This window comes from Choloepus didactylus, chromosome 10 (genome assembly GCF_015220235.1).
Source record: "Choloepus didactylus isolate mChoDid1 chromosome 10, mChoDid1.pri, whole genome shotgun sequence".
NCBI lineage: Eukaryota > Metazoa > Chordata > Mammalia > Pilosa > Megalonychidae > Choloepus > Choloepus didactylus.
This window is the reverse complement of record NC_051316.1, coordinates 67,088,718-67,160,806: the sequence shown is the minus strand read 5'-3', so window position 1 is coordinate 67,160,806 and position 72,089 is coordinate 67,088,718. Positions and strand designations below refer to the sequence as shown.

The window sequence follows — 72,089 nt, the reverse complement described above, 5'->3', positions numbered from 1 at the left end:
CACCATTAGACTAAATATGAGTTTCAAGAAAACACATAGCTCTACCAAAAGTGCCTTTTTTATAAATGCTTTATTAAGTCTATCCACAAGCACTAAAAGTATAAAAGCAAGTATATGGGATACACAATGTAAGTCAAGGTCCTCTTGTACATGTCGATTTATACTAAAGGGTCAAAAAGAAATGTATTATTTACAATGACATTATCTCCTGGTCTGTGTAGAAAGTTTAAATTAGCTGCAAGAAATTTTATATAGACATGTAGCTGCCTAGTGCTGGTATTTTCTAGGCAGATTACTGGCATTAGTTTTAAGGTATAAAAGAACCATGATGCTGAAGACTGCAAATGATGAGCTGTATCAAAGATATGAAAAAAGGCACTATTTCCCTTTTTGCTTTAGTTTTTCATATACATGAAATTAGCTTTATTACTTGTTTATTCTAAAGGGAATTAAATCAGCGGAAGACTTCTAAGAAGAAAAGCTTTAGAATTAGAATTAGACTTGAGGATAAAATAACAGCTAACCCCTGATCAAAAATCATTATATCTGAGGGATCCTTGTGAGCATTTAGAAAAATAAAGGGATAATCACAATCATTCTGCATGGGTTCATTAAGAACAAGTCATATTAAACTAATCTTATTTCCTTTACATAAGCAATACTAGACTAGCAGATCAGTCTAGTATAAATGTTTAATGGGTTCAGTGTGTATCTAGTTAGGACCTAGCAATTTATAGACCATCTTCACATTTATTATCACATTTGGTCCTTACGATAATTGCATGGGTATCAGGGCAGATAATAATAATACACACCTTTTTTTTTTTTTAAATGGAAACTAAAACTATAAAGAAGGTTATCTAAAGCCCACAGGAAGAAAGTACTAGAATCTGGGTCTAGTGACTCAATCTAGTGCTTATTCTTGCTATATTGCCCTGCTGGATTTTAGCAGAGGATTTGGTAATATTTGGCGATGTGCATATGGGGAAGTTAATAAAAATGTAAACTACATGAGAATCTAGTTGATGCTTACATAGATAGCTGAAAACCTATACATTCAATTCAACAAACATTTGTTGAGCATTTACAATGTGTCAGGCTCTCTGCTAGATCTAGAGAAACTACTAAATCAAGACAATCTAAAGAGAGATGTGAAAGATTCAATACTTGGTCTAATCATTGCAGCATTTCCTTCAATAATTTTACTAAAACCTTGGAAGGTGTTTTTATGTAATCTGCCATTATTACTCAGCTGAGATAGGCAGTGTGCCAATTTAGATGTATTATGTCCCCCAAAATGCTATGTTCTTTGATGTAACCTTGTGGGGGCAGATATATTAGTGTTGAGTAGGTTGGAATCTTTTGATTTTTTCCATGGAGATGTGACTCAATCAACTGTGGGTGAGACTTTTGATTGGATAATCTCCATGGAGGCATTACCCCACCCATTCAGGGTGGGTCTGAATGAAATCACTGGAGCCATATAAAACAGCTGACAAACAGAAGAAACTCAGAGCAACTGAAAGTGACATTTTGAAGAGGAGCTGCAGCTAAGAGAGGACAAAATGCCCCAAGAGCAACATTTTGGATAATGCCATTTTAAAATGCAACCTGGAAGCAAGCGGACGCCAGCCACATGCCTTCCGAGCTAACAGAGATTTTCCAGATGCCAATGGCCATCCTTCCATGAAGTTACCCTACTGTTGATGCCTTACCTTGGATACTTAATGGCCTTAAGACTGCAACTCTGTAACCAAATAAACCCCCTTTTAAAAGCCAATCCATTTCTGGTATTTTGCATAAAGAGAGCATTAGCAAACTGGAACAGGTAGCATTTTCTTTTATTTTCTTTTATTTTTACTAACTAGAACAATAGACCAACACTATTGAGATGGACTTTTTTAAAGGGAAAGATGTTAGATTCTGAATTTAGGTTAAAAAATAATCTATCATCTGATGTAGAATGGGGAAGAGATCAGAGTTTTAACACTTTTCATGCAAAAGTGCTATAGATTTCCAGTTTCCTAAGACTTAGCAAATGTCAGCAGTGTCATGTGACTGACAGAAAAATTTTACAATTTAGCTATATGAATAATAATAATAACCCACAACTCCAGCTTATGTAGCCAATAGTTCTGCTGTAGCTGCAATGGTGAGATCACATCTGAGTACCATATTGAGTTCTGGGGATCACACTTTAGAAGGATGTTGATAATCTGCTGCTCATTTGGTTGGGTAAGGGTTGGTCATGAGGAGAAAAGTTGGAGGAACTGGGACTGTTAATCAGAAGGAGAGGAGACTTTGAGGGAGGTGAGAGATTTTGTTCAGCAAGGTAGAGGAAGGTGAAGACTTATTCTTATGGCTCCAGACAGAAGCAATAGGACTACTGGGTGGAAATTTAAGACAGGCAAATATTTGGGCTCTGCATTTGGGGGAACATTTCAATGTTTGGAGTTGTCATTAGGGGATAGGTTTTCTCAAAAAATGGTGTGTTTCCCATCCCTGGAAATGTTCAGACAGAAGCTGGAATGACCATCTGCCAAGGAATGTGGCGTGGAGGATTTGGGCTGTGAGTGGCAGTTTGGACTAATGACCTCTAAGGTTGCTTCCAACTCTCAAGATTTGGAGTTTCTAGTATAATGTCCTATACACATATTCTTATCCCCAGTGCAATTTCTTCCAAATCTTAGGAATCTGGGTCTTTAAATATCTTAAAGGATGTTCATAATTATCTCTGAATGGATATGTACAAGCTTAGTCCAAGAGACTTGTGAATAATGACCCACATTGATACACTTTTAGCTTCTCTCAGCAATGGAATATTTCATAGGATTTGCCTCTGACAGTGCCAGACTCTTGACAGTCATCTAAGAGGCACTCCTTTGTATTTGCATTGTAGGCTTATAAATTCAACATCTCAACAAAAAGAAATACTTCTGGGACATTTTTGAACCTAAGCTAGTTCCCTAGGTCAGTCTTCATTGATACCTACTTCTTTGATACTGTTCAATAGGTAACTAGGACCTGCTGGTACAGAGGTGTCATGTGTATATACCTAGTAGAGTGCATATTACAATTGTTTAGCAACTCTGGCCACACAGTCTGGAGTGTGTTAAAAATCATTTCATTTCAACCAGATCCTCAGGTGATTCCTATTATATAAAATTTTATGAAGCCCCAACTACCATCAGATCAATAGAGAATTAAAAATTTTTAAAAACTAATGAAAAATAACTTTAATATCTTAAAACTAAACTTTTAGATCCACTTCTTCCTTAAAGGTAATGATGAATTAGGAAGATAATTACTTGTGCCTAATGAACAAAACTAATGACCTTCTACATTTTAAATTAATGTTAATCATTTTTCCAGGGTAGAGAGAATCCTGAAAGCATTGTTCTGGGTGATATAACTTTAATTTAATTAGTGACTGGAGAAGCAATAGACTCAAAGACTCAGTGTAGGATCTCACTTATATGAAATAATTAGAATTAGCAAATTCAGCAAGTCAGAATCTAGAATATAGGTTATCAGGGGACAGGGTGGGGATAGGGAATAGGGAGTTAAGGCTTAAAATGAAGAGTTTCTATTTGGAACTATAGAAACTGGATGGTGGTGATGGTAATACAACATTGTGAATGTAATTAATAGCTGGAATATATATCCGAACGTGGTTCAAAGCAGGAAATGTTAGGTTGTATATATGGTACTAGAATAAAGATTTTTAAAAAATCCATGGAACTGCACAACACAAACAGTGAACCCGAAGTAAACCATGGACTACAGTTAATAGTATAATTGTAAAAATGTGCTTTCATCAATTGTAACAAATGAACCACACCAATGCAATGCAAGGTGTTAATAATCAGGTGGAATATGGGAATCCTGTATTTAATGCATGATTGTTCTGCAAACACACACTCCTCTCTAAAAAAAAAAAATCAGGTGAAAGAAAAACAAAACACTCTCTTATTTAACCTCTTAAATTTTCTGCTCATTTGCTATCACACAAACACATCAAAATCCCAACATCCAACAGAAGCCCCAAGGCATTTTTTAAGGTATATCTAAAAAGAGAAGTTACTATCTTTTCAAACCACACAAAGCTATTTTGCAATCACGATAAAGTTTTGTAAAAGTAAGGGGTGAAAGCTATAAAAGTTATGAAGTCATATTTAGATTGCCTAAGAGGTTATGATTTCTAAGTAGAGGGAGTAATGTTTCCAAAAATAGTGTAGCTGATCTAGTGGCAAAGAATATGTCATTATGAAATGTGAAATTTATAGATGCAAATACACATATATATGTATGTATATTTATATAGACACATAAACTCTAAAAACAGTATGAACTAATGAAAATAGAAATTGGTGGTGGGGTTTGCAAAAATGCTATAATTCAGACACACACCATTAAATAACTCATTGATAAATCATTGGAACTTATAGCTGACTTCTGATTTATTTTTATGCTGACTGTAGTTGTGACTCCAGGGAGGTGTTTATATATCGACAATTTTAGAGAGGAGCAGTAATAGCTAATATGCTCAGTTTTTGAACTCTGAGAGTTATGCTTTGAATTAAAGAAGATTTATAGAGGGAGCAATGGCCTTTTATGGATTACATGCTAAAGATCAGAATGAATAAGAAAGAAGGCATTCAAAATGAACTGAGGCTTTTAATTTACGTACATTAAAGAAAAATAGTCGAAATTCTCAAAAACCATGTATATTGCCTCATTTTTATATACAGCACAATTGCTGCCTTCTGTTCACATACCACTACTTGTGTTCTGACTCATATCTTCCAATTATTGCATACATGATTTTTTATTCGCAAACAAGAAAGATCCTTGCAATCAAGAGGGACCATGATACATACCTTCTGTATTCTCTTTAGTGCCAAGCCCAATGCCAGGTACGTAACAGACTCTATAAAAGCCTACTGAATTATGTGGAAAAATTGAGCAATAATCTAAAATTGTATTACCATGCTTGGTTGACTGTAAGATGTTTAAAACAAAAGGTAACCATCAAGAAACAACTTAGCTTGGGGGGAAGGGTAGATAAAGAAGGAGGGTGGCCAACTGCCCGACAGCTCCAGCATTGTAGAACTTTGCAGATATTAGACATCAAAGACCTGGAATAAGCACAGAGAAAAGATGGGGGACTCCTCTATCACGTATTAAGCCACAAACCACATCCACTTGAGTGGGGATTGAGCGGGTCTCATCATCTTTAAATTCATTGTCAATGACACGGCAGGTCCTGCCCCTGCTTTAGAATGGAGGAGAGCCAACATTTAGCCACAAGCTTAAGCAACATTTTTTAGCTAATTGAAAGGTTTAGGAAAATGCAACCTGAAAGGCTTTGTGCTTACCTCGTGAACCTTCAAGCCTCGAGGAGGTCCTGAGCTCATGCCTGAGCATGAAGATCTCTTGGGACTTTGAGAGAAGAGAAGAATGTGGGCAAAGCCAGTTAGCTATTTCAGCTTAAGTCAAATTGCACTAAAAGAAGCAGGTTTGTAAGGCAACAGGCACAAAGTTGTTGAGATTTTAAAAAATCATATTTCACTTTGGCATATACTGCTTTGTTTACCTTTATAATTTAGACAACTTTTATGGTGACTTTTATAATTTGCTTTGCTATAAAAAGTCACCTATCTAATGTTTTAGTAACATACATGTATGAAATAGCTGGATTACCTGTTTTTGCTACCAATCAAGTTGCTTTCATCCCCCAAAATGGGAATATCCCAAAATGATCCTTTGGAAGCATATCTAATCAAGTATATCCCTATATTCAGCCTTGAAATTGATACAAACTTAGACTGAAATCTTACTAAAAACATTAATAATTAGCAAGTCTATTCTTAACTAATTAAGAATTGTGTGCCCTGGGTTTTAGTTCGATTTATTTAATTCCAAGTCTTTCGATTTTCTTTAAAATATATCTTCGATGACTAGACTAGCAGGTGGAAGAAAAAGCCATTTGGGAACCATAATCGCAGAAGACTCAATATAGCCATTCTGCTTCAAGTCTTTCAGGAGAGCTGCAATTCCACGGTAAGGCCTTATATGAGATGTATGCATCAAGTGCTAAAAATGCTTCCACGATACTACAATTCTCCAAGCATAGTAATACAACCTTTTGTAACATTGACCTGATTCATTAAAGAATAGCCTTTACTGGAAAAATAAACTGCTCCCTATTCTTCATTAATTTAGGAGCTGGGGCTGCTCATTTCAGACTAACCGCATAGACTTTTAAAAGAGTTCAGATTCTGCAACCAGGTCAAAGTTTGAGTCCAGCTAGCTAAGTGACCTTGGGAAGTGAAAATGTCTCTGGGGATCGGCGTCCTCATAGGAGACAGCCCGGCTTCATGGGTACATGTGGAACTTCCTGGAGTCAGAGTTTGTTCCTACACTAACTCCATAACTTCAGTAGAGGACCTAAAGTCTCTGAGATGTTATTATCTCACAGGGAAAAAATGTGTTTAAAATCTTAGAACAACTCCTAACTACAGTAAGCAATCAACAAATAGTGGCTATCATTAGTGGATAATGTCACAATTATGGTTGCTACCAGGAAGTCAGGAAGCTAAATCCCAAAATACAGAAAAAATACAGAGTTTCTTTTAGCCCTTTGACCCTTCTCCATCATCTTGCCTTATACTTAGGGAGTGACTAACTAATCCAATTTAAGGGAAGGTGAAAATGCAGGTATTTGTTTAGGGAGGAGGAATAACTTGACTATAAAATAAAGAGTTGCTGTCCAAAATGCTTTCTTCCACCCCAGCACTCCACTGTCTTGGATCATCATGGAGATTTCCTGGGTCTATCATTGTGGACTCAAAGTTCTGCAAGGATTCTTCCTCCTGTGCCTCAACTTTTGTTTCTAACTAAGTAGTGCCATCACTTAGGCTGTCTTGTCTAAGCTATTTCTGATTCTGAGCAAGTCAGGAGTCAGTGCACCTCCACCAAAGAGCTCTGAATAGTATTTCTACAGCCACAACTTTGATGGAATAATCTGGGAATATTAGGAAAAAAACACCTGCATCCTATGTTTGATGCCAAAGTTGTAGCTAACAGAGAGAGAAGAATTTCTCCAGGTAATTTTCTAGGGTTTCCTCTGCCAGTAATGGTACCCATCCCCACACCCCCATTTTTTCTTAAACTAATAGATTTCTTTTTTTTTTATTAAACCCTCTCAGAAATGCTGCTGCAAAACTAAGAACCATACTCAACCAGACTCAGGGCCATAGTGAAGTTAGAAGCTGGAGTACGTGTGTGTGTGGGGGTGTGTGTGTCAAACTGTCTCAGGCTTTTGAAGTTCTCTTGGATATTTTAGCAATGTTCAGTGTTTGAAGATTAATGAATTTTTGGTGCTTGGCTAAGGATATATGTTTGGGAGAAATGCTGGTGAAGGAGAACTCACGATAGGGTAGCAAATTTGATTAAGGAATGGTGATAATAAGCTTAGACATGTGGATTTGATACCCATCTTTTCTAGGTGGGTCCCACACAGATGGTCTACTCTACTTCCATTTTCTATTATGGGAACTCTACAATGTCAATAATTTTAAAATTACATTTGGGGGAGGAGTGGAGAGAGAGAGAGTGAGAGAGAGTCCCCTATAGCAAAATTGTAAAGCAGACGCCCAATTTCAGCCTCCCATCTCTCCTCTTAGTGCCTTTAGTAGAGATTTAAAAGATTTACAAGTTAAAACTCGTCTTCAAGGAGTTGCCAACTCATATTCAAATCATAAGTGTTCACCAAACACTTCCTGGGGGAATATTTGAAAAAGAGCTCATCTGAAGACAAAAAATATCAAGACCCCAAGGCATAATTCTTGAATGTTGTAGTTTCAAGGCCCTTGATGGTGTGAAATAGTATATTGGGTCGGGATGGGCTGAATCCAGAACATCTCACAAAACCTCAAGATTACGCTTGAAAATAATGCCCAGTCTGGCCATGAACAAGCCTGGGTAAGTGTGTCTGGATAGCTCAATGAAAATCATCACCTGAATGACAAAGTAAAGCACCATTCTTTAGACTGTGAGTGAGTGAATTCTCTCAGTTCTTTATAATAAACTGGACAATGTGCACAAGGTTTTCCTCCCCTCATATACACTTGGTCTTTTCCTTCTTCCATTTGTTTTACTTTAGAGTTCATTATTAAAATATTATCAAAAGCTATATCATTTCCGTTCAGGTTTCTGTAGAGAATTACCCACCCCATAGTTCTTGTTTTACTTTTCTTGTGCGCTTATTAAGTTATGCCTTGATTTATTATTTGTGCTTCTGGTTGCTCTATAAGGCTATGAGCTCTTTCAAAGGGACTATATAAGATTCCTCTTTTCAGTCTGTCTGCCTAGCGCAAAACTTAGCCCAGAGTATTCATTGAACATGTTACTGGGCATTGCATAATTTTTCTTATAGCATAAGTTCAAAAGGGCAATTATTTTTCAGCTTCACTCGCTTGTGCTTTGATTGGCTGAGACAGTCATCAGAGAGTCTTGGAAATGGAAGAAACATTAATGGTTCAGCTTCTTTTCAGTCCCTCACCATTAAGCAAGGCCCTATCTAAAACATCCCAGACAGAGGCAAATTGATCTTATTTTAGAAGACCTTCAGAGATACCACTGAAGTAATAATTTCTTAGAGGTTAAATTTAGCATATCTGTGAATAAGTAACTCAAATGTTCCCATGTTGATCCACGTTTTTGTTCTCTATGCAGAAGCATTATTAACATACCAGAACTGTACCCATTAGCCCATGGGATAAAGACTTGGAAGATAAATACCATTAAAGGATCTATTTATCTTAATCTCATACTGGAAAACTGATGATATGACATTTAAGCTTCAATTTCTTTTTAAACGTCATGGAAAATATCCTATTTTGTTCCTCCATTGCAAATAAGATATGATTGCTTAATCATTTTGCAAGATTTGGCTTCAACATCCTACCCTCTATGATGCAGCTCAGGCCTTCCCTTCCTGTGACCTCACTGTCCAAATGTCATTGTTACCCTGTTTTATATATATTTCTTGCATGACCAATTGGGTTTATATTTCCCTCAAGGAACTGTATCCTCCAAAGTGCCTAGTTTAGTGCACTGCACCTAACTGGTTCTCAGTAAAGGTTTGTTGAACAAATAAATAACGTATTAGCATAAACTACTTCTCTCTGAAGAAACTTCAAAGAAAGAGAGATCGAATGAATCCATATGTTTAATTATTAATTATTAATGGAGAAGGGATTCCTCATAAGGGGAATCAACAGGATCAGACACTCCAGGATTCTTTGCTGACAGCTCTTAAAATGCTCATTAGCTATCCAGGTGACTATGCCATACAACAAATGGCATAGTTTGTTGACTAATTTATGATTTTTTCCATTACAATCTAAAACCTATATGAAAGAAAATACAGTTTAAATTGTCTGCAAAGAAATTTCTCTTTCTTCAGAGCAATAAACTATTTTTAGGCTCAGAGCCAGGTCAGTTACTACACACGTAATCTCTTGGGACCTTTAGGTCACGAGCAAAAGGCCTTGGAAAATTTAATTAAAGAGACTTCCAGGAAGGGGAAAGAAATTAAAGGAATTGGCCACCACAATATGAGGGAATGTTCGTATCCTCTCCAAGGGTCTTACACACAAGATGTGCCAAAGTCTGGAAGGCAAACAGGATCTTCCAGAAGCATCTACAATTAACACTAACACCTCAGTGCTACAGTCAATCATGAGAAAGAAGTTTGGGGATTTGGAGTAGGTATTTCATTCAACAGAATTTAATTATATATTATGTGTGAGACACTGACACAGGCAGTAGAGCTACAAAGAGAAGCAAAATAAAGTCTTTATCCATAGGAGGTCATCTTTAGATTTGGGAAAATAGACAAGAAAGCAAGCAGCAGTCACCAAACAATATGATAAGGGTTGTGATAGAGATGGCACCAGATACTGTAGGAAGTGAGAGGACGAAAGGTCTGCATTTCTTGACAAGCACCCAGGAAGACTTCCCAGTGCATGTCTCTGTTGGGTCTTGAAGGGTTAGTTTTTCAAGAAAGCAGAGAAGCAAAGATATTCTGGTTGGTAGGGGCAAGATGGGAAACGGCAAAGAAAAACAAGGGAGGACGCTGTCTGCAATGCACAAGTAGTTTGGAGTAGCTGGAACATAGTTTACATGTCGATGAGAAATGAGCTTCAGGAAAACAAGGGCCAGATCATGGCATGTTATTAAAAAGAGGGATGATAAAACAACAACAATAAAACAATGAACACATAAAACCCACAGGGAGAATATGTCTAAATGTTGTACAAACATAGTTTAACATTATTTAGGGAGGAGTCAATGTATATTATCTGCTCTAAAAGAAAGGAATTCACTGATGTGTGTGAAGAACTCAAGGAGATGTCCAAAAATCAGGACAGAGAAAAGGGGACTTTAGGATGTGACTGGAAATTTTGGGGACCTCACCAAAACTCAGAAAATGACAAACAGCCTAAACATACTTTCCAATGTTTGCAATTGCTTGTGAGTGAAAGATATTATTCAATAGCTAGAACATACTGCACTTTTAACTAAAGAAAACCACCAGGGATATTTTACAGCAGACCAGGGAGAAATAAAATGGAGATGAGCCAGATGCAGTTACAAGTTGCCAATTTTACCACATTGTTTCACAGATACAGGCAGTGTAACATTTAAATGGCCACCATTATCATACTTAGCTCGTATCCCAAAGCTATTACCAGTTCTAGGATTCAACTAATTAATACTAAATTGTTTCTGCTAGTATTATTTAGCAAATTCTGATAAAAGAAAAGAACCTGCAAATATGGCATTCTTAAATCCTTGACCATTTATAATAGTCTATTTCCATAATAAAATAATATCCCATTGGTACAAATAGTATTGCATTTAAAAACTGTGTAATACCTGCAGTAGTTACTGTTTACTGAACACCTATGTAATAGTGAACACCTATTACATTTCATTTATATTATTGCAAAATTCTAACAAGTTATTATTCTTCTATTCTCACAGATGAGAAAATCAGCTCAGAAAAGGTAAGAAACTTGTCCAATATCACACAGCTAGTAAGTGGTAGAGCCAGGATTCAAACCTAGGACTGAAAAATTCCTGCTCTTTCTGTTATCAACAGCATTCTACACTCAAAATATTAAATGTGTCTAAATAAAATAGCTACAACCATGCTAAAACCCGTGGGAATTGAGGAGGGGGTCAGGGAAAGCATTCGGACCCTGACTGAGCCTCTCTCTCTGCATTACCTCTTTCAGTTACTGACCTATTTGCAAGGCTTCAGCTTTTGCCTCTGCTAATGGGGTCCTACTCCCCAGCCCGACCTCTTCCTCAGCCTCTGCTCAGCGCGTCCTGTTCTCACCTCCTGCTGCCATTCTTTTTCCCTTGATCCAGGTAGACACTGATGATTATGCCCAGCATATTTTTTCATGGAAGCCAGACATCTTTAAATTTCCACTCAACCCAGACCTTCAGGCAGCCTTTATCACTCAGTCAGAGTTGGTACTGGAGATGAGAGTTGTTTTTCCTGCATCTAGTCCTTTCTTCTTATGCATCTTAAGGAATATCCCACTGCAAGCAACTGAAAAGGGTTTCATACATCCATGCATTCAGCAAACTGTAAAGAACCTCCTGTGTCCTGAGTGCTGAACACAAAAGCCTTCCTCTCAAACTCTCACATTCAACATGTCCGCTGTTATCAGTAAAAAGCATGGAAAGATTACACAACAGACATCACAGGTGAGTGGGCACAGCTCCCGAAGGCCTCCCTACTTCCTAAAAGAGGCAGCTCGAAGTCTGGAGATCCTTGAATCCAGAGAAGAAGGAGAAATCCACTAAGTCAGAGAAACCCAGATCAACAGGCTGGCTGCCTTTCTGACCCAGGCTTGAGGAGGGCCACCTGAGCACCCAGGAGCCCACCACAATAGACAGGATTCCTGGCCAGGCAAACATGCTTCTGGTTCCCAACACTGACACTGGGCCTACAGCAGACCTGGCCGTGGCCAGCAGGCCATCCCAGTTCAAGCCATCCTCCCCTATAACTATAACAGACTCTCCTCTCCAGTTCATCCTCATGTCATAGGTTAGGCACTCAATAATTATTAAACAAATGAATGTGTGTCTTTTGGTCAGGTGATTAGCCTTGAAACACCACTTCTATAATGTCAAGTCCTTACCCCAAAACTAATGAATTTCCAGCAAGGATGTCAAGTTTTATCATTTGGAATTTAAGTCTCAAAAATCTTGATCCAACCTACTCATGATAATTCATTTTCTGTTCCTCCTTAGTTCTCAGTTCCAACGAAGACAGTTTCTTTATTATCCGCCTTACCTCTCCTCCCTGATGTATGCATGCACACCAAGATGTTACCTGCCACTATGCCTTAAATTATAAAGACCACACTCCCCCTCCCCCTGAAAAGTTCTATGTACACATCTCAGCCTGCTGCATCTGTCTTTTGGGGGAGGAAAATAAAAATAATATTTCATCATTCAAACATCATGCATATATCTTATACTAAGCATATCTGAAGTATTAGTCACTTATTTTTTTGTAACAGCTTTAGGAGATATAAGTACTTAAGTTGTACAATGTGTTAAGTATGGTTTTAATACACATGTGTATTTATAATCAAAGATGCTCACAATGAATTGTTGCACTAAAAGTGAATTATATTTCCACATTTTTCCCCAGTCCCTCAAGGGGGCTTTTCAAATATTTTTTTATCCTCTGCCCAAGTTACTCTGGGATGCATTCACACTAACCTAAACAAACAAAACAGATCTCACTCCCTATTCAAGATTCCATTTAATTATGGTGCTTGAATAAACTGACCATGCAAGTTAAATTATATAGCATGCTACAGAAAATAAAGATTTTCCACCAAATAAACATCTCTACCTTCGGTCTCACACAGAAGTTGAAGTCTTAAGACACAGTCAGTATCATCCTTTACCCTTTAGTCTGATTCACCTTAGTCCTAACCAAGGCCATTTCATTCCTATTTCTAATTAAAGTCTGATCTCTTTTTTAGCTTCTTCAACATTTGCTGTATGGGGTAATGCTGACATTCATAGCTGCCAAACTCTAGCTCTGAGTCTCAGGTGTCACACAGACACCTGAAGTTATAGGGAGTGACCAGGTTATATACAACAGCTCAGCATCTCAGAATCTAGAAATAACCATAACAACTCAGGAATAGATGTAACTGCTGTAAGAGGTTACAATCTAAGAACCATTACAATAAGCCTTCATAATGAATTGTTGCATTAAAAGTGGATTATATTGTGCCTAAGAGCCTCCTCCCAAATGCCTCTTTGTTGCTCAGATGTGGCCCTCTCTCTCTAGCTAAGCCAACTTGAAAGGTGAAATCACTGCCCTCCCCCCTACGTGGGATCAGACACCCAGGGGAGTGAATCTCCCTGGCAACGTGGAATATGACTCCCAGGGAGGAATGTAGACCTGGCATTGTGGGACGGAGAACATCTTCTTGACCAAAAGGGGGATGTGAAAGGAAATGAAATAAGCTTCAGTGGCAGAGAGATTCCAAAAGGAGCCGAGAGGTCACGCTGGTGGGCACTCTTACGCACAATTTAGACAACCCTTTTTAGGTTCTAAAGAATTGGGGTAGCTGGTGGTGGATACCTGAAACTATCAAACTACAACCCAGAACCCATGAATGTCGAAGACAATTGTATAAAAATGTAGCTTATGAGGGGAGACAATGGGATTGGGAAAGCCATAAGGTCCACACTCCACTTTGTCTAGTTTATGGATGGATGAGTAGAAAAATAGGGGAAGGAAACAAACAAACAGACAAAGGTACCCAGTGTTCTTTTTTACTTCAATTGCTCTTTTTCACTTTAATTATTATTCTTGTTATTTTTGGGTGTGTGCTAATGAAGGTGTCAGGGATTGATTTAGGTAATGAATGTACAACTATGTAATGGTACTGTGAACAATCGAAAGTACGATTTGTTTTGTATGACTGCGTGGTATGTGAATATATCTCAATAAAATGAAGATAAAAAAATGAAAAAAAAAAAAACTTAATTCCAATATGGAATCTGAATCCATATCAATGAAATTTTCATACCCTGTTATAATAAATCTAATTGTTCTAAAAAAAAAAGTGGATTATAAAATAGCCTCACTTTATACCATTTAATTTGTAAAAAAAAAAAAAATGTGTAAACTATATATAGAGAAAAATCTATTAATGTTTATCTCTGAATTGCAAGATGTTATTTTTTTATGTTAATTTATTTTTAAAATAATCATACAGTAAAAATGATGTTTTTGGTGTACAGTTCTATGAATTTTAACACATCTGTAGATTTGTATAACCACTACCACAATAAGGATATAGAAGAGTTTGTTAATCCCCAAAAAACTCCCTCATACTATCTCTTTGTAGACATACCCTGTCCATATCCGTAACCTCTGGTCACCACTGATCTGTTTTCCAATACTATAATTTTGTCTTTTTAATAACATAATATAAATGGGATCATATAGTAAGCCACTTTTTGAGGCTGATTTCTTTCATTCAGCATAATGCCTTTGAGATTCATCCATTGTGCTGCATGAATCAATAGTTTGTCACTTTTTATTGCTGAGTAGTATTCCACGATAAGGATGTCTTACAGTTTGTTTATCCATTCCTCTGTTTACTGGCTTCTTGGGTGATTTGGGGGCAATTATAAATAGATCTGCTATAAATATCTGTGCAGAGGTTTTTGTGAAAACCTACATTTTTATTTCTCTAGAGTAAATATTCTGTAGTGGGACTGCTAGGTCATATGGTAAGTGTACTTTATTAGAAACTGCCAAATTGTTTTCCCGAGGGCCAGTATCATTTTGCATTCCCACCATCATTGGATGAGTTCCAGTTGCTCACTAGCATGTGGTATTGTCAATATTTTATATTTTACCTATCCTAACTATTGTGTAGTGGAATCACCTCATGGTTTTAATTTGCATTTCCCTAGTGGATAATGATGTCAAACATCTTTTCATATGCTTATTTGTTATCTATATTTCCTTTTTGGTGAAGTGTCTGTCCATGCCTTCTGGTCATTTTTAAAATTGAGTTATATGATTTGCAATGTGTCTTCCTAGCCTGAAACTTGTCTTTTCATTTTCTTAACAGCATATTTTGAAGTGCAAAATATTTTAATTTTGATAAGCCCAATTTACCTATTCTTTGTTTTTTGGATTGTGCTTTTAGTGTCATGTCTAAGAACTCTTTGCCTAACCCTGGGTCACACAGATTTTCTCCTATGTTTTCTTCTAAAAGTTTTAGAGTTTTCCATTTTACATTTAGATCGATGATCCATTTTGGGTTTTTTTTTTTTTTTTTTTTTTTTTTTCCATAAGGTATAAGGTTTAAGTAGAGGTTCTTTTTTTCCCATAGAGATGAACAATTGTTTTGGCACAATTCATTGAAAGACTATTCTTGTCCCAATGAAGTGCTGCATCTTTGTCAAAAATCAACTGACTATACAAGTATTGGTTTATTTCTGAACTCTATTCTGTTTGATTGATCTATGTGTCTCTCTTCGCCAATACCATATTGTCTTGATAATTGCTGGTTTACAGCAAGTCTTGAACCAGGTAGTATAATTCCTCCAACTTTACGTCTATACAAAATTGTTTTAGTTCTAATTCCTTTGCTTTTCCACATACATTTTAGAATGTACATTGTCTTTATATACAAGAAATCTTCCTGGGATTATGATTGGAATTGCATTAAATCTATAGATAAATCTGGGGAAAATTAACATCTATGTTTTTCAATCCATGAACAAGGTGTGTGTCTCCATTTATTTGGGTCTTCTTTGATTGCATTCATCAGCATTTTGTAGTTTTCAGTGTAAAGATATTGAACATATTTTGTTAGATCTATCCCTAAATCTTTCGTTTTTATTTCATTCTTATTTTTTTGTAAATAATATTAATTTTAATATCAATTACCAATTTATATTGCTATTATGTAGAAATCCTATCATTTTTTGTGTGTTTACTTTGACTCCTGTGACCTTGATAAACTAACTTATTAAATGTTGAATATTTTAGTAGGTTCTTTAGGATTTTCTACAAAGACAATCAGGATCATGTCCTCTGCAAATAGGGGTAGTTTTATTTCTTCCTTTCCAATCTGTTTCCTTTTCATTTCTTTTCCTTGCTTTTTGCACTGGTAGGGCTTCCAGTAAAATGTTGAATAGGAGTGATGAAATGGACATCCTCATCTTGTTCCAAATTTTAGAGGGATAAGCATTCATTATGGTGTTACCTATAGCTTTTTTTAAAAATAAAGATGGAAAAGTCCCCTTATATTCCTAGCTTGCTGAGAATTTTTATCATGAATGGATACTGAATTTTCTCAAATGCTTTTTCTACACCAATTGATAGGATTGACAGGACCTTTCTTCTTTAAACTGATAATGTGGTGGATTGCACTGATTGATTTTTTAAAAAATAATGAACCAGTCTTGTATTTCCAGGATAAGCTCATCTTGGTTATAATGTATTATTCTATACTGCTGGATTTGATTTGCTCATAATTTGTTGCAAATTTTTGTATCTATGTTCATGAAGGATTATCATTCCAGAGTGTTCTTTTTAATTTTACTTTTTGCCTCATTTGGGTATCAGGTTCATTCTGGGCTACTAAAATGAGTTGAGAAGTGTTTTCTCCTTTTCTATGTAATGGAAGACATTGTGTAGAACTGGTGTTATATCTTCTTTAAATGTTCGGCAGAAGTTGCCAATGAAACCAACCAGGCCTGCAGATTCCTATTTTAGCAGGATTTGAACTACAAATTCAATTTCCTTAATAATTCCAGGTCTACTCAGGTTATTTATTTAATTTTAGGTGAGTTTTGGTTGTTTGTGGTTTTCCAGGAATTGGTCCATTTTATCTGCATTGTTGAATTTAGGTGTGCAGAGTTGTTTGTGGTCCCTTATCCTTTTCATTTCTGTGAAGTCTGTTATAATATCCCCTCTATCATTTTGATACGGTAATTTAAATGTTCTCTCAACTTTGGGGGGACTTCATTAGCCTTGTTAGATATCAATTCATTTTATTACTATAAATCCCCACCTGCAAGTAAAGTTTTAGTGGCATCCCACAAATATTATCTTGTGTTTTCATTTTCATTCATTTCAAAATACTTTATAATTTCCCTCTTGACTTCTTTAATTATGAATTATTTAGTAATGGTTATTTCATTTCCAAATATTTTGGGAATTTTGCAGAGATCTTTTCATTCTTCATTTCTAATTTAATTCCATTCTAGTTAGAAAATATACTTTGTGCATCTTATTACATATGAATCTTTTTACATTTATTCAGACTTCTTTTATAGCCCATAATATGGTCTATCTTTGTAAATGTTCCATGTACACTTGAAAAGAACATACATTCTGTTGGAATATTCTATAAATGTCAATTAGGTAAAGTCAGTCGATTGTGTTGTTCAAGTCTTCTATATCTTACTGATTTTATTACCTACTTGTTCTATCAATTTTTGAGAGAGGGGTATTGTCTCCAACTATGATTGTAGATTTTTCTATTTCTCCCTCAGCTCTATCCAGTTTTCGCTTCATGCATTTTGCAGCTTTTTAAAATTAGGATTGTTATGTCCTCCTAATGAATTGACTCTACCATTATGAAATGATCTTCATTATTTCTGGTAATATTGCTTCCTATGAAATCTACTTTGATATAAAAATGTCTATTACAGCTTTCTTTTCATTAATGACAGCATGATATAAGTTTTCCTACCCTTTTATTTTTAAACTATTTGTGTCTTTATATTTAAATTGCACTACTTTTAGGCAGCATAGAATTGCGTTGGGTTTTTTTTGTTTTTTTTTTTTTTAATCCAATCTGAAAATCTCTTCCCTTTGATTGAGGTGTTTAGAACTTTTATATTTAATGTGATTATGGTTAGGTTTAAATCTATTTTTCATAATTCCATCCCATCTTTGTTGTCTTATCAGCTATAAAACTTTTTTTTTTGTTGTTATTTTAGTGGTTGCTTTAGGATTTATAGAACCCATGTTTAACTTACAACAGTTTATCTTTAAGTGGTATTTGATTTCTTGTATAGTATAAGGACCTTACAACAGTATATGCTCATCTCTCCTTTCCTGATTTTGTGTTATTTTTTATATATATTTTACTTTTACAAATGTTATAAACCTCACAGTAAAACAATTGTTTAAACAATTATTTTATAGAGATTTAAATAATGAGAAAAATATTTTTTTAATTTATCTGTGTAGTTACCATTTCCAGTGCTCCTCATTCCTTTGCGTAGTTCTATATTTTCATTTGATGCACTGTTTATTCTGATGGAAGGATTTTCTCTAACATTTCATGTAGTATGGGACTGCTAGTGATGAGTTATTTTAGCCTCTGTATTTATTCACTATGTTTTATTTCACCTACATTTGTGGAAGATATTCTGCTGGGTATACAGCTCTAGGTTGATATTTTTTTTTTCAGTACTTTGAAAATATTGCTCAATTGTCTTCTTATTTGTATTGATTCTATTGAGAAATCCACTATCATATTTACCTTTGTTCCTCTGTATAAAATGAGTCATTTTCTCTGGCTACATTTAAGATTTACCATTTATCACTTACTTAGAGCAATTGGATTGTGATGTGCCTTGGTGTAGTTTCCTGCATGTTTATTGTGCTTAGGGTTTGTTGTGATCTTGGATCTATGGGTTTATATTATTTTTACTCAAATTTGCAAAATTTCTGGCCATCATTTCTTCAGATAGTTTTTCTGCCCACATCAAATGTCATTTCACAGTTAACTGATGTTCTGTATTTTTTTTTTTTTATTTCTGTGTCTCTGTGTTTCATTTTGGATAGCTTCTACTGGTATCTTTAAATTGACTAATCTTTTCTTCTGCAATGTCTAAAAAAATCTGTTGTTAATCTCATCCAGGATATTTTATTTTTATGTTGGACTTTGTAGTTTTTAATCTTCAGAAGTTTGTTTTGGTTTTTCTTTTAGTATCTTCTATGTCTCTACTTCCCTTTTTGAATACATGAAACACAATTATAAAACTATACTAATGCCCTTCTTTGATAATTCTACTATCTGTGTCAATTTTGGGTCAGTCTTGATTGGCTGACTTTGCTCTTTTTATGGGTTGTATTGTCCTCCTCCTTTTAATATCACTTATCATTTGGTTGTATGCCAGACATTGTGAATTTCACCTTGTTGGGTCCTGGAAATTTTTTATGTATGTAAACATTCTTAGGCTGTGTTCTAGGATGCAGTTAAGTTACTTGGAAACAATTTGATCCTTCTGGGTCTTGCTTTCAAGATTGTTAGGCAGGGCCAGAGCTCTGTGTTTAGATTAGGGCTAATTATTCCCCCATTACTGAAATAAGACTTTCTGTGTATTCTATCCAAAGTCTTGTGAATTGTGAGGTTTCCAGTCTGACTTGTGGAAACAGACACTATTTGCTACTCTGTGTGAGTGTTAGACACTCTTCTCTATAATCCTTCTGAGAGATTGTTTTCCTGGCAATGGTAGTTTGCATGCACTAATCAGTACTGTGCTGGAGACTCAAAAGGAACCTGTAAATCTTTGTGAAGTTTTCTTCTCGTTGGTACTCTGTCCCACACACTTTAATGGTCTTTGTCTCCCAACTCAAAGGTCATTGCTTCATCTCAGGGAATCACTAGGCTCTGCCCCGATTCCTCCTCCGTGAACCTCAGCCTGGAAACTCTCTCAAGAAGGTAAATCAGAGCAATTATATGGCTCTCCTAATTTGTTTCCTATCTCTGAGGAATCACTGTCCTTCACTGCCTGATGTCTAGTGTCTTAAAAACTGTTGTTTCATATAGTTTGTCTGTTTTTTTGGTTGTTTCAGGCATAAGAGTATATCTGGTCCCTGCTACTCTGTCTTGGCCAGAAGTGGAAGTCCTCGTTTATTTTTAAAAATGCTTAATAGAAATTTTTAAGTTGAAAAATGCATAAATAAATTAATATTGTATCTGAATATAATCAAGAAACATCCTCATTTTGTTGAAAGGTTATGTTTCCACTACAGTTAAAGTTTTAGAACCAATCAATAAGAACATTCTATATATTCCAGATGTTGATATATGCATTAATCAGCCTATTTTATGTGCCATCTCAGATTTAGCTTCTTTGAAGTATAAACCTCTTTTGAAGAATTAAAATTTAAAATTGATGAAGTGACAGAATTTTACAATATGAGCTTTAAAGACTTTATTGCACTCATACTTAAATAGTCAACTGCAGAGAAAATATCTTTTGTAGACCAATTAAAAATACCAACTGTACCCAGCATCTCACTGCCCTAGACCAACCGGCAACAGCCTTTGCTTTTTATCCACTTACTGTGATATTGCAACAATTCTGATATTTTAATTTTTTCAAATAACTTAGTAGCTTAGATCAAATTATACTATATATATATATATTTTTTTTTTTACCAGTATCTGAGAAATAGAAAATTTAACCAGGATATCATACTGTGGTTAATCTTTTATTTTAAAGCTCTGTTGGAAATCCTATAAACATGTCTTTAACAATTCTACCATGATAGAAAGTAAGAAAAATGGGACGGGAAGTTGTATGAGAGACTTTACAACCAATATACTTTGAATCCATAACAATTCAACAATAAAAGAGAAGGAAGAGTCAGGCTCTGGGGAAACTGAAACTTTTTCTTCCATCTTTCTCTCACTTTAAAAAAATCATGAGTCAATTCATTGTAACAGATGTGTTGAGATACCTCTCCCAATAGAGAACACCTAAAACTGCTATGGAAAAACAATTTTAAAACTCTTCCTTTTCTTTAAATCACAGTAAAGCTGGTAGTAAAAAAAAAATTTATTAAGGAAATGGAATAAGTAGATAAATATGGATTCATAAAGAAACCACCATCCTGAGAAGGTTTACAGGTAAATATACCAAACACTTAAGGAGCAGATAATACCTCTCTTATACAAATTCTGTCAAAGTATAGAAAAAGAGAAACCACTTCTTAACTTTTCTTTGAAACTACTAAAATCTCAATAACAAAACAAGACAAGGGCAGTATTAAAAAAAGTCTTGCTCTAGAACACAGATGCAAAAATTATACACAAAATATTAGCAAACCATACTCAATTAAAAAACCAGAGCTCCTTAGAGAAATGGCTGCTACCACTTCTGGTGAAGGAAATACACAAGCTTAGTTAGGCAGGGACACCTTGTACTAGAAAGCAAGGAGGCTTTTAAAGACAACTGAAATCATGTCAAAAGGACACAGGATAATTGTGAAAGGGCTCCTAATGGCCTAATATGGGACATTTGACAATAACAAATAATCATTACTATACTGAACAGAAACATATTAAACATATTTTAAAAACTATAAGTTCATATAGACACTAAAAAACATGAAAATAAAGGAAAAACAACCCCATTGGTCAAAATTGGTGGTTGCTGGGGGAAAAACTGATACTCTGAAAACTGATCAATATAGGGGAAGACTGAAGCCTTTATCCTATTTTTCCTTTATGAACTCTATTTCATTGTACCTAAAAAGTTGGTAAGGGAAACTTCCATGAAAAAGAATTTAGTTTTCAAATGCAGAATTAATAGCAGCATTTTGAAAATCACCATTTTTCAACCCCTAATGAAATAATATATGTGGGCAATGATCATTGATGGATGCTAAAGCCATTACGTGAAGGGCAATGAGGAGGTTTTTAATGGAAGAAATAGGTTAATCCCATCTGAACCCACTGATCAACCTTAACATCACTAGAAGTGGGAAAATCGAATAGTCTGTGCCTCAAAATGTGATGCAACAGGAGGTACACAGCACCCACTATGAAGTATCCTTGCCTAAAGAATTGAACCTAAATCCAATAATGATCCCAGATCTGAATTTCAGTTAGCAGGACCTATCGGGACTAGAAGAATAAATTAAATGACATCATGAAGAAGCAATCATCCAAATCCAGAATGTAGAACATTCTAGGGCAAATGACCTAATTTCTTCAAAAAATCATCATGAGGAAAGGAGGGGAGGGTGTAACATATATAGAATAAAGGAGACTTAAGAGACATAACCAAGGCATGCAATTTGCAATGTGTGGATGTTGTTTAGACAGGGGGAACAAAATAATGTAAAAAGATACCTTTGAGACTAATTGGGAAATATGAATATGAAATAGAAATAACATATATTAAAGAATTCTCATTAATTCTGTTGGGTATAATAATGGGATGACTGTTACATATTTTTAAAATATCTTACTAATGACGCATATTGAAATATTTATGAGTGAAATAACATATCTGAGATTTGCTTTTAAATACTCCACCCCAAAAAATAAATTGAGGGTGGGGGAAGCATAGATGGAGCAAGAATAACAAAATGTTGATAATATTTGAAGCTGGATGATGGATAACATTAGAGTATATTTTACCACACTCTCTCTTTTAGTGTATTATTTTGACAATTCTGATACTAAATCCAGCAATCATAAAAAGATAATGTATTATAATTAAATTGAATTGATTCCAAAAGTTTAAAGTTTGTTTTACATTGGAAAATCTATAAATACAACTGATTAAAAGATTCGGGTATCTTATTAGATTCAGGAATTATTATTTAAGAGCATTCAACATCCATTCATAATAAAATACTTAAACTAGCAATAGAAGGAAGCTTAGTTAATGTTATAAAGAGCATCTACACAGGTGTTCATTAAACATCAAACTCAATACTGAATTAACAATGTATTGCCTTTAAACTCAGTAAAAAGACAAAAGATACCTGTAATCAGTACTTTATTATAATGGATGTTCTAATCAGTACAATTTGAAGGGAGTGAAAGAAATGATATAGGAATTGGAAAGAAACAAATTCTCATTATATGTATATCTAGAAAGGTATGTGTAGAAAACCCATAATACTGGCCACCACAGATATTCTTAGTCCTAGAGAAAAACACATTTGGACCAAAAAATATTACAGAGAATTGGTAACCAAATCTTTTGTGAATCATAAACTTCTTATTTCATTAAACATTAATCTACAGCCTAATTTTTAATGGCTATATAACATGCAAATAGAAGTATTTGATGAGACTTTCTCTTCTTGTCTAGGCTTGTGGAATCTTAGGCAAGTCCCTTTTTTCTCTGGCTCTCAGTTGCCTCATCAGTAAAATAAATTCATGGATTATCCTATCATTAAGATCCCTTGTCTTTCTAACTTCCTAAGATCTTAATTCATTAAAAGAGCAATTAAAAAGTATGTTTCACATACATCAAAGAAAACCTGTGGAACTCCTATTAAAATAGTTTTATCCTTCATTTAAAACATATTATATGGTCTAATATCACATGCTATTCATGAAAGGTTAAGGTCCATTTGCACAGTTGGTTATAGGATCCATCATTGTAGAACATAAGTCTTACAAGTCCTTGTGTCCTTTTATGCCTAGCAGATTGCCTGAAAACATTCTATGCCCAACAAATGTCTGTTGAAATAAGATGAGAAAGCTTTGTGGATGGTAATGGGGATGTTTTGATATGAGAAGGTTGAAAGATAGAAACATAAGACTGTGTATCTAGATAAGACAGAATTGAATGCAATTATGCTTAAATAATTGTTTTAACACTATTTTCTTTGGTGTCCATCTCCTCCATTAGATTGCAAATTCCAGAATGGCAGGGACCATGGCTGCTTGTCCGCCCTGAATCACCAGGCGCAGTGCAGTGACTACATATAGTAGGTGCTCACTTTGCTTCTTAAATGAAGGGATGCAGGGCTATCTCACCCAGCTTTCACTTAAAGAAATATACCCATCTTTCTGGAATTTATTTTTTTCAAACCTATTCTGTCATAAGCATACTTACATTTTAATTGATAAAGTCTTCAAGAAGCACTTCGTAGGAATTCAATAAAATGTGGCAAATGAAACCCATTCCTGTCTCTTCTATTTGAACTAAAATATTCCCTCAATATCTCTGTCTCTAAGTTTCAGCCCTCTACAGTTCCCTCTTTTTCATAGCCAAGCTTTTGGAAATAAGAATCAACACTCTCTAACACCTTTGACCTTCTCATTTTCCTCTGGCTATGGCCCTGTCTTTCTCTTCCCATTCTCGGTCATATTTTTCCAAGGGGAGCAAATACAGTCGATTTTCATTGTTTGTAGTAGTTATGTCCTATAAAGTCGCCACAAATACTGAACCAGTGAATACTGAATCATTGTTTTCAGGGGAAATACAGGGGTAGGTCCTGCAAGACTCTGGCCACGTTTTTAACTGATCAGTACATAACCTTGTTTTATGTGTGTTTCTGCTTAAAGACACCTTATATAATATATATTGATTCATTAACATTGAACTTACGGTCATGCATGAATTAAGCTTATCTAGCACATATATTTTCTGAGTAAGGCACATTACAGTTGTCTTAGGCTTAGGAACACCAGATAGCACTATGCTTGGAGGCCATTTTAAACAGCGAAATCACCAACAAGAAAAAATGCAAAAAAACATAGCACTAAACATAACATGAAAGGGACCCTTGTTGATTGTATGAGAGTTGAAACAAAAAAGACAAAATTGCACCGTGTTTGACCTCAGCTGGAACCATGCATGTTGGGTGGCATCAATTTTTTACTACTCTGAGCATGTCTCTGAATGATCATGAAAATACTGTGAGTATCGATCTTGGGGTTACAAGCAAATTTTAGAGAGTAGGAAAATTCTCAAATATGGACTCCACAGACAGTGATAACTGACTGTACTTATTATTTTCATTTTCTCACCTATTCACATCTTAAACTATTGCAATAAAACTTCTACTTGCATTTCTTCATTGATCCCCCCTAAGGCTAACAGATCTCTAGGTTTTTGTATCTAGCAGAAATATTTCAGGCTTTTTCTTGCTTTATCTCTCAGCTGTACTTGACACTGTTGCTGCTCCCTTCTTCTTGAAATTCTCTCCTCCATTAATTTCCAAAACATTACTTGCCTCTGGTTTTCCATCTACTGCTCTGGCAGCTACTTCTCATTCTCCTTCCTGGGTTTTTCACATTTTACCCCCTTCTTACATACTATTCCCTCTGAAAGCATCCTTAGCCTTCTTCTCCTCTCATTCTATGTACACTCCTTGGCTACTGGACTTAACTGCTTCCTGTTTGATGAGAACTCCTAAATCTATGCTTCCAGCTCAGCTCTGTATCTTATCTCCAGATTATACACATGCCATGTTCCCTCAAGCCTTCTTGTCTGGACACACCCTCTTTCTTCTCCCTGAATCAGTTACCATTGCTTGCTCATGTAGCAAAATTTTACTTCCTTCAGGTTAGCCCAAACACCTATCTCCTCCGTGAAGCTCTTTTTGACTCTCTCGGGCAGGCTACAGTGCTCTCCTCTGCTTTTCCTCCACTTTGTATATACTTTAATTAAAGCAATTATCTCATTGTTTAAATGTTTGAACATGTGGCTTCTGCTGGATTGTAAAGTGCCATAGAGATGGGTTTCAATTTCCATTTTTATACTCCCAGTATCTATTAGGAACTCAATAAATTTGTTTCTTGGGTGGATAAATAAATCTTTTGTTGTTTTAAACCTACTTTTCCCATTCACTCCCAAATGCAATCTCTCTGAGGAATATAGATACTATTATGATGATTCCTATTTTACTAATGAGGAAAAACAAAACATTCCCATGAGCACGCATTTATTAAATAGCAGATCTAGGATCTGAACCCAAATTTTCTTTCTATATCTTTAGGGTTCTATTCACTGTATTGGGTTAAAAGTCAGTTGATCAGCTTGAGTGGAAGATAATAGGTACTGATAATAGCAAATTTGCCTATTTCAATCAGTTAAAGGCTACTATTTCATAGAATCAGAGATGCTGTTTTCCCTTAAAGAAGGAAAAGCTCCTTGTAACAATGAGCCATGATACTCTACTTTTACTTTCATGAGCATGTTCTTTGGAACAGGGTATTTGCCACCAAAAGATAGCCATGCTTTCTTTCCTTCATCATGTGTTCAGAAGAGGAAGACAGGATTGCTGTTTAGACTTAAACCTTCATGAGCTGATGAAGAAACGATACATTGGGAAGAACACCTAAAACATGACTGAATTGTTTTCAACCTGCCTGTCTTGCCTATTTGATAATGGATATATCATTTGTTCAAGGCAACATTCCCAATAAGAGCTAAGCAACCAGGTTTAAAGGTAGTTATGATTAATTAGTTGGGTGACTTCTCTCTAACTGTCTTCGCTTATAGCCCTTAAGAGAAAGTAGAAAAACTTTCCCAAAGTAGTTATTTTTCAAAAAGAAATAGAGCCAAACCAAGCTATTTAGGGCCGTGAAATTGTCAGGCAAGAAGTGACACCCACAAGATTACATTATTGATGCAAGAGTGTTATTTTGCTTTTCTCTCTTTTCTTTTTAAGGTCTCCCACATGTAAACATATTACACTTTTTTGTAAAATCTTAGTCACTGCTAGAGATGATCTTCAAAGTAACCAGTAAATTATACAAGTTTTAAGTTAAACTGGACCATCTGTAACTCTTTTTTCCCTTTCTTCCATTTTTCCAAGTCACCTTCTTTCTTCTCTACAAAGGAAGAAGTTGCAGGGCCCTGAGAATGGCATGATCTTTTCTCTCATTGGAGAAAGATCCTCTTTCCCACCTCAACTTTTGCTTAGCCTGACTAGAATCTGCAGTCCAAGCACACAGGGTGGCCCAAAGCTAAATCTGTTGAGTTAATTCTGGAATTTAAACTGTAGATGTTCACAGAAGTCTGGGAAAGAGCTCCTGATGTCTGCTGCCTGCCTTTCCTGTGTCATCAGAAGCAGCACTGAGGGTTAGGAATGGATGCTGAAGGGCATGAGCAGAAGCTATTTTTTTGTAGCTGATGGGGTTGAAAAGTCAAGTGATGCTTTGGCCTCAGCAAGAACGACTTTTTTTCAGCCACAGTGTGAATATAGCTGGAATTGTATATATTTGAATATAGCTGGAACAGTGAAGAAAAAGATGCAAGTATGGAGGTTGAGCCTTAATCCTTACATCAGGAGGCTGGAAGGAGGCAAACATTTGAGGTAGGTAGAGGATGGAGTGGGGCCTAGCTCTGGAAATAGGATGAGGGAGATTCCAGGAAAGCCTAGTAGAGAAAGAGGCTAGCCCGACTTGAGGTAGACAAAATCCAAGGGCCAAAGGGAAAGAGGCAGAGAGAGGAATCAGATGCTGGGGGTGGGAGGAAAAGTGGAGCAACTAGAGACAATCTGGAAAAGGGGGACTCAGAATAGAGGAGTAGTGGTTTTCCATTCCAGTGAGCCAGGAATACTGAAAACACATAGTCTGTTGAGCTTTTGTAATGGGACCTTTTGCAACTCTCAATGGTGGCACCTAGAAATCTAATGTAAACCCCACTAATGAATTTAATGGAAATGTACTGCTCTTTTTCCTCCACTGGGCAAAATGCCAGGGTTCTGACAACAATAGTGAAGAGAGAGGAGAAAAACTGATTAAGATACTTAGACTATTCATTGAAAGATACTTAGGTGGGTTGAGAGAACTGCAGATGAAAAGGAAAGCCTGGGTGAATTCATCATCTGGCCATTCTGGAAGAGAAGAAGACTGATATGGCACCACCTCAGAGGCCAACCTGGACAAAGTGAAGCAAAACCCAGAAATGATTTAGACCTGTGTTCCTGAGAATTCCCGGTAGATTCAAAAATGTTAAACATGCTTTCTTTGAGCTATAGGAGAATGAGGCTTTTTAGATTCAAATATTCATTAAGTCCTTCATGACCGTTAGTTGCCACTTCATTGTTTAGTAGTATTAGAAGAAAAAGGCTTTGAAGTATTCCAGAGTTAATCATGCCAATTAAAAAATAAAAGACAAGGCAAAAAGAGAAAATGTTTCTGTAAAGCAGTTACAACTTAAAAAATATATATATATACTCATTCCAGATACTTGAAATTAAAGTGAGATGATTCAGAAAAACTAGCATGAGGTAGAGTAGTATTTTTGAAAGGAGCACTTAATGAGAAAAGAAAGAATAAATAACCTCACTCTTATGGATATTATAGCATTATTTTATTGTAAGCCATAAAATGATGGAACAGAACGCCATAACATTGCCATTATTTCTCTCCATTGATCTTTTCATGTGGAAATGAATGTAAGAAATTCCTTGATACTTTATTTTCACATGAAAGGCTCACATATTACCAACTGAACACCCCCAAAATACCCCTGAAGTCAAAACATAGTAAACCATGACAAGAAAACAGATTAAAAATCATCTTAAGTAAACAATAGATGTTCTTAAACTTCAGGTAAAGAAAGTAAAATTTCACAAGGAACTCAAGGACAAGGTTGTGTCATCTGACTAGGAAAGAGAAATTGGAGATGGAAAGGACAGTGTGCTAATAAGGAGAGGTGAATTGTAGCCACCACAAATCTCCAATTATGTCCAATAAATCAATGTCACTAGAATGATAAAGTTATTCATTCATTCCTTCATCCATTCATTCCTTCACCTCTCAGGCATTAGATACGTTTTTGATGATGGCTTTTTATATGTTAGGCTTTGTGCTGGGTGTTGCTAAGCCTAAGACAAATTAGGAAAAGTCTCTTCTTTTGAGGAGCTGGCCCACAGTTTAATGGGTGAGAATGAGGAAAAAAGACAATTAAAAGAAAGTGCACAAAATGGGCAGCAGTGAGGCTGAGCTTAACAGGACCATCTTTGGGATCCATCAGATCAACCCGGGGTCAAATCATGGTTCTGCCACTTAATAGAAACCATCTTGGGCAACTCAATTAACCTCATATAGCCCCAGTGTCCTCACCTGCAAGAAGGGTAAAATAATGAATCAACCTCATAAAATTTTGTGAGGATTAAATGAGATAGTGTACAGAACCCAGTAAATGTGGAGTTAATATTGTAAAACACAACAACAACAGTTCTGATGATCTTTATACCCCAATGGCAGCCATGGTAGAGGTGAACACAGGCTATGCTGGAAGGCCCTAATTCAGACGTCTTGTGGGGGCCAAGGTCAGGGAAGGTTCCCTGGACAAGGCGATACCTAAGCTGAGTAAGGAATACTGGAAGAGTGTCTCAGGATGAAATAACCAAAGGGTGCAAAGGCCTTTGAGTAAGAAAGAGCCTGGCATGCTTAATGAACTGAAAGGTGTTAAGAATGGCCAGAAAAGGATGGTGGAAAGGATAGTTAAAGGCATTAAAAAAAGGCTAAGAAATCTGGACTTTTTTTCCTGAGAGTTCTAGTGAGCCACTAAAGAATTCTAAGCAGAGAAAAGACAAAAAGAAATTAGTGATTTAGGAAGATGACTTAAGCAGTAACTTTAAAAAATTTAGGCCAGAAAGGAGACAGGTAGGATCAACGGAAAAGTGGCCAGTTAGTGGGCTGATGTATTAACTCATCATGACACGATGAGGGCCATGTTAGTGACAGAGGTAGTGGTGTGGTGGAGAAAGGTGGATGGATATGAGCATTACCAAAATCAAGAACTGATAAATTTTATTGACTGATTAGATGAAGAGGGTGAAAAACAAGTCAAGCTTAAAGGGTTTATTTTGTCCTGGGCAGCTGGGTTGGAAGAAAAGTGGTGATATTCAATGTGAACATAAACAATAAATAATGGATCAAAACAGAAATGGAGTAAGCTTGGTTTTAGATAAGTGAGTCTTTAGGAGAGTTTCACGGGAAACGCAGAGGAGGAAATCTGGGTTGCAGCAGAGATCTGGGGACGAGAGGAGTGAGATCATGAGAAGAGTGAGAAGAACGTAAATTTCCACATAGCATCAGTTACCTTGTAAAAATGCTGCTTTCCTTTAGATTAACCAACTTTACAATAGGAGAAAATCTACATGAAAGATGCACATTTAATATTTAAATATTTATTTGTACCAGTCACAGATCCTCCAAACCCCTTTAGGGGAGACTGCTCCACCCATGGCATCCAGTGAAGGGGAATATCCCAGAAACACAGCTAAGGTCAGAGGAGCAGGTTGCTCTCCGTGAACACACTGTCCAAAAATGATGCATTTATAACCATTCTAAATGTAATATATCAATATGACAGTTATTAATATTCTGATGAAAAGGATTCATTGTGAAGTAAAGACTGTGAGAAACATTGGAGTCGAGAGCTGTTGCTCTCTCTACCGTTAAACACTGATACACATCCCACCACCCCAACTGGCCTGTTCCTTGGCTCAATTTCCTGACCTTGGAACGTGGCGATGCCTCTGGGTGGATCTATTCCGATCATGTGGGAGGGACTATCCCTCCACTCCCCTGCCTTCCCCTCCCTAGATGATGCTTCCAGGCCTTGGTACCTGAACCCACAGCAACCACTTCAGCTGGAAAAGGGAGCAAGCAGTGAGATTAAGCTGAAAGGCTGCAGGAAAAGAAGTCAGAAGGTAGAACTAGGCCCCATAAGAATCAACAGTGACTGTGAGTAAGCAGAAGCCATGCAATGGAGGAAAGATACAGCCCGGCTAGAAATAGCCTAATCAGTTGGAAACAAGAGAAACATGGAATGCAGAGGTGGGAAATTAATGAGGCGTAAGTTCCGGACCCCTCAACTGCATGAGCCCCTTTGCAGGTCGTGAGAGGGACTCTAGCAATGCACTCAGATGAACATAAATTTTACAAAACAGATACAAAAGTAAAATATTCAAACTACAGTGGGTTAAGTCTACTGTCTCTCTCCACTTTATTATCCCCTCCATTATACTTTCTCTTTGGTCAGGTTTCACTGGTGTGATCAAGAACATTTTCACAGCTCCAGCTAGGGTGAATGTGAATTTGGCATAGATTTAGTTTGGGTTTAGTGAGGTGTAGTCATGTTGTTTACAGCCCCTTCAGAGTACAGTTTAGTTATTGCTAGTCCTGGTATATGAATGGCTTCCAAGAATACTCCCACTGTCTACTGTATTGACTCACCCAGTGTTGTGACAGGAAGGTACAGGGCTAGACATCCCACTGGAATTTCCCCAGATACCAGGGGCAACACCAGAAGCATGTGGAGAATGAGTAGAAACAAGGTTTGAAATGTATGGAACCAGAAGCTAGACTGTGGAAAATTTTTCCAATCATTAGAAGTATAAAAATAATCAGCTGAGGATTCTGAGGTTTTGGTTTTCATTGACACCAAGTAAAAATGGAAATCCATTCTTATTAGAAACATATTTTATATAAATTATTAATAAATAATACATTTTTACAGGAATTACAAAATAGAATTTATCAGAGTGCTTGTGTTTGCAGGGCACAGACCTATAGCAGTACTACAAAATTATTCCGTAAGCACTCATTATGAAAGAGCTTGATAAAGATGTTCCGAATTTGACATAAAATCATAAAAATTTACATGACATTACAAATTATGAAATCATTCTGATTAACCAAACTTGAGGAAAGACTGAATTATATTTCTGTGCTCACTATAAAAAATATTACAAACTCACTGACAAATGAAAGGGTGATCAGAGAATATACAACCTACATATGAAGAAAGTCTTATAGAGGTTTATCATTAATTAATAGAAATATGTTATTTCTGAATCACATAAATATTTATATAATCAACTTAAAGGCTTTGGAAAGAGGGGGTTGTTAGGTTAGGGTTAAGAAAAAGAACATTCTAGAAATCACCAGTTTGAGCACCAAGAACTAAGAAACAACTTTTATTACAATGTAAAGTATTCCTTATCTAGCACCACTAAGCGACAGTGTTACAGTGCTTCTAATTAGGCTTTTTTGGTTGTTGTTGCAGTGGTGATTGTTGTATGAACAGAGATGCTTCCCCAAGTTACCTCATATTATAAGGGAGTTTATTGTAAGAACATACGTGGACTGGAAACAAAACTAGGCATGCATCAGGAACCAAGACAATCCTAGGAAACCTTGGTCTCTGTCATGGAGCAAAACAGTTCCATGACTATGAATTCTTTAAATTTTATTTTTTATGCTTTTATATAATCTTTGATAATAAAATGCACTATTTAGGCATAGTGTATTTATTCTAAAATGGGAACTTAAAAATATAAAATCAATTTCAGTAAGTAAATAGAGGGACTAGATAAATTTATAAGTTCTTATAATCAAGAAATTGTCTTAGGGCAAAGAAAAGATTGTTATGCTTTCTTCTGTTCCTTGCTCTACAAGTGAGTCTGACACTTGGCATGGAAGAGATGTGGCTCCACCCACAAGGCTGTGAGCTTCCCAACGGCTGAGAATGTACTAGATCCATCTTTATGACCTCAGGAGGTCACATCTATCGAGCACATTAGTGATACTTTAGTGAATAATGTTTGTTGAAGTAAATTTGCATACAATGACACTTAAACATATGATCATAAGAGTCCAGCCCTGGGGATGGCCATCATTCTGTCATGTGTCATTGTATCATCTACTCTATCACTTGAGCTTCACTTTTTAGCATCCAGCATAGTGCCTGGCACGTAACAGACACTTATTAATATTTTGAATGAATAAAGGAATACATGAATGAATGAAGTTTTTCCTTTTAAAAAATTTAATAGACTTTGTTTTTTAGAGCAGTTTTAGGTTTACAGAAAAGTGAGGAGAAAGTTCTGAGAGTTCCCATATACTTCCCCTACCACCAACTTTCACAGTTTTCCCTATTATTAACATCTTGTATCAGTGTGGTTCCTGTGTTACAACTGATGAACAAATATTGATACATTATGAAAGTCTATTGTTTACATTAGGGTTCACTATTTGTGTTGTAGAGTTCAACAGGTTTTGACAAATACATAGTCATGTATCCACTATTACATTTTCACACAGAATAGTTTCACTGCCCTAAATATGCCCTGTGCTCCTATTCATCCCTTCCTCCCTCCCCCTGAACTCCTGGCAACCACTGATCTTTTTATTGTCTCTATAGTTTTGACTCTTCTAGAATGTCATATTTTTGTTATCATACACTGTGCACAGAATTGCTTCTTTTACGTAGCAATATGCATTTAAAGTTTCTCTATGTCTTTTCATTGCTCACTGGCTCATTTCTTCTTATTGTCAAATAATATTTCCATTGTATGCATGTACCACAGCTTATTTATCCATTCACCAATTGAAGGGCATCTTAGTGTTTCCAATTTTTGGCAATTATGAATAAAGCTGCCATAAACATTTGTGTGCAGGTTTCTATGCAGCCATAAGTATTCAATTCATTTGGGTAAATACTTAACAGTGTAAGTACTGGATTGGATTCTAAGTCTATGCTTAGCTTTGTAAGAAACTGTCAGACTGTCTTTCAAAGTGGCTGTACTATTATACATTCCCACCAGCAATGAATGAAAATTCCTGCTGCTGTATATCCTCACCAGCATTTCAGGTTGTGTTTTGATTTTAGCCATTCTATTAGGTGTGTAGTGAGTGAACTTTTTATGGGATTTGATATTTTTATCCCTACTGTACATATGATTAGATCATTCCTTACCTAAATGCCTTCACTGTCTTCCCATTAAAAGAGCCTATAAGGTACTGCCAGATCTGCCTCTTGCCTGTCTTTCTAATCATTGCTAATGGAGTCAAAATGAATAATTGGGACTGAGATAAGCATTTTAAATTGTGTAATGCAAGTTGCGAAGAGGTTTTATGTGAAAGACAGCATTATGGTAAAATGACTGCAAAAAATTGAGTTTACAAAGTTAAACTCTCCTTACTGCAGGACTTCTAACAGCATTTAATATTCAAATGTTTACTGTGACTTTTAAGAGGGTGAACAGAGTGTGCAGAATTTTCCAAATTTAATTAACATGAGTAACTGGACTAATGTTTCAGAGTGGAAAACCCTGATCTAGGTCAAAGCAGAGAAAAATCTGCATATAGCTGGTGCCTGATGAACACAAGTTTCCAGGTCATTATTAGTGCAAAGAGAAACCTTCTAAGTTATTTTAACTCAATATGATCTCACACTTTTATTTTATCATAATGACATTATTTTTTCTGGTACCACGGGAGAATATGAGTCAGTAGCATATGAGTCAGTAGCAAAGTCAACTACATATATGTTACAAGAAGCATCAGGGAATTTCTTTAAAGTCTACCATTCTATGTGAATAAGAAGCTTGATCCCATTTAATTTGGGAAACTTAGTAAAATGACAGTCTATTTTAGATCTGATGGAAAGAGAGTGTTGCAAATACCATAAAACCAGCTGGTGGACTGGACATATTTTCAGAGTCATTTTACAACTGATAATTGCATATTGATGTACACTGCCCAGAGCAAGACAAACCTGCATTGCTCTGGGGTCTTTAAAATGTACACACCTCATTATAGACATTAGCCTTTAAAAAGTTCCATCTTTATGGAGGCTGGAAGAAAACATCAAGTTGAATCCAGAGAGGATTATCCAGTGATAAATGACCTTAAGACATCTGGAAATCAAGTTTGGAGAAGGACAATGAGGTATAGATGTGCACCTAAATCTTTTTTTTTTTTTTCCTTGCCCTCCTTGTCTCTGAACTGAGGGTAACTCAAGACCACCCTCATGCTCTTTCTTTTCTCCTCCTCTTTTCAATCTCTAATTTTCCTTTCTTTTTCTGAAACCCATGCAGGCATGCCACTATCTAGAAATAAGAGGAACACTGCTACATTTTAAAGAATGTTAATAGAGTTGGGCCTTCATAGTACTATATCCTACCACTGTCATTTCATCCTTTGTTGCAACATTATTTGTCATGTATGACTATAGAGGAGGTAGCAAATCAGGGCCAAGATTCTGTTTGTCAGTGACAACTGGAGAGTCAGAGCTGGGTTCACCCCCAACCTCAGGATAAAAAAACAAAAACAAATAACACTGTCCTGGATACAAACCAATCAGACAAGGAAACATTAGGGAGTTTTGTTAGTTATAAACTTCAAAGAATCAACTTTTGGATATGTCGATTTCTCTCTCTCTCTGTCTCTGTCTCTCTCTCTCTCTTTCTCTCATTTATCCCAGCTCTAATCTTTGTTATTCCATTTTTTTTTCTCACTTTGGGTTTAGTTTGCTCTTCATTTTCTAGTTCTTCCAGTTTTGAGCTTAGGTCTTTGATAAGAAATCTTTCTCCTTTTTTAATGTAAACATTTAAAACTATAAATTTCCCTGTCAGCACTGCTTTTGCTGCAACCCATAAGTTTTGGTACACTGTGTTTCCATTTTCATTCACATCAAGATACTTCCTAATTTCCTTTGTAATTTCTTCTTTAACCCACTGGCTGCTTAAGAGTGCATTGCATGGGGATCCAAGATGGTGGATTAGGAGAGACAGAGCAAAATTCTCCTCCATGAAAACACTAGATAAAAGACAGAAAGTGCTCCAGAATAGTGGTTCTGGGGTTCCTCTGGCTGGGCAGGGAATTCTATATCCATAGTGACTGTGTACTTGGAGAAACCGAGAGACTGCATTTGGAGTCATGTAAGTGTTCTGTCTGGAGAGTTACCAGGGAAATGCTGCCACAGTCACGGTCGAGCGGTGGGGAGAAACTGTGAGACTGTGTTTGGAGGCGGGTTGGTGTCTGACCCAGGGTGCTGGCAGCAGGAGCCGCAGCCGAGCAGTCAGGAAGGCCTTCCATGCCCCGGGCAACCACCTCAGTATCTGGAGTGGGTGATACCCTTCATACACCTGCAGCTAAGAGCCCCCAAACCAGGTACAGGCCACTGCAGCAGGTGGACGATCGTGGAAGTGGGCAGTTTCCACACCCCGTGCAACAATCCTTGCGGTGGGCTGGGAGACGCCACTTTGCAGAGCCACCACCTGAGCACATACTCCTCCTCCACGGAAACCCGTGGTGTGCACAGCCTAGAGGCAGAGGTGGCACACCAAAGGGCCAGGAGTCCTACACCAATCCCAGGGACTTGTGGGCCCACAGAAAAGAGGGCATTTGGGGAATCTGAGCTAAAGGGTTAGACATATTCTGGGGCCCAGGGTATTCCAGCCACAGCTCTGGAAATGTCTGGGAGTCCTGGGTTTTAGAGCTGTCTTCCCTGACAAATTGCACAGGGCATGGCCCCCTTCCACAGGGTTGGCAGTGCCCACTGCATACAGAAAATCGGTGCACTAATTGGACCTCCATGTGGTTTGGACCCCCACTTGCTGCACAGAGGAGAACAGGCTTGAGGATAAGAGGTGGCTCAGGAGTGCCATCTGCTGGTAGGCCAGGGAAAGTGCACTCCACCAAGCTGTAGCTCTGTCAAATTATAGATAATTGTTTAAATAAGCCTGCATAGCCTAAAAGAACTCTATCAAGGTAAGCAAATGCCAAGAGGCCAAAAACAACAGAAAATTATAAAGCACATGAATAGACCAGAGGATAAAGATAACCCAAATGCCCTAATTAAAAACCAGAGGAGACACAGAACTTGGAGCAATTAATCAAAGAAGTAATCACAAACACCAATATCATGGCTCAGGATTTAAAGGACATCAAGAAGACCCTAGGAGAGCATAAAAAAGAATTTGCAAGAGTAAATAAAAAAAAATAGCAGATCTTATGGAAATAAAAGAATCTGTTCATCAAATTAAAAAGATTCTTGAGTCACATAACACCAGATTTGAAGAAAAAGAGGAAAGAATAAGAGAACTCAAAGATAATGTGTCAGAAAGTGAAAGCACAAAAGAAAAAAATTGAAAAATTTGAAACGGATCACAGGGAAATGATGGACAACATGAAGTACACAAATATAAGAATAACTGGTGTTCCAGAAAGGGAAGAGAAGGGTAATAGGAAGAGTATTCAAAGACATTTTTGGGGAAAACTTCCCAACTCTTCTAAATGGCATAAATATGCAAATCACAGATGCCCAACAAACTCCAAACAGAATAAATCCAAATAAACCCACTCTGAGACATATTCTGATCAAATTGTCAAATGCTGAAGAGAAGGAGCAAATTCTGAAAGCAGCAAGAGAGAAGTGATTCACCACATGCAAGGGAAACAACATAAGACTAAGTAGTGACTACTCAGCTGCCACAATGGAGGCGAGAAGGCAGTGGTATGACATATTTAAATTCTGAAGGAGAAAAATTGCCAACCAAGAATTCTTTATCCAGCAAAGCTCTCCTTCAAATTTGAGGGACAGCTTAAAATTTTCATACACAAATAAATGCTGAGAGAATTTACTAAAAAGATACCTGCCCTATAAGAAATACTAAAGGGAGACCTACCTGCTGAGAAAAAAAGAAAGGAGAGAGAGGTCTGGAGAAGGGCACAGAACTAAAGAGTTTCAGTAAGGGTACGTTAAAGAAAATAAAGAGAGAGAGAAAATACGTCTGACAAAAACCAAAGGGTATGATGGCTGATTCAAGAAATGCCTTCACAGTTTTAACATTGAATGTGAATGGATTAAACTCCCCAATTAAAAGATATAGATGGGCAGAATGGATTAAAAAATATGCACCATCAATATGTTGCTTACAAGAGACTCATCTTAGACCCAGAGACACAAAGAAATTGAAAGTGAAAGAATGGAAAAAAATACTCCATGTAAGCTACAGCCAAAAAAAAAGCAAGGGTAGCAATACTAATCTCAGATAAAAAAGACTTAAATGCAAGGATGTCATAAGAGACAAAGAAGGAAACTATATACTAATAAAAGGGACAATTCAACAAGAATAAATAACAATCATAAATGTCTATGTACCCAATCAAGGTGTCCCGAAGTACATGAGACAAACATTGGCAAAACTGAAGGAAGCAATAGATGTTTCCACAATAATTGTGGGAGACTTCAATACATCACTCTCTCCTATAGATATATCAACCAGAGGACTGATAAGGAAATTGAAAACCTAAATGATGTGATAAATGAATTTGACTTAAACAGATATATATAGAGCATTACATCACCAATCACCAGGATACACATTCTTCTTCTATGCTCATGGAACTTTCTCCAGGATATATCATATGCTGGGCCATAAAACAAGCCTCAATAAATTTAAAAAAGATTAAAATTATTCAAAGCACATTCTCAGATCACAATGGAATACAACTAGAGTCAATAACCATTAAAGATCTAGAATATTCACAAATATCTAGAGGTTAAACAACACACTCATAAACCATCAGTTAAAGAAGAAATTGCAAGAGAAATTGCTAAATATCTACAGGTGAATGAAAACAAGAGCACAACATATCAAAACTTATGGGATGAAGTGAAGGTGGTATTGAGGGGAAAATTTATAGGTCTAAATGCATACATTAAAAAAGAATAAAGAGCTAAAATTAAAGAACAAATAGAACAACTGAAGAAGCTAGTAAATGAACAGCAAACTAATCCTAAACCAAGTAGAAGAAAAGAAACAACAAGGATTAAAGCAGAAATAAATGATACAGAGAACAACAAAAACAACAAACAACAGAGAATAAATAAAACCAAAAGCAGGTTCTTTAAGAAGCTCAACAAGATTGACAAGCCCTTAGCTAGACTGAGAAAATCAAAATGAGGGAAGACCCAAATAAACAAAATGAGAGAGGGAATATTACTGCAGATACTGAAGAAATTAAAAAAAAAGAGAGGATACTATGAACAACTGTATGCCAACAAACTAGATAATTTAAGGATATGGACAATTTCCTGGAAACACATGAACAACCCAGACTGACCAGAGAAGAAATAGAAGACCTCAACAAACCAATCACAAGCAAAGAGATTCAATCAGTCGTCAAAATGCTTCCAACAAATAAAAGCCCAGGGAAGATGGCTTCACAGGGGAATTCTACCAAACTTTCCAAAAAGAACTGACACCAATCTTACTTACACTCTTTCAAAAAATTGAAGAAAATGGAACACTACCTAACTCATTTTATGAAGCTAACATCACTCTAATACCAAAACCTGGCAGAGAAGCTACAAGAAAGGAAAACTACAGGCCAATCTCCCTCATGAAAATAGATGCAAAAATTCTCAACAAAATACTTGCAAATTGAATCCAAAGACACATTAAAAAAATCATACACCAAGACCAAGTGGGGCTCATTCCAGGCATGCAAAGATGGTTCAACATAAGAAAATCAATCAATGGAATACAACACATTAACAAATCAAAAGGAAAAAATCAAACGATCATCTCAATAGATGCTGAAAAAGCATTTGACAAAATCCAGCATCCTTTTTTGATAAAAACACTTCAAAATGCAGGAATTGAAGGAAACTTCCTCAATATGATAAAGGGCATATATAAAAAACCCACAGCCAGCATAGTGCTTAATGGTGAGAGACTGAAAGCCTTCCCTCTAAGATCAGGAATGAGACAAGGATGCCCGCTGTCAACTCTGCTATTCAACATTGTGCTAGAAGTGCTAGCAAGAGCAATCCAGCAAGACAAAGAAACAAAAGGTATCAAAATTGGAAAGGAAGAAGTAAAACTGTCACTATTTGCAAATGATATGATCTTATATTTGAAAAACCCTGAGAAACAACAACACAGCTACTACAGCTAATAAGCAAATTTAGCAAAGTAGTAGGATACAAGACTAATGCACGAGTCAGTAATGTTCCTATATGCCAGAAATGACCTAACCGAAGAGACACTCAAGAAAAAGATTCCATTATCAATAGCAACTAAAATAATCAAGTACCTAGGAATAAACTTAACCAAGGATGGAAAAGACCTATACATAGAAAACTACATAACTTTACTAAAAGAAATAGAAGGGGACCTAAAAAGATGGAAAAATATTCTGTGTTCACGGATAGGAAGGCTAATTGTCGTTACAATGTCAATTCTACCCAACTCAACTACAGATTCAATGTTATTCCAATCAAAATTCCAACAACCTACTTTGTAGACTTGGAAAAGCTAGTTATCAAATTTATTTGGAAGGGAAAGTTGCCTTGAACCACTAAAACATTCTAAAAAAGGAAAATAAAGCAGGAGAACTTATACTTCCTGACTTTGAAGCTTACTATAAAGCCACAGTAGTCAAAACAGCATGGTACTGGCACAAAGATAGACATATTGATCAATGGAATCAAATTGAGAATTCAGAGATAGACCCACAGATCTATGGTCGACTGATGTTTGATAAGGCCCCCGAAACCACTGAACTGGGATATAACAGTCTCTTCTACAAATGGGGCTGGGAGAACTGGATATCCATAGCCAAAAGAATGAAAGAAGACCCCTACTTCACACCCTACACAAAAATTAACTCAAAGAGGATCAAAGACGTCAATATAAGAGACAGTATCATAAAACTCCTAGAAGATAATGTAGGGAAACATCTTTAAGACCTTGTATTAGGAGGTTGCTTCTTAGTCCTTATACCCAAAGTATAAGCAATGAAAGAAAAAGTAGATAATGGCAACTCCTCAAAATTAAAAGCTTCTGTACCTCAAAGGAATTTGTAAAAAAGTTTGAAGAGGCAGCCAACTCAATGGAAAAAAATATTTGGAAACCATGTATCTGATAAAAGACTGATATCTTGCATATATAAAGAAATCCTACAACTCAATGATAATAGTACAGGCAGCCCAATTATAAAATGGGCAAAAGATATGAAAAGACATTTCTCTGAAGAGGAAATACCAATAGCTAAAAAAACACATGAAAAAAAGTTCATCTTCACTAGCTATTAGGGAGACGCAAATTAAGACCACAATGAGATATCATCTCACACCAATTAGAATGGCTGCCATTAAAAAAACAGGAAACTACAAATGCTAGAGAGGATGTGGAGAAACAGGAACTCTTATTCATTGCTGGTGGAACTGTTTAATGGTACAGCCATTCTGGAGGAGAGTCGGGTGGTTCCTTAGAAAACTAGATATCGAGTTACCCTTCGATCCAGAAATTTCACTTCTCGGTATATACCCAGAAGATTGGAAGGCAGTGACATGAACAGATATTTGCTCACCAATGTTCACTGTGGCATTATTCACGACTGCCAAGTAGGACAGAAACAATCCAAATGTCATTCAACAGATGACTGAATAAACAAAATGTGGTATATACACATGATGAAATACTACATGGCAGTAAGAAGGAATGAGGTCATGAAACATATGACAACATGGATGAACCCTAGAGACATAATGCTGAGTGAAATAAGTCAGACACAAAAAGAGAGATATTGTATGTTACCACTAATGTGAACTCAGTGAAAAATGTAAACTAAATGTTTTCTATTGTAGAATGTAGGGGGCCTAGAGATAGACAGCAACTAGTGAAGTGGGAACGATAATCTAATAAGAACAGACAAGCTATTGAGGGTAATCTTAATGTTATAGAAATGCTCAGGAATGATTATGGTTTGTAAATTTTCTTGGGTATGGTAGGAACATGTTGGAAGCAATGTGGTTATTTGTTTTTCTTATTCCTTTGTTTTCTTTTGTCTGAAATGTTTTTTTTTTATTTTTTTTGATAAAGTTAAAAATATATTTTAAAAAGAAGGCATTGCTTCATTTCCATATATTTGTGAATTTGCAATTCTCCCTGTTATTGATACCTAGCTTCATTCTGTTGTGGTCAAAGAAGTTACATTGAATGATTTCAATATTGTTGAATTTATCAAAACTTTTTTTGTGACATAAGTTATTATCTATCCTGGGGAATGATCATGTCCACTCAAAACGAATGTTTATTCTGTGGTTGTTGGGTGAAGTGTTCTATACATGCGTGTTAGGTCTAGTTGGTTTAGAGCATCATTCGAGTCTCGTATTTCCTTACTGATATTCCATCTAGATGTTCTATCCATTATTCAAAGTGGTGTATTAAAATTTCCTAATGTTAAATTAGAACTGCCAATTTCGCCCTTCAAATCTGTTAGTAATTCTCCATATATTTGGGGGCTCTGCAGATAGGTGCATATATATTTAAAATTGTTATATCTTATCGTTGAACTGACCCCTTTATCATATATAATGACTGTCTTTATCATGATTGTTTTTGAATTAAAGTCTATTTTATCTGATATTAGAAAGACAATGAGGTATAGAAGTGCACCTAAATATTTCAGAAGAAAGTGTAGGGAAGCACGAAACATACATTAAATTAATGTATTTCATTGATCCTAAGAGACACATTTTTTTCATGTTTCAACATCTCTGAAATAAAAATGTGTCATCATTCAATATCAACTTAAAATCACTTTTGTGAATTCAGACTGCAAATCTGTGTTTATAATGTGTTTTGGTTTAAATAATTGGGGGAGATTTCTTTTTCCCTCAACATAGTAACAAAGTTGAGCGGTGCTTCTTTTCTTGATGTCCCTTTCTAAATGATGGTTTAGTTTTTTTTTTAATCTGTTCATTTACCCACATAGTAGAAGTCTAATGTTAGATTTCTCATCTTGATCTTTTTTCTATTGGGTGGGAGCACATAAAATAATTGGCACAATGTATTCAAACAATATAGATTCAAACAGAGAAGTTGTCCCTTTCTCCTGCTGGAAAAAGTAATGCCAAAGGCAGGATTTCCTTTTGGGATGATAATATCAAATTGGAGAGAATAAGACACTCTCAACTCTTAAGTTCTTAACTTCATAGACCATTGGGAAATCATTCAAGAATATTACCTGCAGAGAAGGGTAAAAGAGTGGGGAGAGAAAGGAAATAAAAATCAGATAAGAAATTTAAACAGACCTAAACCCAGTGATAACATCTTATTTATGTATACAGTTAAAAAAATAAAAGATCATGGGATCACAGTGAATGGAATGGCACGGAGAATACAAATTATAATCACAGATTTAGTTTGAAAGTATAAGAGCTGGTTCAATATTGAGATACAAATAAGAGTAATATTGCATAGAAAACTGATTCATTCATCTCAGAACCCCTCTCCAGGAATTTGCTGAGTTCTGATGCTTACAATTTTAAAATGACAAAATGAATTAAAAGAGAGTTTGAAAAAAGTGAATTAACCCTTGACAGTAAGATCATCATGGCAAAGTAAAGGGGTATATGTGTGTGTATGTGTGGAGGGGCACAATTTTCAAGTAGATGAAAGCATGCACTCTATTTGCACCAAACAATGTTAACATAAAACTAAACTGCGGCATATGAGACAGGTTTTAAGAAGTAGCAGCAAACTTCCTCTGATCTAAGCCAGAATCAAATTTGTATCAGTTAGAACAGGGGGGCACTCTGACATTCCAGAGGTTCATTGAACCTCCTCACTATCTCCGTAATAAGCTCAATTTCTGCAGCCTTGTTAGCCAACTGTCCTAACATCAACTGGGACTGTGCAAATGCAGAAATACCTGAGAAGGAGGCCAAATGCTTAATGAATGTTTTCAGTGCTGGATAAAGTATGCCTGCCTCATAGTATACTAGATGTCTATGAAAATCCTCTTCAGAGGCAAGATCCAGCCTCAAGAATTCTCAGCCTCAATGGTATACCTCAAATGCTGATTAGCATCAAAGGTTTCCTTCTAAAGAAAGGCCAGGTTGAAAGGGAGTAACTTCAGGAACATCTGGAGAGCAGAAGACAGCATATAGGGATCTTGTCCTTCCTCTTTGATGTACACACCACCTCTGCAGAGAAGCAGCACATTTTAGTTTAGCTTCTATCATTAAACTCATCCAACAGGCAACTGTGTCACAGACCCTAAGAAACTAAAATGTGTCCTGCTTAAGCCAAGCTGAATCAAAAATAGTTAAACTACCCTTCTCACAATTGTTCAGTTCCAGACACACAACCTCAGAGTTCTTCACCCACCTAAAATTGATAAATACAAGTTGGGATAAATCCAGTTCAGGATGTAATTTGGTTCAGGGCTGCTTCAGAAGCTCCAGAATGGATTCTACATTGACCCTCCAACCATCCATTCATTTAGTTTTACCAAATAAATGCCTTGTCAGAAAATGAGTCAGTTTCCATTAAGTCACTTCAAGTGCAAATTCCAGAGTCCTTCTTTGGAGATTAATAGGTGAAGCCTACCAGTCCTGTCTAAATGATCTCATTCCTCAGTGGATGAGATTTCTGAATAAAGCACAGGGATTTAATTCTACCTTGAAAGCTATATACTTTAGTTCAAGATCTGGCCTAGTAATCACCAATACTCACGTTTTTCAGTTGTTTATCTCTAGTGGAAAAAGCAAGATTTAAAGCCTCTCTTGGCCAAACATATAACTCATTTTTTTAAAACTTAGGTGAATTCAGTCTGGCTTCTTGTAAGTACTGTTTTGAAATGCAGTTTACAAATCTTACTGCTGCCTTTCCATGACATAATGCAGGAACACTGAAATAATGCTCACACACCTGGAGACGGCTTATGGACAAAGCAGGAATGAAGTGGGAGCATGAAGGAACTCTGACAAAATCTGTCCTGAAAAACTCACTGTTTACCAAGTTGGTACATCAAACCTCAGACTAACTGATAAATCGAATTACTTAAGACCAAGGTTTTCAGAGACTTTGCAAGCACCTTCTCTGACAAATGCTGATTCTATGACATGCTATGAAACAACCCAAGTCAACAGACTCAGCTCCACATCCTTTCAGTTTGCAGACATTTTTCCCACAGCCTTATTTATAACTTAACATAATGGAAGTTTTTTCTTGGCAAAGAAGCTGATTAAGTGTTTCATTTAATAACGTAATGCAAAGAATGCTTTCTTTTGCTGCAAACCTGCTGTTCTCATACTGTCTAAAACAGAGATTTGATAGACATTTTCTGGGTTTGTGTGCCTTTATGATGAATGTAATCTTGAGACACAAAATGACTAATTACATTCATGTTTAATTTCTAATCAACTTTCTTTTACCTATACTCAAGGCTATTATTCTTAGCCCATTGTCTTTCCAGCTTGGGAATACTAAAATGGATTTTCTGTGGTACATTTAAAGCAGAATAGTTCATAACAAATTTATCTTTCTGTCAGAATGGGTCCCTCCATTTATATTTCTGTCCTTTTCAATGTGATGTTTTATTTCTAATGTTAAGGATCCATTTAACAAGTAATATCTGAAAAGCAAAAAGAGACTTAACTGGGGTATGGGATGTAAAAAGAATGCTATGGATAAATTCTGTTATGGATTCAGGGTTATCAGCTGTTTTACACAACATACAGACTTTAAAAGCTTTTTATTCTTCTTGCCAATCAACTTGAGGATTTAAAACAATGCAACCCAGTTCCATTTTTATTGTCCTATTGTCCATCTGATGGTTGTTCCACCTTCCTCTCCAACTTTTAAAAAAATTCCTTATTCTAGTGGTACTTTTAAAGCCGAGAGCAATCACATCTATGTGGTTCTGTTTCCCCTGCATTACCATGGTCCGACACTGGGCTAAATGTTTTACCTCATTCAATCAGGACAGCCCCCAATTAAGGGCTTTATTACTTTCAGTGGGCAATATCTGCATTGCCTTCAGTTGGGAAAAGCAAAATCAGAAACCTGATTCAAACTTCCTCACACATTAGGACATTTAGTTGTTTACCTAACAGGTAGACAGGTAGAGTAGGTTGCAGGTGGCTTACTCACAGCTAACAATATCATCAAGAACAGCTTCTTTTTTACTGGTCTACACTGTTGGCTTCATCTCAAGCTTAGTTCCTTTAAAGTTGTAGATGGAAGCCAAGAAAAATTGGGGCATTTAACAAGATAGAAAGAGGCTACCTTTGTGTGTTTCACTTTTAAAGTAAGAAACTGCCATTTCCAGAAGCCCCCCAGCAATCTTCTAACATCTCTTTGACCTTCCCACCATTACCAAACAATGGCAAAGGGTTATGGGATGAATGGGGTGAAATGGATATTGATAGTCAACCTCAATGCCCACCACACTGTCTTCTCTAATATCTTTACTAAATTTGAACACTGCTCCAAATGAAGAAATTCCTAAGATCCACCAATGAAGACATAGGATATGGTTGTTAAAGCATTTCTTCCTTCACTTTAAAAGATGCAAGTAGAGATAGGACCCAGATCAACACCTAGAGTGGCCAGCCACCTCAGTTTGACTGGAACTGAGAGGTTTTGCAGGACACGAGCCACCTCAGTTTGACTGGAACTGAGAGGTTTTGCAGGACACGAGTTTTAGTGCTAAACCTTGGACAGTTCTGGGAAAACCAGGATGGTTGGGTGCCCTTCCTGCTCTTTTATCCACACCAGATCCAAGCCACCATGTCCTCTCCAGAAAAAGTAGAGGAAGTAATACATTTACAGGCAATTAAGTGAAATGTCAGCAGCACTAGCACTTTTTTAAGTGCAAATAATTATTCTAGACATTCTAGTACACTATATGCATATGTGATCTTTAATCATACATCACGTACATGTATCATAGACTCACAAATTTGGTGAGTTACAGGAACTTTAGAGGTTCCTTGTTTCACTTCCCACTTATTCATTCATTCAACAAACTGAGTGGAACACTCAAAGCAGAAACACTCTCTACAAGTAGACTGCAAGCTCTCTAAAGGGGAACATATGAGTCTTCAGCACATACTATTATGCCTGTAATATGGCAAGCATTTGGTAAATATTGTCTTGAACTGAGTCAAAAGTAGATAAAGCTAAAGCATTCTCTTGTCTTAGGCAGCAGGTGAAGTAGTCCTTGTGTAACCTGAGATTGACAAAGAAGAAGACCTGGTTTTCTGTTAGGAAAAGGAAGGAGTCCAGTACCAAGGTGTAGGTAGATGAAGAAAAGAAAAAGGCTGATATTTCTTGCTGTGGCTCATCAAAAGGGTCATTTTATTTCATATCTGAGTTTAGAGTACCCTTCAAAGTTAAAAAAAGAAAAGTGAAAATGAGTTGTTTCACATCATTCTGCAAGCTACACGATTGCTTAATTCAGTTAGCCTACTATTTTTGTGGACGATACGTTGTTAACAGGTAAGCACAAGTATCCTGGAGTGGAAGCTCAGAATGCCAGTGACAGAAGTTTCAAAACTAGTGAATAAAAGAACTGAAGACAAGGACTAACAGTATGGAAAATTGTTGTCAGCACACCAAGAAAATCAAGAAAAAGTGAAATTAGCAGTGTTTTTATTGGGCATGCCAAGGGGTAGCATTAAGCGAAGGGATGCTTGTTTGAGACCAGGTGCCAAAATACCATGATAAGATCTTGACTACCAAAGGATTTTTAAACAATCTAGTATATTGTTCTTTTTTTTTTTCCAGTCTTGCAAAATAGGGCCAGTGAGTGCCACCTTACTAACCACACGTTACTAACAGCAACATGTTGACAGCAATTAAAATAATATTTCCATACTTGTATTACATCATTTTGGTCCTTACAACTACACTGCAAGGCAGTGGGACCAGTTATTACTAATTATATGTTTAACAAATAAAGAATCTGTGACTCAAGAGACTTTAGGTGACTTGTCCAAGGTAAGCTAGGAAGTACTTTCCCCAGGACTTGACCCCAAATCATCCACGGTCACTGTCTTGTCAGCTGAGCCACACTCCCTTTCTAATTCAAGTTTCTTTGAAGGACCAAAGAAAATTCATTTTTAAACCAGAAATGTATTTCCAAACACTGATTTTGGAAGAGATAGGAAATATTAAGCATGTGAATAATTCCTACTCCAAGGAATGGGCAAGAGAAGCCCATATTTTGATTATTTATGAGTTACCTTTTTTCCTTTACTATAAGTTGTAGGTTTACAGAACAATCATACATAAAATACAGGATTCCCACATACCACCCTATTGTTAACACCTTGCATTGGGATGTGGAACGTTTGTTACAATTAATGAAAGCACATTTTTATAACTGTACTATTAACTGAAGTCTATGTATTTAACTTAGGATTCACTGTGTAGTACAGTTCCATGTGTTTCTTTTTTTTTAAATTTTTATTCTATTACCATATATATGGCTTAATGTTTCACCTTTTAACCAGATACAGATACATATATTTCAGTGCTGTTAATTTTGCACTTTTTTAGTAGGGTTTTTTGGTAGGAAATTTCCAAACATTCTCCACCCAAGGATGACTTTTCTTTCTGGAAATTTTAGTGAAATCCTGATAGTATTTAAGTTTAGATAGGAATGAAAATATTTCTAAGAAACCATTCTAATTTTGCTGAGGAAAATTAGAGTTGTAGTTTTAAACTTCATTCTTGAATTTATACTCCTCTCTGAACAAAGACGATGAGCCAACATTTCTAGTAAAACTACTATGATGAAAGTTTTCAGTGGCCAATTCCAGTATGCATATATTTAAGTGCTTTCTATTACTCTTGTAGAGATATCTTAATTATGGTTTCATTATCATAACAGTGATAGAGAAATATCTTGTTAGGAGCACCTATCAATAAACTATTTTCCTCATTCAAGTATAAATAAAATGTTAACATTAAATCATGGAAAAATAATTAGCAAAAATTTCTCCTAGGGAGTTAAGAAAACCGGATTTAGTATCTCTGTTAAAAATATGACTAACTACACTTTGTGACATGTTGCATGGTACCAGTCGTTTTCAGTAATTTTAATGGTAGAATCCTAGAGTAAACAAACGCAATATAATTTTACAAAACCAAAATTTAGCAAACTAGGCTGTAATTCCCAATTAAATTAGTTTCTTTGGTAATTTTGTTAAGAATTATATTGAATAGTTTTCAAAATCTGAAAAGGCAAAAATGGTAGATTTTTAAAAATCAGATTTTTCACAGATAAAAAGTATAAAAATGACCTGAGTCTAGATATGAAAGCATTTACCATATTTCAGGACCAACAAAAAAAATGAGATCTACATCCAGTGACCCAGGCATGGTTTTGTTATTAACCAGGAATGACGTGAATCAAGAGATCCTCTTCGCTTATGATTGCCGGGAAGAAGGGTTCAAGTAGACCTTGCATTTTACAGCCAAAGTGATTGTTTTCATTAGATGACCCCAACATCTAGTCTACAGTTAACAACCATAAGCAAATTAACACCTCCAGTTATCTCAAGATATATTAAACAACCCTGTTTATCTTGGAGAGCTCTCTTGGACAGGGTTACTTGCATTAACAGAGATTCAAGTTCTGTGGATGCTTCACTGTGAGTTTTCTGAGGTTTTTATATATTAATCTGTGTACTAGAGTGGGACTCAAATTGCTTCCTGAGAAAACATTGGTCCTGAACACAGGTAACTTGGTTCTTCTCCCCGGGAACTGGGGAAGCTGTTCTTGTTGGGAGTTCCTCAATGCTCCGAGATGGCCAGTCCCAGAGTGGCTGATTTTTACAGCATGTGGGTTTCACACTATCACTAGCAAAGAGGACTAGCTACACTCCGATTCTTACACTCCAGCATCTCCTGTTTACTGTATAAACAAAGGTTCACTGAGAGAAATGAAGGTTATGGAAGGTTGCCTGAAGGATAGTCCATCAAATTCAGATAATTTTAAACTCAATACTACAGACTGCCTTTATGGATTTATGACACCACTTGTCTACACTGAAAAGGCCCATGCATCTCTTTGCCGAATTTACTATACTAGATGTTGAGATTATTGTGCCTCACATTTTATTTTAGTGCTTCATGGCTACCCAGAGGGAAAAATTACTTTCAGTCTCCATACCAGAAATGGCATGCTTTCCCTGAGCAATTTTTAAAAATTTCACAGACACTATGAATCATATAACTGTTTCCTGAATCCCACCCCCACCCCCTTAACATTAGCTGCTAGGAAGTTTAAAGTCAAATTTGTATCCCACCTCTAATAAATATACAGTACTTCATGGCAGAATATTTGACTTAAATATTCTTAATTTTTAACTTGTCCTATCATCACCACTTAGTTATTTACAATTAACTTTTATTTAATTATATTATTTTGTATATATATTTATATTTATATCAGCAATTTTTTTTCTTTATTAGAGAAGTTGTGGGTTTATAGAACAATCATGCATAAAATACAGTATTCCCATATACCACTCTATTATTAACACCTTGCATTAGTATGGAACATTTGTTATGATGTGGAATAGCACATTTTTATAATTGTACTATTAACTATAGCCAGTGGTTTAATGCAGGGTTCACTGTGTCCTCCAGTTCCATGGATTTTTTAAAAATGTCATTCTGTCATATTTTCAGTCTAACTTTTCCCCTTTTAATCACATTCAGATATATATTTCAGTGCTGCTAATTATGTTCACAATATTGTGCTATCATAACCACCATCCATCACCAGAACATTTCTATTATTCCAAATATGAACACTGTACATTTTAAACGTTAACTTCCCATTCCCTATCCCAAAACCATCCTCTGGTAACCTACCTTCTAAATTCTGACTCTATGAGTTTGCTTATTCTAATTATTTCAAATCAGTGAGATCCTACAATATTTGTCCTTTTGTGTCTGGCTTATTTCATGCAACATAATGTCTTCAAGGTTCATCCATGTTGCCGCATAGATCAGGACTTCATTCCATGTAGATCGATAGATAGATAGATAGATAGATAGATAGATAGATAGAGCAACCAACCATCCTTTCCGGAACAATGTAAGCAATACATGGATACATAAGATCAGATTTATTGCTGAGATGAGGCAATTTCTGCCTCTTTGTGAGAATCTTTAGCAACATCTGTCTCTAAATACATGCACTTAAAAATACAATATAAAAGTACAGTTTCAATTATTTTTCTTCTTATGGCATTTACTTTTTTCCAATGGCAAAACTGGGTTTTACTCTTTTTTAAAAGAAGTTTTATTGAGCTATTTTCACGTACTATACAATCCATCCAAAGTACACAATCAATGGCTTTTAGTATAATCACAGAGTTGTGCATTCACCACCACAATCAATTTCAGAACATTTTCATTACTCCAAAAAGAAAAAAAAAACCATACCCCTTAGCAGTCACCTCTCAATTCTTCTATCCTTCCCCAGCACTACATAACCACCAATCTAATTCTGTCTCTATAATATTTACATTTTATATAAATGGATTATACAATATGTAGTATTTTCTGTCTGGTTTCTTTCACTTAGCACAATGGTTTTTTTTTTTAATTATTATTTTTTATATTAGAGAATTTGTAGATTTGCCGAAAATTCATGTAAAAATGCAACATTCCCATATTCCCCCCTATTGTTGACATTTTGCATTAGCGTCATACCTTTGTAACAACTGATGAAAGGACTTAAATATAGTCCACAGTTTACACTAGGTATATTTTTTCTAATATATGATATTATTAACACACTGTAATAGTGTCATATATTTGACATAATTCATGAAAGAACATATTCTTCTATTTGTACTATTAACCACAGTCCATGGTTTTTCCCAACAGGGTTTACATGTGTATAGTTCCATGTTTTGTCTTCTAACTTTCCTTCTACTAACATACATGACCCAAAACTTCCCCTTTCAACCATATTCACAAACATAATGCAGGGCTTTTAATTAAACTCACTATAATCTGCTTCTTTCACCACTCTCCATTTCCAGACATTTACAATCAACGTAAACAGAAATTCAAATTAAGCATCAGCTTCCCGTTCTCTACTCCCATTCTATCCCCTGGTAACCTATATTCTAGATTCTAACTCTATGAGTTTGCTCATAATTAGTTTATATCACTGAGATCATAAAATATTTGTCCTATTGTTTCTAGTTTATTTCATTCAACATAATGTTCATCCATGTTGTCACATGCATCAGGACTTCATTCCTTCTTATAGCTGAATAATATTCCATCATATGTACATACCACATTTTGTTTATCCATTCATCCGTGGATGGACTCTCAAGTTGCTTCCATCTTTGGCAATTGTGAATAAAGCCGCTATGAACATTGATGTGCAAATGTTTGTTCGAGTCCCTGCTTTCAGTTCTTCTGGGTATATTCCTAGTAGTAGGATTGCCGGTTCATATGGTAATTCTATACTTAGTTTCCTGAGAGATGCCAAACTGTCTTCCACAGCAGCTGCCCCATTTTACATACTCACCAGCAGTGAACAAGTGTTCCTTTTTCTCCATATCATCTCTAACACTGCAGTTTTCTTTTTTTTTTAATAGTGGCCATTCTTGTAGGTATAAAATATCTCAGTGTGGTTTTGATTTGAATTTCCCTGATGGCTAATGATGTTGAGCATCTTTTCATGGGCTTTCTGGTAATTTGTATATCTTTTTCAGAGAGATGTCTATTCAAGTTTTTGTCTAGTTTTAACTGGGTTGTTTGCCTTTTTGTTGTTGAGTTGTAAGGTTTCTTTATATATTCTGGAAATTAAACCCTTATCAGATATGTGGTTTCCAAATTTTTTCTTCCATTTAGCAGGGTGCATTTTCACTTTCTTCACAAAGTCCTTAGAAGCGCAAAAGTTTTTAATTTTGAGGAGGTCTCATTTATCTATTTTTTATTCCATTGCTTGTTCTTTGGGTGTAAAATATGAGAAACCATTGCCTATCACAAGATCTTGAAGATGATTCTCTACATTTTCTTCTAGGAGTTTTATGGTCTGGATTGTTATATTTAGGTCTTTGATCCATTTTGAGTTAACTTTCATATAAGGTGGATGGGTCCTCCTTCTTTTGCATATGGATATCCAGTTCTCCCAGCACCAATTGTTGAAGAGACTGTTCTGTCCCAGGTTGAGTGGACTTGGCAGTCTTGTCAAATATTAATTGGCCATAGATATGAGGGTCTATTTCTGAACTCTCAATTCAATTCCATTGGTCAATATATCTGTCTTTCTCCAAGTACCACATTGTTTTAACCACTGTAGCTTTGTAATATGCTTTAAAGTCAGGAATAGTGAGTCCTCCAACTTTGTTCTATTTCAAGATTTTTTTTACTACTTGTCACCCCTTACCCTTCCAAATAAATGTGATAATTGACATTTTCATTCTGCAAAGTAGGCTGTTAGAAATGTGATTGGAATTGTGTTGAATCTGTAAATCAACTTGGGTATAATTGACATCTTAATGATATTTAGTCTTCCAGTCCATGAACATAGAATGTGGAATGTCGTTTGATTTATTTAGTACTTCTTTGATTTCTTTTAGCAATGTTTATAGTTTTCTGTGTATAACTCCTTTACATCCGTGGTTTAATTTATTCCTAGATATTTGATTCTGCTAGTTGTTATTGTAAATTGAATTTTTTCCTTGATTTCCACTTCAACTTGCTCATTACTAGTGTATAGAAACACTACTGATTTTTGCGTGTTGATCTTGTACCCTGCCACTTTGCTGAACTTGTTTATTAGCTTAGTTGTAGATTTTTCAGGTCTTCTATATATGGGGTCATGTCATCTGCAAATAGTGAAAGTATTACTTCTTCCTTTCCAATTTGGATGCCTTTTATTTCTTTTTCTTGCCTAACTGCTCTAGCTAGAGCTTCTAGCACAATGGTTTGCCAGAAAATAATTCTTGGCTGGCAGTTTTTCTCATTTAGTACTTCAAATGTTTCATACCACTGCCTTCTCACCTCCATTGTTTCTGAGGAGAAATTGGATCTTAGTCTTATTGCGGTTCCCTTGTATGTGATGAATCACTTTTCTCTTGCTACTTTCAGGATTATCTCTTTATCTTTAGTATATGACATTCTGAATAGTATGTGTCTTAGACAAGGTCTATTTGGATTTATTCTTTTTGGAGTGCACTGTGCTTCTTGGATGGAAGTTTATGACTTTCAAGAGATTTGGGAAATTTTTGGCTATATTTCCTCAAATACTGTTTCTGCTACTTCTCTCTTCTCTTCTCCTTCTGGGATACCCATTATGCATATGGTTCTACACTTCATGCTATCATTCAAATCTCTGAGGCCCTGCACAATTTTTTCCATTCTTTTCTCTATCTGTTCTTCTGTCCGTAAGATTTGACTGCCTTGTCTTCTAGTTCGCTGATTCTTTCTTCTGGCTGTTTTATGCCTCAGTATTTTTAATCTCTTCAATTTTGTTTTCATTCCCATAATTTATGTTATGTTTCTTTTTATACTGTCAATTACTTATTTATGCTCACCCAGCATCTTCTTAATGCTCTTTATCTCTTTAGAGATATTTTCCTTCACCTCCTTTAATTTAGATTTGTTTGCACATCTTTGATTAGTTGTTCCAAATTCTGTGTCTTCTCTGAAATTTTAAATTGTTTCTTTGACTGGGCCATATCTTCTTGTTTCTTAATACGGCTTGTAATTTTTTGCTGATGTCTAGGCACCTGATTTTCTTGAAGATTTACTCTTAAGTTCAGCTTCTCTTTCTTGCCTAGGGTTTTCTTGTTGATTGGCTCTGTGTTAAGGTTCTTCTTTGACACTTGATTTAACTTCTTCTAGACCTTTAGAACTTCCTGTGTTTAACTGATCAGGTATTTTCTTCAGCTATACTTCATCTGATTCTTACCCTGGATATGTGGTACAACTTTTAAGATTGCAATATTTCTGCAATTGTTTCACCCCCAGAAGAAAGCTTCCTTTCTTCTGCTCCTTCTCCAGGACATTGATCTGTTCTGTTTGTTTTTGTTTTCCCTCTATAGTTTGTTTGTTTGTTTGTTTATACTCCTTTCTTTGTCTCTAGCTGCTTTTGTCTGGAGAGCAAATTCTGGGAGAATGGTCACACCAGAGAAGACTTTCCAGTGTCAGAATATCCCAGCCAAAACAGGGCCAGGGACCCACGAAGGGGCAAAGACAATCTCCAAGACCTCTGGGGAGAGGGTTAGTAAAGATGCCAGAAGTCTTTTTGATGACACCCCAAAGCTATGCTTCCTGACCTGCCTGGCAGATGATACCTTCAGGAAACTGTTCCTTATAGCTCTAAGGATGCTTGGCATCTGTCAACTTTCAGTACCTCCACCCCTGTTGACAGTGGGTTTGAAACAATGGCCATGGCCATCCCTGTCCAGGGCGGGATGAACAGCAGTCCAGAACCAAGACCTGGTGATCCAAATTCGCTGATCACAAGCCCTGATCAGAGCTTGGCTATGCCCCTCCTTCGCCCCGTTCTTGGAGAAGAGGAATTCTACTTCCTTCTCCATCTGCAGCAGGCAGCCAGGAACCAGACCCTAAGGTGGCCCTCCTCAAGTGCAGGAGATGGGCACCAGCAGCCGCTGCAGAGCGAGCTACTCACAGTTCTTTACTGCAGTTTTTCAGCCTCTTTGTCTCACACTTCCCTGGGTGCTGTACTGTGTTTTTATGGCCTCTGGAGCCCCAGAACACTTATTTCAGACAGCTCCTGCCTGTTCACTAGCTGTTTAGGAGGAAGAGTGAATCCTGGAGCTCTCTACTCCACCATCTTCCTCAGAAGTTCCTAGCATTTACTTTTTATTCCAATAATAATATGCTTATTATCTTTATTTTCATTTGTAAAGCATTTACTAACAATTTACTTCTGTGTTTAGAAGTTAATATATTGGTGAGGAAAATGCATAATTTGAATTTTTTTCTATGAGTGGCCTTGTCATGAAATTTTATCTCTACGTATCACATATGTAGCCCTCACATTTAATATCTATGACATAGGTGAGCTATAGGAATTATGAAGCTTGTGATTCTTAACAAGAGCAACAACTCACTGGCTGAAATAAGTGTGGTTCAATTGATTTCAATAATTAGAATGTAAGATAGAGACTCTGATAGGACATAAGGAAAAACTGGTTGGGAAGCTTCCTTACTTATTTTCTCATACTTGGCACAATTCTGGAAATATACATTATGCCCAATACAAATTTAGATTTGTGACTGGAATGAAATTGGGTTATGCACATTAACCAGTTTATATCTTCTGGAAGATACATAAAGCAGATAAAAATTATAGTAGTAATTTATTAATATGGCCAATATATAGCTCTGAAGGGGTTTTTATACCTCACTAAGCAAATCTATCTTTCCTTACAGTTTTTTCTTCCTATATATTTCATTCTAAACATAATAAATTTAACATGTTCTACACAAATACATACAAATGGGACCCTACTGTATATGTCTATTTTAAGAAATTATTTCTTCACCCAATAATATTTCTTGACGATCCTTTTCACATCAATAAATACACTTGTGCTACATCATTTATGGGTCCTTTGATATGTATTGTCAAAGTGCTCTCCTGGGTACCGTCTTGATTTTTTTTATGGAAACATAGAAAGTTAGTTAACTATTTATGCAATGGAAGGAATTTTGGTACATAAAGGAAGATGATGACAAAAGAATACCATTTTAAAGAAATTCAGCTCACACTTGAGAATGAGTGAGAAAGATTGTTGAAAAGCAATTCAAAACAGCAAAGAAATCCTGTGGAGTCAGTTTAAAGGTCCTAAAATTAAAAAGGGAAAAAGAAAAAGGCAAACATTGACTGGCTGAAGAATATACCACAATTCAAAGTAAAAGCAAAGTGAAGACGTTTGATCAGATTACTCACATATAAGGATAAACTTAGGTAAATCTACTGAAAGTGCTCTGAGAAACACTGCATCAAGCATTTTAAAAAAGAAGGAAAAGAAAGACTAAGGAAAATCTAAAGATTCTCTGAAAGGAAGAAAATATTTTAAAATTTTGCACGGGGAAATTAGATAACAAATTTTGTGGAGAGGCACACTGCTGCCTTGGAACAGAGAAATAACTCTGAACCCTAATGCCCTAGTGTCTCTAATGTGATATAGTCACTAACTATGACTGGCTCCAGCAATTACCTCACCACTAACCATTGTGTTTGAGAAATCATGGAGGGCTAATAAACTAAACCATATCAAATGGAAGGTTCATCACTCAGCAATTTGTCATTTTTTTTGCCATTCTTTTGACATAGTAGAACTAGTGATCATTTTCCACAGTGTATTTTGAACTTTGCTTAAAATAATATCTTTTCAGCCCTCTTTATCAAACAACTATTTTACGTAGTGACTCCTAAAATAACCCTATTCTTACAAGAATAAAGACGAAATCATTAGCACTAAGATAACATTTAACTGATATTTTAAAAAGGAATAGATAAGCACAGATATTATGAATTAATAATTTTTGGATGCTTGTTTTATTATACATTCTTTGATTTCACTCATTTTTATGCTGCCATAAAACCATTATCATCATTTTATTTTGGAAAAGAGAGAACGCAGCTGGGGGAAAGCTACTTGAGAAACAAGAATGAGTAACGGACATTCTCACATCATTTAAAACAAATCCTGCCACCAATTGCCTATAACTCCCTTCCTGCACCATGTGTTGCTAGTTTGGGACTATAAACATGACAAGCATAAAGTGAAATGTCAGCCAAATACTACTGGTGTAGGGAAAAACCACAATTCATCATATATCAGAGATTTAAAAATTAATTTTGTGCTTTTTCAAAAGAGGGTTGAAATTTTAACGGTGGATAATTATTCTTTTCAGAGTTTAGTTAAAACTTAATACTCATTTTACAGCTAACATTACTAAAAGCTTTTGGGAATCATGTATGGAAAAGGCACTGTAAAAGGGATGGCTTAGAAGTAGCTTTAATTCTTTATTATTACATATTCTTCAAATTAAAGGTAAATAAATATGCAGCATTTTTGTTAAAAATCAATTACAACTGATGTATTATTCAAAGTTCATTCAAAAGATAACACAGGAGTAAATCAAAATATTTTAAAGCCATAGAAAATAAATTCCTCATTATTTACAATGGAGATGCTTGATTCATTTAACTACATATGAATTACACCATCCCTGTTTTCACCTGGTATGAGGAAAGTGGCAACACAGATCTTAAAGGACATTGTGGGACCTGAATAGATGACTAAAGCAGGGGCTCAGGGAATCATCCCAGAGATGCAGGCAAGAGGTCAGTTCTGAGGAAGGAGACAGAGGAGGTGACAAAAGAGGTATCTAATCTAAGAGATGTGTCAGTAGAATCGGCGGAACTCAGTAGGCAGAGCAATGGGAAAAGACTATTTCAAGAATAAAGAAGTGCTCAATAGTGACAAAAGGAGCAGAAATGCCAAGACTGAAAACTGAAAAAAAAAAAAAAAAAAAAAAAAAAATCCTATTGGGTTTGACCAGGAGGACATCAGAGATCCAAGCCCAGTTCCAATCAAGTGGCAAGTAAGTTGAGAGATTTCAAGAGGGGAAGGGTGGGTCAGTGATGAAGGCAATTCATTTGTTCCCAGTGGATATGAGGGAGTTTGGGGATTCAAAGCTCTTCATATAAGACTTCCTGGATAGCTGTGGGAGAGGGAGATGAGGTCGCAGGAGGAGGAAGGAGCACACGTTTGAATGGAGCATTGTGGTAAGGTAAAGCCTTGCTACTCAAAGTGACTGCGCATTACCTGGGAGTCTTAGAAATGCAGACTCAGGGGCCCATGTAGAGACCTAGACCTATGGAATCAGAATCTGCATTTAACAAGACTTCATACTGTAGTTTGAGGAGCACTGTTTTAAATTTACCTGAAAAGATATTCAGCAGTGCAGTAGTGTAATTTCCTTTATTTCTTCATATCTGAATGCCACCTTGTCACACAACCTCAATTTCCTTCTGGTGGGAACAAAAATAATGTTGAATTTGCCATGCCCAGGGGAGGTAGTCTCAGTTTAAAACAGTCTCGCTGAAGCAAATTTTTAATTTAGATTAATTTAGGAGATTCAACCTCAGTCAAATGGGACAGTTTATTAGGACACTTCACTGTCTCAGAGGTCTTGCATCAGTTATCCACTACTGAGTAACAAATCACCTTGACACTCAGTGACTGAAAATAACTACCTTTTTCTTTCCTTTCTTTTGATCCTCTGGGTCATCTGGGCAGTTCTTTTGGTCCAGGTCAGTCAATGGTCAAGAACGGCCTTTTTCTGGTGTCTTATGGTGACTATCCATTTAGTCAAGGGAACCTCAGCTAAGAGGGCTTGTCACTGCTCAATAAGATTCCTCATCCTCCAGGAGCCTACTTCAAATTGGCCTCAGGGTTCCACAAAGCATAGTTTTGATCTTCCACTGTGTCACATTTGCTAATTTGGTCTGGACCAGACCGTAGGCTAGTCCCCAGCAGCATTTCTGCCCTCACGGCCAAGCCCGAGGCAGTGTGTGAGGCCGTCATCGCATGAGCACAGCACACTTTCATTTCTCCTCCACTGAAGCTGCCTGGTGTTGGTATGAGGCACTTGATAAGTTTCAGGTGGGCACACATTTCTGTTGTGTTTAGGTGTTCCCTAAACATATCTGAAGTTATGACCACCTCACAGCCAGACCCAGCTGAAGCACAGGGGCTGTGATCATTTGGAGGATCTATAGCCAAGTCTCATCCATTCCAGTCTTTCTTTTTGGGTTTTCTCTCAGTACCCTCCTCTTTCTCAGCAGGAAAATGTTTCTTACGTTTTATCTGCTATTATGTTTTCTGCTCATTGGCTTAAACTGTATAGCAAGTCCTACAAGCACTGGCTCAAGATTCTGGAAGCCAAATCCTTTTAAAATTCAGAACAAAAACATTTCTCTGTCATGGGCCTAACTCTTGCAAATGAGAGTCATAATTTCAAGGCCTTACATATGCACTCAGAGTAACAAATGTTTGTTATAGGCTGGATAAATCGTTTTACTGCCCCTCACCACCATCATCTCCACAGCCAAGAGCAGCACATTCAGAAGGCTGCCTGAAGAGTGAGGAAAAGACAATTGGCGTAAGGAAGTGTGGGAGAAAAGTAACCTCTAATATTTAAGGATACCCACTACATTTGCAATTTAAGAAGTTACCTTATTTAATACTCTCTGCCTCTGACATACATGCGCGCACACACATGCACAAACACACACAAAACAAAAACACTCTGTAATATACGTATCAACCAATGAGGAAAGTGAATCTTAAATCAATTAAGTAACTTTCCACAGGCACATTATGTACATGGTGGGGCCAGAAATGGGACCGAGGTCTAGCAGCATTGTCTTAAAATGAGCACTGTTCATCATAACAAAAAACTTTGTTTATGGGTATCTTATTTTACCAGGGCTGCTAAGATGAATACCACAGGATAGACTGGCTTAAACAACAAGAATTTACTGGCTCATGGTTTTAGAGGCCAGAGTTCCAAATCAAGGTGATGGCAAGGCCATGCTTTCTCTCAGAGTTTGTAGGATCTGGTGCCGGCTTCCCACAATCCTTGGGTTCCCTTGACTTGTGTGTCTCTGTCACATGGCGATGTCTTTGGTCTCCTCCTGTGGCTTTCTCAGACCTCTGGCTTCTATGTCTTCAGCCTTTCCAGACTGCATCTGGATTTCTTCTCTTTATAAGGCCTCCAGTCATGAGACCCACCCTGATTCGATTTGGCCACACCTTAACTAACAACAACATCTCCAAAAGGTCCTATTTATAAATGGGTTCCACACCTGCAGGAACATGGATCAAGACTAAGAACACGTCTTTTTTGGGGAACACATTCAATCCCCACCAGTGGGGATCTCTTTCCACTAGGTGTACAGTAGAGCTGAGAGGTAATTCAGGAAACCACAAGAGGTACACTGTGATGTTTGTTCATAACCCAGCCTCACACATATTCAGATAGACCCTGAAGCACTGGTCTCCTTCCTGCCATTAACATATCCCTAAAGAGGCTCTGGGTTTTATGGCCCCTTTGTTTCTTTGGAGATACTGGTACTTCTTTCCTTTCTGTTTTGTAAGATTCCATGTGCCTGTAGAGGTTCTCCAAAACAAACATTCCTCTCACTTTTCCCAACCTAAAGCAGTTCTTGCTATTAAAAAGAAAAAGTAATCTTACCACAGTTGAAAAGGAGAGTTGCTAAATTTAGATGTGAGTTTTGGAGTCATCTCTCCCACCAGCATTCTGGCAAAATTAAAATTTCCAAACAATTCAGAATTAGAAAATTACATGTGGTAAGACTGTGATATGTGGCAGGGTGCTTGCTTGGTAATATGAGCATCACTGCCTTTTACAACAGGAAGATGTGTTCTTCACAAGCTTCTTAAAAACAGAAGGTGTGTCTGAATTTAAGCTACTCTCTTATATTTGCCAACCAAGAAAACCCATACATGATCATGGAAAGTTTGTTAGTTTTAAAAGCCAGTAATTTTCTAAACACTTTGCAAGGAAGAACAAACTACCTGTCACTTGTCAAAATTCTTTAGCAGCAGGCAGAGAATCTACTCAATCACCGCATGAACCACCCCTGTACACCAGCAGTCACTGGAAAAGCAGAAGTGCTCAGGAAGGAGGAGCCAAGAGGAAGTACAGAAAAAATATTTCATTGAGCTGTCTAGAAATTGTATTTGACAGGCTATGGAAGGGAAAAAGGAAACATCTAAAACCACTACATGTTAAATGAAAGGTGCAAACACTGATATTTTTTTCTTTCATCCTTTGGCTGTTTTTAAAATGAAACTTACTGGTTATGGTGAAATACTCGTATCAGGAGACTGTTGACAGTCAAAGTCCAATTCTCCTTCCCCTGCTCCAAATAAGCTCTCAGCAATATGCAGTTTTAAAAATGGGCTTAGATTTCTTTCCATTCTTCTTTACAGAGCCATTTACATCATGGCTCATGATCAGGTACACATGCCAGACTTCTGCACACATTTCATGAAAGGAAACTTCTCATTGTCTGTGAAGGAGAAGATGGATCTTTCATCTCCAGCTAAAGCCTTGTACCCTCTCCTCACAACATTACAATGCGGTGATTACACCACACTGCGAGGCAGCCAGTGATGGGAGGAGTCAGAGTGTCAGGATTCAAATTTGGCCCTACTCTAAAACAGGCATGTCCTAGGGCAAGAACCTTAACTTCCCCAAGCCTCAGCTGCATAATTTACAAAACGGGACTGTTAACATCTGCCTCAAGGAGTTGTTCAAAAACCTAAAGACAAAATATCCAAACAGTACCTGAACAAAGCAGGCACTCAATAAATGGTAATTATTAATATTATTAATATACCTTTAAAAACTACATTCAAAGAGCTATTACTTTTTTTACAGCAGAATAAATAAATAAATCTTTAAACTTGAGGGAAAGGATGAATGGAATCCATTTATTAGTAGTTTAGACTACTTCTCTATCCTTTTCATGTATTAAAACTACTGACCTGAAGAAGGTCTTAAGTATCTTGGGTCAACAGGTGACCTGAACAAGTCCTAAAAGGAGTTTTAACACTTTCCATCATTTGAGTCAAACACGAACATTTTCATTTCACCAAAATTATTTCCACCCATTCCTGCGCATTCTGCTTGCAAGATATTTCAGCCAGGAGAGCAAAGCAGTAAAGGAGAAAACAAAATACTCAAATGTGCTAGCACACCCTGTGGGACAAAGGAGATTAATATGCAGGAGCTACATGCTACCTGCACAGGTTTTCCATCAAGTCCAGTCAGTGCATCTATCGCTGTTTCAGAATAAAGGGTCCTTCTTGGTGGAAATGACCAGCTCCTCCCACTCCATTTTGCAACAACTTATGCCGTATTTATTTATGCCATGTATTCATCTGAAGGCACTGTAATGAGGGAGGGAAACAGATTGAATAGAAAAGGAGGAGAATTCAGTCTTAATGGGAAAAACATGAGAATTTCTTTTCATAAAATGAAGCGCTAATATATAAAATGTAAACTCGCCAGATTGACCAAGTCATTTGAAAGTTAATTCATGAAAATGTGCACTTTCTTTCTTCCCCAAGTTTTTCATTAAACTGCTCTTTGCCTCATGTGCAAGCAGCGAAATTCTACATCCATCCTTTTCCCAGAAGAGTAAAAATCAACAAGTAAAAAATTATTTATAACTTAAAAATAACTATTAGGGTTAATTCGTGGGGGAAGGGGGGAAATGTAAGACCCAAATTGACTTTTATGGGATCCATTTAAAATATACATATTACTTAATTTTCTCTTTCCCTTCTTCCCTTAACATTTTTAATTTCTACCTTTATCTCATATCTTCTACTCATTTTGTTTCTCCATTTATCATAGACCATCTTTCTGCTTTATAAATTGCTTATTCATTCTAAAACTTCCCTTTTCTCGTTTAGCTCATCTCTTATAATTTTCTGTCTTTTTTAATCCTTCTCTCCCATATTCTTTCTAAATTCCTTATGCCAGGAAATTCAAGTAAAAAGGAAAGTTAAGGGAATGAGTAAGTGGATGTTACAGAAATAGTGAGAAATCTTAAAACCGATAAAACGGATGAAGAAATAAGAGCATTGATGGGAAAGGAGACAGCAAGGATAAAGAAGGAAGGAGAAAAATGAGAAAGTAGGAAAATTGTCAACATTACTCATTTTAACAGTCCCTCAGTACTCCCCAAACTCAGCTATCCCATTCAGTATGTACTTTATTCTAGTATGCCCATGGAATGGGAAAACAGGAAAGGGCTTTAATGAAAGCACTTAATCCCCAATGGGAAGATGGATTCAAGGAAATGGCCTGAGAACGCAAAAAAAATGGGAAACACTGCTCATTTCTTAATTTCCTCTTTCACATTTATACCTCCTTCTGGAAATTGTGCTTTTTCTTTTTTTGTTCCATGGCATAGTTTTGTCTTTTCTTGCCTTCATTCCATATTTTTATTTTCTATTTTCCTATTTTCTCATCTATTATAAAATCATTTCCCCCTTTTCCCTCTTTCTGGACTTTCAAAGCAGCCTGGAGATCCTTCAGCAGCCCCCCTCAGCTGCTTCTCCCATGCCATACATGGCTGCCCTGGTACTTCAACGCATCCCTGCCAAGCCCCCTTACCTCTGTGACCACCCTCCTTACTCTCAGAAGATGCTCTGCCAACCCCCTCACAGAAAAACATTAGAGGCATTTGGGCAGGAGCTTCAAGTTCCTTCCTCTCTCATTAGAATCTGCTGCCAGGCTTACTTCTTGCTTCTCCCTGGTCTCAGACTATCAAGTATCCTGCAGCCCAACATTAATTCCTTCATCTGGACCCTCACTCCTGTCCCTTCCAGAGGTCCTGCTCCATCAGGTCTCTCTACCCTGCCCCTGACTTAATCCCATTAATCTTTATGACAGAATCAAGTTTATTGGATGCTTTTTCTGTTTTGAGGTGCTTCTTTTAATGTGACACAAAACAAGAAGTCAATTCTTTGCATGAGATGTGGCTTTAAGAAAGTAATGCTTATATCGATCTCTCCTATATTTAAAATAGAAATAAAACAAAACCAGCAAAATAAAGTAATCCCACATCACCCTCCAGCTATATTGCCAACATTATTGAAAGATGTCTTTATTCATGGTCTTGATGAGTTCACTCTCATTACACTTTAAAATAGTTCAAAATAGCTACCATTTATTGAGTGTTTACTATGTGTCAGACACCCTAGCTACACATACATTATTTCCTTCACTCCTCAAATAGCAATCCCTATATTTTCATTTGATGGAAGACTCATTTCTTAGGCCAAAGGCAGAACTAAAAGCAGACCTCTTCTCCTTTAAATTAGTGGCCCTTCCACTGATACTGCAGCTCCACCAGCCATGAGGGAACAAAAGCCATCTTTACTGCCTCCTCCCACCATCGTTTTATCCAGAAGAGAAAGAAAGGGAGGACGGAGTCCTGCTCTCGCCACTCAGGGGCTCAGTACAGGCTGGGTGCTAAGAGGGTGGCAGTGAACCCCCAGCAGCCCCCAGGGTGCTGAGGATCATGGCGCCCACCCCATCTCATGACTGCAGGAAAGGAATTCAGGGTCAAGGTGTCTATGAACGCCAGGCCTTTCAAAATACATTTGTACAAACCAATCACTCACAATTCATAGTGCTCACAGTTAAATTCAAATTCCTGCCTGCTGCATTCAAATTGAAACTTCAGTGTACATATTATACATAATGAATGGAAAACAATACATTTTTCAAAATCACTCCTTAATGAAACAGAGATCTCTAAATCTGAGATAATTCCACTGTCAGAAAATATTTATTGAGACAACATCTAATATTTATTGAGTGCCTATTCTGGCCAGGCTTTATTCTATACACTTGACATGTATTAACTCGTTCAGTCCTTTATTCCTGTTACAATTAGTATCCCAATTTTATGGATTAGGAAACCTTGGAGAAGTTAAATGACTTGATCAAGCTTACACAGCTAATATATGACATAAGAGTTTTTTGAGCCCAGATAGTTCAATTTCAGGGCTCATGATCTTAATCACTGTCCCATACTTTTTGGTCTATAGCCGTAATTTGGGTTTTATAAAATAGAAGAGACATCTACCAGGCTCCATATTTGTGGGAATTAGGGGGACTTATTTTCACAAATTGATGGCTGTTCTTTTATTAAAATGGAATTTCTATGATAATGTTTGATAAGTAATGATAAAATAAAAATATAAATAAAATTATGTATTTTATTTAAAAATTATTTGTATGCATACTTGAGATAGCACATAGAAGCACAGCCCACCAAAGAGCAAGGTCTTACTGATTCTGTAAAACAAACATCAGCATGAGACTCTCACTTCCATCACATCCATAGCTGTTCATAATTCTTCTTTTTCTAACTTCTGCAATCTCTCTCTCAAATTGGCCCTCTTCACCCAATTTCTTCATCTACTACTTTTGGGCTCTATGTTCACCCACCTCCAAATATACACATATGGTGCCAGTAATTTTCTTACAGTTCTTGACACTTTCTTTCAATCATGTCTTATAGATTATTTGTGTACATACCCTTATCTTTATTATTGGAATATCATATCCTTAATAAATACTTTGAATCACTGAACTCATAAGCTCTAAGGTTTATAAGGAATTTCTTAAAATTCTTTTTATGATCATTTTACTTTGGGAAATGAGGAAAGAACAAAGATTATGCATCATTCACTGCATAGGAAGTTTGTACAGAATATTATTCCTGGAGAAGAAGTAAGAGTCATACTAAATATGTTATGTAGTTAGTACATTTTGTTTGATAATGTGTAATGAATTAGAGGTAAACTTGTACTTGGCAGCACAAAGCAGTCATAAAAATGATATAATTCTAAGGAGTTCCACATTTATCTCCCTGTGCAAGGAAAAGCAATCAAACCAATAGTACTTAGCTCACCTTCAATCAGTTAATGTTAGGAGGAAATAACCCAATAAGGAGTAAGAATTGCTTCTTTCTTTTAACATAATAGCCTGGGAGAAATGAACCAGTGAAGAGCTAGATCTATTCTAACAGAAAAGTGTGGGAAGGGTGAAGGAGGGAGAGCACCACAAGAAGGTTCAGTTCTCGTCAAGAGGTGAGTGGGCTGTGGTTGGCATGTTTTCCTGGTCCAGATGCTGTCTCTTTTACTGTCCTTGGACAGGAACATTGAAGGGGTATCCAGAGTATTCATATCATAGTCCCCAAGGACTTCTTAATGTGGTCATTGTCAGTTCCATTCATACAAGGAGCATAATCCCCAAGACAGGTAAATACTCAGCCCTGGGATAAGGTACAGGAAAACGGGGAGGGGGAGTGTACAGGTGGTTGGTACCATGTTCTTTTTTGACTCTAATGCATCTAATGAATAGGCAGGCCTATTTTCTTTTAAATACTATTGGATCATACAGATATGCAAGGCTGAATATAAGTCCACTCATTTGTAAACTAGAATTGCTTTGAGGAGAAAATGTGTTATGTGTGTGTTACGGGAACGATGGATTTTGTTTTGTTTCATTTTAATATCCACCAATTTATGGTACCTTATCTTCCAGAACTATGTCTTTCCTTATGGCTCCAGGGAAGGGACTATGGTAAATGCTATCTCAAAAAATAGGAAGCATTAACAAAAGGCAGTGGTTCTAAACTTTGGCTGCATATTAGATTCCCCTGAGGAGCTTTCAAAATTCCTGATGCCCAGGCCACACGCAAGTCCAATTAAATTGGAATTTCTTTGAGTGAGGTTGGTCATTGGGTGATTTTTAAAATTCCCCATGCTATTCCAAGTTTTAACCAATGAGAACCTCTAACAATGAAATGTTCCAGTTGGAGGAGAAGGAACTAGAAAGTTCCAGAATGAAGTGGAAAGCACCCCAAATGGTCAAATTAGCCAAAGGGAAAATTAGCCAAGGGCCTAATCTATAATAACTGCTCAACATATATGGGTTGCTATCATCCTTTTCAGGTCCAGACTCTATGGGGAGCTGGGACAGCAGCATGGGATGCAAATAGTGAAGTATATATGTCATGACCATACCACCCCCTACCACCCTAGTACCCTGGTGAAAATCCTAGAGGGAGAACGTTATGAGCTGAGGGAAAAGCCATAGTAGAGGGGGTTTGCCCTGTTTGTAATTTGGGTCTATAGATGGAGACTGCCTCATAATGTGTGCCCTGTAATAGCCTGGGGTACTAGAATCAGAATAAAATCCTTAGAGTGATATTGGTTATACTGCTGGAATTGGGCGAGGTGCTGAGCTTAGACCTCTGGCTTTCCCTTGATTCCAGAAGATCCCCTGTTGTCAGCAGCAAGGTGGATAACAGAAAACACCAATATCACAGAGGACAGGGAAAGGAGGATGAGAATCAGCTTGCAGATTGCTGACCCCTCTGCTGACCACCCAAAGGCAGAGCTAAACCACCCTGCAATCAGATGGCATCTTGGAGAGAAAATGGGAAGAGAAGATCTTCAAGGACTGTTGTAAACTACAAGGGGATGAATGAAATATTATATGACAAGTGTAAATTCCCCATTATCCATCCAGCAGAGTGGGGGAGCTTATAATCAGATTCAATCCATTTTATGAAATGACACAGCTACATTTTTGCATGTTTGTATTAGGTTAAATTCCAGATCCCACAGAAAAATGGAAAGCTCTTCAGCCAATGCTTAGCCGAAAATAAATTCTCAATAAATGTCAGCTGGAACCATTAATTCAGAAGACATTCTGTGTCACAAGGATTAATGATTAAAACTTTTAGGACTAAGAGCCTCACCTAAAACTAATTGGAGCTAGAGTTGGATGGGAAGTGACCCTAGAAATAATCCCACTTAATCCTATAATTTTAGAAATTACAGCACCAAGTTCCAGAAGATTAAGGATTCCCTGATGATCATGCAGATTGCCTTCTCCAGGTCCTTCCTGACCACCAGACCTACACTCACTTTAGGAACCACAATATACCCAGCGCAGGATCTTATTTATGATGTATTTATGGTGTGTCCTTACCCCAAGCACTGCAAATAAGTGAGATGGTTCCACAGTTTTCCATTTGCCCCATTTTAATTTGTTATTTTTACTATGGCTACGGTTTTATTATGGTTTGTCCCATATTTCAATCTGGATCAGGAAGTGGTTGTGTGTAGAGAAAGCATATATTTTAGAGATCCCCACATGTAACCAAACCCTTCAATACTGTATGATATCTATGATAGACGGGAGTAAGCCTTCAATTAAGAGCCAAACCATAAGACCTTGAGGATAGAGCTTACTGATTATGTATTTATGTAGTGTTGGTGAATACACATTAAATATAGAAAAATGGGACTTGTGAAATTTGGGATTTGAATGTGTAGCAAAGAAAAGAGACCTGGAATATGGGCCTGAAGACCTCAGTTGAAGTCCACAGCTAAGATTTAGGCCCAACATGTTTCCCTCTTTCTCCCTCAGTTTCTCCTGTTCTACCTCTCATAAGGTGGTCATGGCAATCAATGAGCTACTTACTTGAAAGGGCTTCGTAAACTGCAAAGAGCTATTCACTCACACAATCTAATTATTCCAAAATATTCCAAGTTAAGTCATGCTATTTATCTTTCTGATTATCCCTCTCACGACTTTTCTTTCCTCCTCCCAAATCCCGGTAATGATACTTGTGATCTTCTTGTTGGCACTACCTAGTCCTTAGAGCTGCCATTTCTAAGACAGTTTCCCATTTATTTAATTATGCATTCCTTCTTAATTTAGATGCTTTCTGGTGGACAGACCTTATTTTGCTAATCTAAGATCCCAGTTTTTGATATCTGAGTCTGTCACTGGGGGACTACAGTTAAAGGATTCTCTATCAACTATAAGCTACTTTGTTGCCCAAGTTGATTTTTGCATTAATTAAAAATGCCCATTGTCAGCAATGTATAATCATTTTGTCTATCTTAGAATCACCCAGAACCTCATCCCCACTGTAATGCCTGATGGTGAGAATGGGTGATGCATGCTCAGAGATCTAATATCAGAGCTGAGTCCAGAGCCCTTGTAGGGAAGGAACTTAAGCTTTATTTATATAACATATCTACCCTTCACGTTCTGGGTTTTGTCAAAATTGCATCTGGCTCCAGAAAAAGATTCTTAACTAGAATGAAATTTGCCTCCTCACACCCTAATGCCCACATTTATTTGTGATTATGAAATAGCTTTCCAAAATTCAGGACATCATACAAAAAATGTCATAAATTTTATAGCAGCATGTGCTTCACAATTCTAAAAACCTTGTTTAATCTAACTTTACTATTCTTTTGTGTTTAAAAATATATGTTAAAAAAACACATAAACCTATTACAAAAATAAAACTATTATTCTTTAGCAAACATGTATTTAGAAAGCAAATAAAATGCCCAGTAAACCTAAGAGTAATAGCTCAGATAATATCAGGTTCCATTAAAAAGAAAAACCTCCTTCTTGTATGTAGCATGTTTTTAAGGTTTGGGAATACATGTGGTTTGCAATGTGATATAAGTTTCAGATGCACTCCACCCTTATTAAAATACCAACTGCAGGAGACAGATATTTGGTGTATAATCATAAGGTATTATTCTAATGATGGAATGCATGATAGCTACATTGAGCTTTATTTCAAAAAAAAACAAAAAACAAACAAAAAACAAACAAACCTAAATCCAGATCTCTGAACAAGGTCAGAGTGTATAATGCATATATACATATATGTCTCAAAATACAAAGCACTAAAATACAAACAAAGGTACTACGAGAACCACAAAACCAAGGCCCTTATTCCATCTGAGACATGTATTGATCAAAGCAAGAAATTATTTTCTAAATTTAGATGAGTTGTTGCTATGAGTAAAGGAAATAAATAATTACATATGAAGGTCAACTAACATTCCTATAAAGAGCTTTGCTCTCTTAAGTAATATCTTTCTATATAGCATCTTGTACCAATCAGAGCACCAATCTGTCAATGCCTATTAAAAATGTTTCTGCCTAGAATATTTAAGTGTAAATATTTCCTGTAACTTGGTTGCTAATTTTATAACTTCAGATAATCACTTGAGATTACTGTATCTCAATTTCCCGATCTGGGTAAAAAAAAATGGCAAGTGCACTAGCCCTTGCCTCAGTATAAACCCAATTAGTTAGAAAATGCTCCTGACTCATAATTGGTATTGCTGAATTGAATACAAAAACGCTATGCTGCCTTTAAAGAAAGATGCACTACAAAAACAGCTTATTTATGTATGAAATATACACACACCCAAAAAGAGGAAATATTGTGTAGATATATAGTAATGATTAATAAAATGAAGGATATAACTATTCCTTGTCACCTTTATCAGTGTGAATAAGAGAAGGTTCACTTATAAGAGAAGGTTCATTTATTGAGCCCTTAGCATATATGAGGCACCATGCTAAGTGCTTTACATGGATTATATCATTTAATAAAACTCTATGATATAGACAAAATCATCATCTCCATTTTATAGCTGGGAAAACTAAGGTTAGTGAAGCTATTAACTTGCTCAAAGTCTCATAAATGGTTAAGTGGTAGAGTTGGGAGTTGAACCAAGATAGTCTAATTCAAGAGCCCATGCTCCTACCTACTCTGAGTATAAACTCTTCCTAAAATGTGAATTCCCCTTTAAAAATACTAAAATTAACTAACACCCTTTCTATATAAACTTCATTTAATTGATCTGTTTTTATACTATACTATGGCATCACACAGTTCCAGTTCATCTCATTGTCATATTTAGACAACATGTGCAACTGAAGATCAGTAACCCTAGAATGGAATTTCTTTTTTTTTTTTTGGGGGGGGGGGCGGTATAAACAAAGCTAATTGAGACATAGTATAAAGAAAAACGTATCAGTTTGAATCATTAGTGAAATATTGTTCTGTGCTTTCCCTACAAAATCCTAGGCCAAAGAATATTACCCTAAAGTCTCAGTAGTAATTCCTTTTTAATCCTGATTGAAGTCTACAATTTTATTATATCTCCACTGGAAGAATGTTACTGAAATTATCACAGTGTGAGGTTATACACTGATCTTTGATAGAATCGAACACATTCATCACCCAAGAATTTATCCTTCTTCCACAGGCCTGTTTTCACCACAAAAGGCAACAGCACGTGGATTGCACAAAAGAATTCAGAGGCAGAATATTCTATGTTCAAATCCTTCCTCTGCCATTTAACGGTTGTGAGACACAGGGCTCATGTGAGAACAGTATGAGCAAAGGTTTCCACTTCCATAGGTCAGCCCTATGAAAGAAAGATAAATTCTTGTACGATGAATGTGTTTGATTTCCATATTTCATCTACTCCAAATGTTTGTTGATTTTAAGAGGCAACATCTTTTTAGAAGAGAAAGTAACACACAACAATTAATGTACATGCTGATTATGAACTGCCAACAATTTTCTAGAGAGTTTTAAAATGAAAAAAATCTATGTGTCTCAGAAATGAGGAAATAGGGTTTTATATACACGGGGCTAATGAGGAGAGGAAACAAAAATGGGGTTTAAAAAAAAAAAGGGAGGGATATGATGTGGAGCACTGAGATGATGTCAGCCATGGTATAAGTAAGCTAACAGAGGTTCAACTTTTTTCTAATGCATGAACAAAAACTTATCACAAATTTATGCACAAACATATGCATGGAAAAACAGAAACAAAAAAGAAATGCTTATGTAACTCACATAAATTTGAGCCTTGTTTCCTGCATGGTTACACTCAAAGAAACTTCACTCCAGCACCCAAAAATAATTAAAAGGTAGCTGTCTCTCAAGAAAATTCCACAGGGGGATTACACTCAAAATCCATAGCAATACTCTAAATTTTCTTCCCCCATTTTTTCCTTTTCCGATTCTTTTTTTCTTTTCCACTTCAAGGCCCCCAAACTCTTCCCTCTAACTCACCCCAAACAACCTCTCTTGTTTCTTTCGCCTCTCTCTGCTAAATCTTATTTTTATTTACTTATTATTGTGAAATTACCATATATGCAAAGAATGTATATAATG

At 36.5% G+C, this 72,089-nt stretch overlaps 1 long non-coding RNA gene across 1 annotated transcript; it reads left to right on the top strand.

The window, feature by feature from the left end:
• The first annotated feature begins 19,759 nt into the window (after positions 1 to 19,759).
• On the top strand, positions 19,760 to 67,473 carry LOC119505786. Its single transcript, XR_005210826.1, has 3 exons — positions 19,760 to 19,823; positions 23,764 to 23,842; positions 67,344 to 67,473. It is a non-coding gene; the product is annotated as an uncharacterized LOC119505786 (long non-coding RNA).
• Positions 67,474 to 72,089: the final 4,616 nt, after the last annotated feature.